This window comes from Canis lupus, chromosome 7, assembly GCF_003254725.2.
Source record: "Canis lupus dingo isolate Sandy chromosome 7, ASM325472v2, whole genome shotgun sequence".
In the NCBI taxonomy this organism is placed as follows: Eukaryota; Metazoa; Chordata; class Mammalia; order Carnivora; family Canidae; genus Canis; species Canis lupus.
Window position 1 is genome coordinate 10,657,367 of NC_064249.1, and position 58,730 is coordinate 10,716,096.

Here is a 58,730-nt window from a genome sequence, read left to right on the forward strand (position 1 = left end):
CAAAGTGCTCCACTGCTTCTATAAGATTACTTGTCAAGGACAAATATAAATCATGTGCCTTCTCCACAAGTATTACTAGTAAAAAAGCTTTAGCTATGCAAGCAGATAAACTTAACTTACACACTAGTGAGTTTTATATTGTTATACCTGATTCATAGTTATAATTTTTAAATGGAAAGCTATAAAAATTCTGTTTTATACATTATACATATGGTATTTGCCTACCCACAGATAGTATTCCCAAAATTAATTTGTAAGAGAGCTCTATTTAATTGGCCTAGAATTAAGCACTTATAAATTAAGCATTTTTTATTTTTTATTTTATTTTCTTTTTTAAAGATTTTATTTATTTATTCATGAGAGACACAGAGAGAGACACAGAGGCAGAGACACAGGCAGAGGGAGAAGCAGGCTCCATGCAGGAAAGCCCGATGTGGGACTCGATCCCGGGTCTCCTGGATTAAGCCCTGGGCTGAAGGCAGCGCTAAACTCCTGAGCCAGCCCGGCTGCCCCCAAATTAAGCATTTTTAATCTCAAAGATATAATAGAAACTAACCTGTTTTTCAAGTTCATGTGATCCAGGAAAATTTTCAGTAAATAAAAGCTAAGTTTAAATTTGTTGGTTTAATTAATATAAGAAATGCAGGGATCCCTGGGTGGCGCAGCGGTTTGGCGCCTGCCTTTGGCCCAGGGCGCGATCCTGGAGACCCAGGATCGAATCCCACATCGGGCTCCCGGTGCATGGAGCCTGCTTCTCCCTCTGCCTGTGTCTCTGCCTCTCTCTCTCTCTCTGTGTGACTATCATAAATAAATAAAAATGTAAAAAAAAAAAAATGGTTTCCTAAAGCAGCCCAGAAAATAATTTAAAAAAGAAATACAGATGGCCAACAGACACAGGAAAAGATGTTCAACATCACTCATCATCAGGGAAATGCAAATCAAAACTACAATGAGGTATCACCTCCCAACTGTCACAATGACTAAAGTCAAAAACACAAGAAACAATAAGTGTTGGTGAGATGTAGAGAAAAGGGCCCTTCATGCACTGTTGGTGGGAACGCAAACTGATGCAGCTACTGTGGAAAACAATTTGGAAGTTTGTAAAAAAAGAAATTAAAAAAAGAAATACCATATGACCCAGGAATCACACTACTGGGTATTTACTCAAAGAAAATGAAAACACTAATTCAAAAAGATATATGCACCCTTATATTTATTGCAATATTATTTACAATAGCTGAGATATGGAAGCAACCCAAGTGTCCATCCACAGATGAATGGATAAAGAAGATGTGGTACTATATTCTTTATAAGAAGATATTATAAAGAATATAATAAATATTATATAACATATAATATATGCAATGGAATATTACTCAGCCATAAAAAGAATGAAATCTTGCCAATTGCAATGACATGGATGGGCCTAGAGGATAATACACTAAATGAAATAAGTCAGTCAGACAAAGACAAATATCATGATTTCACTCATATGTGGAATTTAAGAAACAAACCAAATGAACAAACAGAAAAAAAGACAAACAAAGCCACAGACTCTTAAATGCAGAGAAAGGTTGGTACCAGAGGGGAGGTGGATGGGGGGATGGGTGAAATAGGTGAAGAGGATTAAGAGGATACTTACCATGGTGAGCACTGAGTGGTGTACGGAACTGTTGATTCTCTCACTATATTGTATACCGAAACTAATGTAATACTGGTGTTAACTACACAGGATCCTCTTGTGATGAGTCCCATAACCATCTCCTTACTCAATGGGGAGCCTACTTTTCCCTCTCCCTCTGCTTGCTGCTCCCCCTGCTTGTGTGCTCTCTCTCTGACAAATTAATTTAATCTAATTTTTAAATAAATAAACGAACAAGCAAACAAACTTCAGGGGAATCACCACAGCAGCTCATGTATGGACAATCCTTGTTGCCTGTTGCTGCGGGGGCAACTCAGAAAAATCACCAGAGACGTTATAAATTGCAAACTATCAGACTACCACTGTTGGATCTCACCCCATCTAGAAATGCTTCAAGCTTGACATCTAGAAATCTTCTCAACTGGCGACCCTCAGAACTCAGAAACTGGTTCACAACTTACTCCAATCATTAACCACTGTTTTTCTTTTGTTCTCACGGAAAGCCTCTTACTGGGCAGCCTGGGTAGCTCAGCGATTTAGCGCTGCCTTTGGCACGGGCGTGATCCTGGAGACCCAGGATCGAGTCCCACATAGGGCTCCCTGCATGGAGCCTGCTTCTCCCTCTCCCTGTGTCTCTGCCTCTCTCTCTCTCTCTCTCTCTGTGTGTTTGTCATGAATGAATGAATAAACAAAATTTTTGAATTAAAAAAAAAAGAAAAGAATTTAGATGCAATCACCGTAGACAACCACACTGTAACATGGACTAGGTGCGGTAGACAGGGAGGAACCTAGCCAAGTTGGTTTGTTAAAATTCCTATATCCCGTTGTTTCTGTATGGCCCAGAAAACATCTGTTCACCAGACATTTGCTGTGTTTCATCTTCCTATGAATCACTTCCTTTCTTTTTAATTACTAGACACCTACACCCTTTTCCTTAGTTCAGGATGACATACAGGCCTCATTTCGGCTGCCTTTGGAATCTCTGATGTTTATGTGGATTCCCCATGTGTCCGTTAGTTAATTTGTTTTCTCCTGTTAATCTATCTTATGTTGTTTTAATATTTTATTTTTTTTTAATTTTTTTAAAATTTATTTATGATAGTCACACACAGAGAGAGAGAGAGAGAGGCGGAGACATAGGCAGAGGGAGAAGCAGGCTCCATGCACCAGGAGCCCGATGTGGGATTCGATCCCGGGTGTCCAGGATCGCGCCCTGGGCCAAAGGCAGGCGCCAAACCGCTGCGCCACCCAGGGATCCCTGTTTTAATATTTTAATATTTTGACTAAGAGGCTAACAGGGAAATTTCCCCTCCCTGATAGCTACTCACTTCAAGCCTTTTTTTTTTTTTTTTTTAAGATTTTATGTATTTATTCATGAGAGACACAGAGAGGCAGAGACATGGGCAGAGGGAGAGGCAGGCTCCATACAGGGAGCCACATTGTGGGACTCAATCCTAAAACCCCAGGATTATACCCTGATCCAAAGGCAGATGCTCAACTGCTGAGCCACCGAGGTGTCCCTACTCACTTCAAACCTTCATGAAGTTCTTACTTCATTTCTACTCTAAGATACAACACCAGGCCTGCACAATCATGACCAAATATGTAAAATTGAATTCAAAGTGTGTTTAGTTACATTTCAGAGGGAGAAATGGACTGATTTAACTTCCGACATGAATTCAATCATACAATTTTGCAATAATAGAGCTGGCCGTTTTCCTATTAGTCACTGCTACCTAAAAACATTAGTTGAGTTAGATGCCAGTGACTCTGTCTTAAATGCACTGTTGTCTGGGAGTAGAAATTTTCCTGTACCCTTCAAGTTTCTTTTATCTGATCTAAAAATTAAATGGAAAAAAATTAAAAAATAGAAAAAATAATTAAATGGACATGAAGCAGATTAACAGGAGAAGAAGAAGAAAAAAAAAACCCCAAAGTTTAATTATGTGTACACAGAGGGTAATGAAATTGATACCTAAGGAAATTGAGACCTAAGGAAATGACCACAGCAAGCAGTCTTTATACTTTTCAGTCAAAGAGACAATAAATTTGTGAGGAGTAGACAGGTTAAAGAAAACTTATGTTCAAGAGCTTCAATTAATAAGAAATTCTAAACAGAATGTGGGCTGAGGTAATAAATTAGTAAAAAGTAATAGGGTTTGTTTATATGGCCTTCTTGGCTCTAAGTTCCCTTTTTTTTTTTTTTTTAAGATTTTTATTTATTTCATGAGAGAGAGAGAGAGAGAGAGAGAGAGGCAGAGACACAGGCAGAGGGAGAAGCAGGCTCCATGCAGGGAGCCCGACATGGGACTCGATCCCGGGACTACAGGATCACACCCCGGGCTGAAGGCAGCGCCAAACCACAGGGGTTGCCCTAAGTTCCCTATTTGTGATGATAAAGATTCCCTATCTCTCCAGCTCCTGGTACAGGGAGGGTACCTTCCACATGGGAGATTTATTTCCCATTTTCAGCAGGACAGAGGAAGGTCAGAAGGTCTCTTACTGGCTCTTCCTTCAGTAGCTTTAATTCAAAGTAATCAACATGCCGTTGTGGCACATTTGGGGGCAACCTGCCCTTGGCCCTTACAATGCCAAGTGAAAAGCTTTCTCTAGGTATCAAGGGTGTTATAAAGTAAGATATAGGGGCAGCCTGGGTGGCTTAGTGGTTTAGCGCCGCCTGCAGCCCAGGCTGTGAGCCTAGAGACCCGAGATCGAGTCCCACCAGGCTCCCTGCATGGAGCCTGCTTCTCCCTCTGCCTGTGTCTCTGCCTCTCTCTTTCTCTGTCTTTCATGAATAAATAAATAAAATCTTAAAAAAAAAATAAAGTAAGACATAAAATCCAGTCTCTGGCTTCAAGATGCTCAAATGTAGTATATGTGCTGCCAAGTGAGCACACAAGATGCTCAAATCTAGATAAGAGATAAACTGTGCAAAGAAAAGCTAGGTAAAAAAAAATAAAAAGAAAAGCTAGGTAAATACCAGGAAGTGCTTAGCTACTTCAGTGAGTAGCTCCAAGGGTGTTAACAGTCAGAAAAGGATGGTATCTCTAGGGGCTCTAATTATGGAGATAGACTAAGGAAGGGAGTGGGAACTGAGGTGACCTGGACCATAAAGGATGGGTGGGATTTGGCCAAATGAAGGGAAGATGGAGAGCATTTCTTAGCAGATCATGAATCAGATTGCATGGCAGACATGAATGTGGCACACTAGAGGCACTGGGTGGACTGATGTGGTGTGATTTCTTCTCTGCTCTTCTATGCTGTTGGTAGGGCTTCAATCTGCATACTCAGCCACACCCAGTTTCTTCAGCAATCTTCACCAAAGGTGTGGTATTTTAGCAACCTCCCAGTCCCGATCCTGGGGATCAGGAATTAGTCTTGCTGGGACACATGGGTAGCTGAGCGGTTGAGCATCTGCCTTTGGCTCAGGTTGTGATCCTGGAGTCCCAGGATCAAGTCCCACATCAGGCTTCCTGCATGAAGGCTGCTTCTCCCTCTGCCTGTGTCTCTTCCTCTCTCTCCCTCTCTCTGTGTCTTTCATGAATAAATAAATAAAATCTTAAAAAAAAGGAGGGGGGCAGCCTGGGTGGCTCAGCGGTTTAGTGCCACCTTCAGTCCAGGGCGTGATCCTGGAGACCCCGGATCGAGTCCCACGTCGGGCTCCCTGCATGGAGCCTGCTTCTCCCTCTGCCTGTGTCTCTGCCTCTCTGTCTCTCAAGAGTAAATAAATAAATAAATACATAAATAAATAAAGGAATTAGACTTGCTAATACATACCAACTACCGTGCTAGTGTGTTTTGTAATTTATAGTAAGAACAATAGTTTTGGTCTTCAAAACAAAGTTTCTGGCACAGACCTTCTCAAACCTTGGGACTTTCCTGTGATGATTTCCTTGTAATATTAATACAATGACTTTTGGAAAGTACTTAGGGATGAGGGCTGGTTGCCAGGGAAATGAATCAATTGAGTGAAGTTTTGGAAATTTCAGTGCCCCACTCCTCCCCTTCCATTCGGTCTCTTTTTAAATTTGTTTTAATATTTTATTTATTTATTTATTTATTTATTTATTTATTTATTTATTTATATTTAAGATTTTATTTATTGATTCATGAGACACACACACACACACACAGAGGCAGAGACACAGGCAGAGGGAGAAGCAGGCTCCATGCTGGGAGCCCAATGTGGGACTCAATCCCAGGACTCGAGGATCATGCCCTGAATTGAATGAAGGCAGATGCTCAACCGCTGAGTAGCGTCCCTGGTTTCTTTTAGGAAATCAACTGGCATGATGGACCAAAAGGAAGCAAGACGAAAATACACAGAAGGGAAAACCTTGAGATTCTTTTCTACAAATGTTACAGACACACACACACACACACACACACACACACAAACACAATGTCTTGAGGAAAATAAAGTACATATGAGAGGATTCTGATTTCCAGCCTCCTCTATTCCTCCATTCCCAACTTAATCTTTCCACAGAGCACAACAATAGAGATTTGACCACGCTGGTGGACAGAGCATGGTAATAGTGGTGTAAGCTGAAGTCAAGCCTGCTAAAATATACCCCCCTTCCCCAAGAAGGGGAAAATGGTGGATTTTTACATCTAGTATCATTTATATCTAGTAGCATGGTTTGCATCATATCCACTTAGACAGCAGGAAACTTTATGCTCAGGAGAAGCCACATCAGTCTTGATAGCATCCTGGACCTTGGTTCCTGGATGCCATTCAGATCTCATATTGCTGAACTGTTACTTATTCAAATTTCTCTCAGATTTGGCATTCCACACCCATAATGTAGCTCAATCTCCTCTTGACTCCCAGCCAAGTGATGTTCCCAGAGCTATCCTCTCTGGAAGAGAATAAGGTTTATGTTTTATACATCCAAACATATGATATAAAGTATGATTTATACCTAAACTGGTTAATAAGTATCTATTATTGGAGCTTCAAGACAGAGGAGGCAAGGTTAAGAGACTAGAATGATACTACAAGGTGATACTGCTGAGTTTTCCTCTTTCTGTCCTCCGTTTTTTACTTATGGAAGTTTTTCAAACAAAGCATATGAATTTTGTCTAATCTTTTCTTTGGAAATATTATATTTTACTTTTCATAAATCATAGAAAGTTAGAGTCAAAAGAAATCTTTAAAAAATTGTTTTATTTAAATTCGATTTGCCAACATGTAGTATAATACCCAGTGCTCATCCCATCAAGTGCCCTCAAGTCAAAAGAAATCTTGAATCTCACATAGTTCAACTTTCTTTCTTTTTTTCTTTTTTAAGATTTATTCATTTGAGGGGGGAGGGGCATAGGAAGTGGGAGAGAGAATCCTTAAGCAGAACCCCCCCACACCCCCTGCACTGAGTTTGGAGCCCAAAGCAGGTCTCCATCCCATGACCCCAAGATCATGACCTGAGCCAAAATCAAGAGTCAGATGCTCAAACAAATGCACCATGCCAGGAGGCCCATATAGTTCAATTTCCTATGAAATTCTGGCATCCTGTCCTCAACACACCTGATCCAATATAGATAGCATCAGTTGTCTGGATATTGTGGTCTACTCAACTGTTGAACACCTCTGATAAGAAATTTACCTTTTGGAAAAAAAAAAAAAGAAATTTACCTTTTGGGATGCTTGGGTGGCTCAGCGGTTGACCCTTTGGCTCAGGGCATGATCCTGGGGTCCTGGGAATGAGTCCCACATCAAGAAGCCTGCCCTCTGCCTATGTCTCTGCCTCTCTGTGTGTCTCTCATGAATAAATAAATAAAATCTTAAAAAATAAAGAAAGAAATTTACCTCTTGTTAGGCCAGCGGTAGTTAATATACACCACCATGTGCTGTCCTTTCAGGACATTCTCAAAGCACCCTCTGGAGAAGGGCTCTACAATCATAAATTCAGTCTGAGAGAGCTTGGAGTAACCCCAGGACAATGCAAGCAAGCTTCAATAGGCAAAATGGGGTCAAATCTAAGACAACATAAGAATAAGATAACATTGAGGGCAGACTTGTGTTGATAACAATGGCTTTGGGTAACATTTATTGAGTATATTACTGATTACTATAGATCAGAGATTAGGTACTATTTAAGCACTTTGTACTTATTAGCTATTTATTTCTCACAATTTCATGAAGAAGACTGTCTTCATTTTCTAGTTGGAGAAACTGAGGCACAGAGTAATTGGTCCAAAGTCATGCAGCTGGTAAGTAAAAGAGCTAGGATTTGAATCCAGGCCAATTGGATCTGGAGCCTGGCCTCTAACCACTATATAAATTACCTAATAACTATAACTAAGAATGTCATGTGCCAGGCATCATTCACTCATTTATTCCTCATAATAGCAATCACATGAAGCATGTACTATTATAAAACACCTAAGTAACTTGCCCAACTTGGGCAGCTAGTGAGTACTAAAGTTGGGATTCAAATCCAGGTAGCCTGCCTCTAGATATGCTTTGCTCCAGTACTCTAAACTCCCTTGACGCTCTGCTCCACACAGATGGTGATAGTATCAGATACAGAGTTTTGCCATGGGCATGGAAGGCAAATAACAAAGTGGGTGAGAGTAGTATAGGTGCCAGCTGGCAAAAATGTGGAGGGAAATTAGATGCTTAGATCCAGGATACCCAGAGGACTCTTAACCTAATCCTTCTTGCTAAGGACATAGAGAAGGCAAATTATTTCTAAACTGAAGCCTACACAATTGGTAAGAATGGCCTCCTTGCAGAAATACATTCAGGAAGCTGCCTTTGTGCAAAGAGGGAAATTATCCTTCAGATTTGGCAGAAGACAATCTCTAATGGGGAAGTGAGGCCTAATATAATCTGCCAGTTTCTGGTTTCAGAAAAGGGGGTGGGAAGTTTGCAGATATCTAAATGCTTACTATAAATACCTGGATCTGGAATGGAGGTATGACAGGGGCAAGCAGAATCCATTTAAAATTGTACCCATTGGATGCTCTTTCTAGACGGTTTTCTGTGAGTTATGTAGAAAGTTTCACAGGGGGATCCCTGGGTGGCTCAGCGGTTTAGCGCCTGCCTTTGGCCCAGGGCGTGATCCTGGAGTCCTGGGATTGAGTCCCACATCAGGCTCCTTGCATGGCGCCTGCTTCTCCCTCTGCCTGTGTCTCTGCCTCTCTGGCTCTTTGTGTCTCTCATGAATAAATAAATAAAATCTTAAAAAAAAAAAAAAAAGAGAAAGTTTCACGGTACATAAAGGTATTTAAAAAATGCCTCTGAATATTGAATAATAAGTTGTGCTGAATAATAAGCAATGTGATTAGTATCTTTTTCAGAAACTCATGCGATAAACTTTTTTTTTTTTAAAGATTTTATTTATTTATTCATGAGAGACACAGAGAGAGAGAGGCAGAGACATAGGTAGAGGGAGAATCAGGCTCCCTATGGGGAGCCTGATGCAGGACTCATCCCAGGACCCTGGGAACATGACCTGAGCCAAAGGCAGATGCTCAACCACTGAACCACCCAGGTGCCCAATGATAAACTTCCTTAACTGAGACTGAAGTCCTTTGGATTCCACATTTGGTTATGTGTTCATTCAGAGAACACAGCTTAATAATCCGAAATATTATCTAAATAAATGTTTAGAAAATCATAGTTGCAGAGGAAACTTGCATGTTTTTTAAAAAGAAATGGATTCATTTACGTAGCAAGTAATTATTTAAAATATTATGGTAATTCAATGCTTGTTAGCTGCAGTCATTCAAGAAATAGCAATAAATTTTCAGACTAACTCTCATGGAGCTTACCTTCCAGTGGGGAGGGAAGGGAGAAAATAACCAGAAAAAAAATAAGTAAAATATAGGATAATTTAGATAGTGGTAAGCACTAAGAAGAAAAATTAAGCAGGGGAGGGGACTGGGTGGTGGTGGTTGGTGGTGGCATGTGACAGTTTATATAGGGTGGCCAAGGAAGACATTGAAATGTACATATTCCTTAAAGTTTAGGATTTTGTAATATTTCACCTGTATGAGAGATGTCTGATATATATGATCCATATCTATATCTATATCTGAGGCAAACATCAGATATATATCACCAAAATAATAGTATTAAGAGTCATTAAAAATAAGATATACAGGGTTTTAAGGCTTCTAGATTGCATCACTTTTTTAGATTAAACCCCTAGTTAGGGGCGTCTGGGTGGCTCAGCGGTTTAGCGCCTGCCTTTGGCCCAGGGTGTGATCCTGGAGTCCTGGGATCGAGTCCCACATCAGGCTCCCTGCATGGAGCCTGCTTCTCCCTCTGCCTGTGTCTCTGCCTCTCTCTCCTCTCTCTCTTTCTCTCATGAATAAGTAAATAAAATCTTAAAAAAAAAAAAAAACACCCATAGTTAGACATCTTGGGTTTCGATTTAACTATTTGGAGTCTCATCGGGTTTGCCTTGTTTCAAAATTCGTTGCCTAAGCAGTAGCAAGAGCAGGGGCAACATTTCTCTAGAAGATTCTCAAGGCTACGTGTACGTGCCCTTGAGAGCAGGTTTCATTTTTTAATGCCGGAGGGCACGACAGTGTCTGGACACAGCAAACAAGACTGGGACCCGGAACCCACCGAAGCCACCGGCTGCGCACGTCCAGCGAGGCTGACTGCAGGGGCTGGTCCGAGGGAGAGCGGGGAGCCTCGGGTCCGCTCAGGGTTGCAGGATTCCAACTTCACAAGGGAAGAAAGAGGTCTTTTCTTTTTTTTCCTAAAGATTTTATTCATTTATTCATGAGACACACACACAGGGAGAGAGAGAGAGAGAGAGAGAGAGAGAGAGAGGCAGAGACACAGGCAGAGGGAGAAGCAGGCTCCCTGCGGGGGCGGGGGAGGGGGGCGATGCGGGGCTCTATCCCGGGACCGGGGATCAGGACCTGAGCCGAAGGGGGATGCTCCGCCGCTGAGCCCCCCAGGAGTCCCACAAGGAGAGGTTTCTGATGAAACCTCTGTATCCAAAAAATTAAAATAAAATAAAATAAAATAAAATAAAATAAAATAAATAAAATAAATAAAAATAAAATAAAATAAAATATAAAATAATAATAAAATAAATAAAATAAAATAATAAAATAAAATAAAATAAAATAATAAAATAAAATAAAATAAAATAAAATAAAATAAAATAAAATAAAATAGAAACCTCTGTATCCGGGCTGAAACGCCTCCTGGTGTTTTTTCCTCTGCGGAGGGGGCACGAGCTTCGGGAAGGCGGTCCGGTCCGCTCCCTCCGGCCGGGCAGCCGAGTCGGGGCGAGGCCAGGTGTGCCCCCCGCCGGAGCGCCCACCGGGCCCCAGGGGAGCCCCTCTGCGGGGAGAGGGCGATGGCTCCCAGCCCCGAGCGGCCCCCGCCCGCCTGCTCGCTCGCTCACGGCGCCCACCCTCTGCGCACCCCACCCGCCCTCCCCCCGGGCCGGTTGCTCGCGACCGCAGCCCGCAGCCCGCAGCCCCGCCGCCCCGCAGCCTCCGGGGGTGGGGGGAGGACCGTCCGCCCCGACCTGCAGGCCCGCCGTCCTCCCTTCTCTCCGAAAACATTGCTCCCGCCTCCACCCTGAGAGGAGCTCCCCGATTGGCCCGCGCGCCGGGCGAGGACGCCCGCTGATTGGCCGCCGGGCCGTCACCCGCGGTGACACGCTCTCGGGGCGGGGCCCGGCGCGGGGTGACCGCCCGGAGGTAGGCTCGGAGCGGGAGAGCCTCCTTCGCCCGCGGGCTCCCTGCAGCGCGGGCTGGCTTCCGCGGCTCGCACCCGCGCTCCCTCGGCCAGGGAGAGGGTTGCATGAGCGGTGGGCCGAGCGGTTGGGGTCGGGGGTGCAGGGAGGGCCTCGGGGCCGGGGCCGGGGGTGCAGGGAGGGGGAGGAGGGGGGGCCGGGGAGCGGGGAGGCGCGGGGGCGCGCGGGGACATGGCGAAGCTGGACGTTGAGGAGGGGGCAGCGGGGGCACCCGGGCACCCGCCCGCCAATGGGTACCTGTTGGTCCCGGGGGGCGAGCCCCCCGGAAAGCTGAGCGCCGAGCCGCAGAACGGGCCCAAGGCCGGCTGCCTGACCCTGAATGGAGTGTCTCGGGACAGCCTCGCGGCCGCCGTGCAAGCCCTGGACAGGCCTCGGACCCCGCTGGCCCCGGAGGAGGAGACCCAGACCCGGCTGCTGCCGGGGGGCCCCGGGGAGGAGACCCCCGGGGCCGAGGGCGCCCGAGTGCCGCAGACGGCGCTCTCCGCGCGGCGCTTTGTGGTGCTCCTCATCTTCAGCCTGTACTCGCTGGTGAATGCCTTCCAGTGGATCCAGTACAGCATCATCAGCAATGTCTTCAGGGACTTCTACCGCGTCTCCTTCCTGCACATCGACTGGCTGTCCATGGTGTACATGCTGGCCTACGTGCCCCTCATCTTCCCGGCCACGTGGCTGCTGGACACCAGAGGCCTGAGGCTCACGGCCCTGCTGGGCTCCGGCCTCAACTGCCTGGGCGCCTGGGTCAAGTGCGGCAGTGTCCAGCAGCATCTCTTCTGGGTCACCATGCTGGGCCAGTGCCTGTGCTCCGTGGCCCAGGTGTTCATCCTCGGCTTGCCCTCCCGCATCGCCTCGGTGTGGTTTGGGCCCAAGGAGGTGTCCACAGCTTGTGCCACTGCCGTGCTAGGCAATCAGGTAAGAACTAGAGTGATAGATGAAAATCGGCTCCTTAAAGGACCAGGTAAAGGACCTCTGCCTCCTGAGGGAAGAGGAAGGAGGCAGTTGTGTATAAGTGAAGGAAGGGAGATGTGTAGTCAAGATAGGAAACAGTTTTGGGTTAAAGATGGTATTTGATTTATTTGTAAGCACAGAACTTCCAAACCAGTTTGAAATGACCAACTTATCATCTTGCTTTGAGAATTACCTATAAAATATTAATCGAGCTGGCCCCTATATCCCTAACATGATAGAAAACTTATTAGTGTAATAACCAATGAGACTCGGGTAGGTGTTTTTGTTGCCCCCAGAGTATTCATTGTAAAAGGAAGGTTGTTGGATTCTGGGAAGTGCTCGTTTTGAGCGATCCGTGTGAACTGCGCCTGTTTTATTTTGTTTTTGTTTATTTATTTTTCTAAAGTTTATTTTTTGTAGTAATCTCTACACCCAAGGTGGGGCTAGATAGAACTCAGGACCCTGAGATCAAGAGTTGTACACTCTTCCAACTGAGCCAGTCAGGCCCCTCTCCTGTTTAATTTTACATATTAGCAGTTAGCAGAGGGCCTAGCACATGACACTTATAAATGACAGCTAAATAAATGTTCTGGTGGTAGAGGCTTCACAACATTATATATTCACTTACCAATTTTTAACAGTAAGAAAGTGCAAGACAGATCACAGATCATGGAACCCATGGTAAAAGGGTGGCTTATTTTGCCATTTCTCCCATAAAGTGCTTCCTCATCCTTCTAACACCATAGGTTCAAATTCCAGTAGCATTCAGTAACATTACTAAGTAGAATATTGTGTGTGTGTGTATTGTAATTGCAGATTGATCCTTTTTTTAAAAAAAGATTTTATTTATTTATTCATGAGAGACACAGAGAGAGAGAGAGAGAGGCAGAGACAGAGACATAGGCAGAGGGAGGAGGAGCAGGCTCCACGCAGGGAGCCCAATGCAGGACTCCATCCTGGGACCCCAGGATCATGCCCTGGGCCAAAGGCAGGCACTAAACCACTGAGCCACCCAGGCGTCCCCAGATTGATCCTTTTTTTGTCATTTAAAATTTGCTTCTGGAGTTCTGTGATGCTTCATGTATATTGTATTGAGTGTTCATTCAACTTGAGGAGAATGTAGTTAAAAATCTATATACCAAGAACTTCACTTCTCTCTATACCTATATTCCTACATGCTATGTAACAAAAGAATGTTACTCTCTTACTTCCAATCTAATACTTGTTTCAAGATCACAATAAGATTTAGCTAAGATCCATAAAAAGACTAGCTCTACGTGTTTATTACTTTACATTTATCTTTCTCTAAAAGTACAGAAGAGAGGGTAGCTTGAATCTAATTGTTATGTATTCAAAATAATTTATGATATTTTTGTTGGTTGCTTCCATATGTTTAGATAGGAACTGTTTTCTTAAAGTGTTTTTCATTTATAAAATGATATTCCCTTTCATACTTCATTGAGCATGACTGAAATATTATTAACTCCGTATCTATGGATTATCTATTTGTGGATAATAAATGGAGATGCTTTCTCATAGGCGGATCCCTCTGATGTTCAGCACACCTCTGCCTTCTTCCTACATTCTCCCTTGGTGTTCTCATCCTTCCTTGGCTGCAGTAGCTGTGCACTTGTTCATGGCCTCCATTTTCAGCCTAGATTATGGAGTGATCATTTATAGTAATAGTCAACGTTATTAAGTGCTCACTAAGAACCTGGCACCATGCCAAGTATTTTGCATGCATTGTGCCCTTGAATTTAACAATATAAGGTAAGAACCATTAGTCTCTCCATTTTACAGACACTGAAACTGAGATTTGAAGAGATTAAATTATTTTTCAGAAATCACTCAGCTAAATGGTGGCAACATTCATACCCAAGTCTGTCTAATTCCTGCTTTTCACCATCCACCTCTACTGCCCGGTCTCTAACCTGGGAAACCCTTTTAAAACATGGATCAGATCCTGTCATTGCTCTGCTTTGGACTTGCCAATGATTTCCCATAGTGCTAAAATAAAATCTAAACTCTTCCCTTGGGATGCCTGAGTGGTGCAGTGTTTGGGCGGCTGCCTTCCACCCAGGGCGTGATTCTGGAGTCCTGGGATCGAGTCCTGCATCAGGCTCCCTGCATGGAGCCTGCTTCTCTCTCTGCCTGTGTCTCTGCCTCTCTCTGTGTGTCTCTCATGAATAAATAAATAAATATATATATATATATATAGAGAGAGAGAGAGAGAGAGAGAGTTGTGAGAGTTCTTTATATATTCTCTGATATATTTATCTTTATATATTGTTATACTCCTTTCCTATCCACACCCCTCATTCCTCACATCTGCATTCTTCCTCTGCTCTGAGGGGAATTGTCCACTACTTACAGCTTCTCACAAGGTCATGGTCTCTTCTTCCTTTGTACATGATGTCCCCTTAGCTGAGAACACCCTGATTTCACTTGGCTAACTCCGATCTCTTCAGATCTTTCCTCCTCCAGAAACTTCTTGAACCCCACGTCTATGCAAGGTGCTCCTTCAAAGCAGTTTCTTAGCTAAGGTGACTGTATGTTCCAGTTTGCCTGGGATAATCCAGGTGTAAAGCTGTTCATTAGGATAATTACTCATTATCCCGATCCCCGGTCTGGGGATGAGTTCCACATTGGGCTCCCTAGGGGAGCCTGCTTCTCCCTCTGCCTGTGTCTCTGCCTCTCTCTGTGTGTCTCCCATGAATAAATAAATAAAATCTAAAAAAAAAAAAAAGGTTAATTACTCATTTAGTCCCTTTCACTCTGAATAGTGTTCTTATTTGGATGATAGATCACATGATCATCCGGATCTTAAGCACCCTCTACCTCTTCATCACTGTACTTACCACACTCTCATTATTACCTGTTTAATGTTCTCTATCTTTAGTTTTATTTCTTTCATTGTGATTATCATATTCAACCTTATGTTTTTTCTTACTGAGGTGAAATTCACATAAAATTAACCATTTTAAACTATAGCTCAGTGGCATTTAGTATATTCACAACGTACAACCATCACCTCTATCTAGATCCAAAACATTTTCATCTACCCTCAAAGAAGACCCAATACCCACTAAGCAGTCACTCCTTATTCAACCCTTCTTTCGTCCCCAGACAACCACTAATTTGCTTTTTCTCTCTATGGATTTACCTGTTCTAGATATATCATGTAAATGGGATCATATGGGGACGCCTGGATTGCTCAGTGGTTGGGCGGCGTCTGCCTTTGGCTCAGGGCGTGATCCTGGAGTACCAGGATCGAGTCCCACATCGGACTTCCTGCATGGAGTCTCCCTCTCCCTGTGTGTCTTCTCTTTCTGTGTCTCTCATGAATAAATAAATTAAATATTTCTTTAAAAAATGGGATCATACAATATGACCTTTTATGTCTGATGTCTTTCACTTCACGTGTTTTCAAAGTTCACCCATATATGTATTTCATTCTTTTTAGGGCTGAATAATATTTCATTGTATAGATATACCACATTTTGTTTATCCATTCATCCACTAATGGACATTTGGGTTTGTTTCTACCTTTTGGCTATTGCAGATAGGGCTGTTATGAATATTCATGTATAATATTTGATATTTGTACTTATTTTTAGTTTTTTGAGTATTTATCATTTATTTTTTAAAAGATTTAATTTTATTATTTATTCATGAGAGACACAGAGAGAGAGGCAGAGACATAGGCAGAGGGAGAAGCAGGCTCCATGCAGGGACTCGATCCTGGGTCTCCAGGAATCAGGCCCTTGGCTGAAGGCGGCGCTAAACCGCTGAGCCACCCAGGCTGTCACTTGAATATTTATTTAAGAGTGGAATTGCTAGGTCATATGGAAATTCTGTGTTTAATATTTTAAGGAACTACCAAATTGTTTTCCACAGGGGCCACACTATTTTATAATCCTACTAACAGTGTACAAAGGTTGCAGTGTTTTCACACCTTGCCAGTGTTTGTTATTTTCCAATTGTTTGTTTTGTAATTACAGCCATCCTTGTGGGTATGAAGTGGTATCTCATTATGGTTTTGATTTGCATTTTCCTACTGATTAATGATGTTGAGTATTTTTTTTCACATGCTTATTGGGCATCTTTTTTGGAAAAATGTGTATTCAAGTCCTTTGCCCATTCTTGAATTGGATATTTGCCTTTTTGCTGTTGAGTTGTGAGAGTTCTCTATATATTCTAGATAGTAGACCCTTCTTAGATATATAATTTGCAAATATTTTCTCCCATTCTATATGTCCTCTTTTCTCAGCCTTCATCTGCATATTCTTATTCCTGTTTTTGATTGTAAGCATCTGAAGGGTAAGGATTGTATCTTACACATCCTTAATCCTTACAGCAGAATTATTCAGCTACAAGGAATTAGTAGAACAGGAAAGGTGGTTGTCAGCAACTACCCTTTAATGGTACAGTAAAAAAAAAAATTAGAACCTAGTGGATTTTTTTTAATATTCATTTATTTGAGTAATTTCTACATGCAGTGTGGGGCTCAAACTCAAAACTCCTAGATCAAGAGTTGCATGCTCATCCAGCTGAGCCAGCGAGGTACCCCAGAACATGGAGCTTTAGGTTGTACACCTTACACCTTTTTTTTTTTTTTTTAAGATTTTATTTATTTATTCATGAGAGACAGAGAGAGAGAGGCATAGAGATAGGCAGAGGGAGTAGCAGGCTCCATGCAGGGAGCCCGATGTGGGCCTCAGTCCTGGCACTCCAGGATCATGCCCTGGGCCGAAGGCAGACACTCAACTGCTGAGCCACCCAGGCACCCCGGAACATGGAGCTTTAGGATGTACACCTTACACCTTTTTTTTGTTTTTTTAAGATTTTACACCTTATACCTTAATAAAGAAACTGTTTTCTCCATGTCGTATTAATTGCCAGTATGTGCTTTTTTTCTCTTATTAATAATAGCTATGAACAGGATCATTTGTTTTACAGCTTGGAACTGCAGTTGGCTTTTTGCTACCACCAGTTTTAGTGCCCAACACACAGAATAACACGGATCTTCTGGAGTGTAATATCAGTACTATGTTTTATGGAACATCATCCATCGCCACATTTTTATGTCTTTTAACAGTCATTGGTAAGCAAATTATTTTCCCTATTGCTTAAATAGATAAATGCATGGCAAACATATGCAAATAAAAATAACTAATCCTGAACATTTTTATGATAATATCTCCAGTACCATTTGCTTGTTTCATTCTTGCTATTGCACTTTTGTTCAGATAACAAATGCTATGCCCCTAGAGGTATGTTTTGGTCTGCTACTATTTTAATATCATAAAGGGTCTGAAGACTAATTCATCTAATTTATATCACTACTAACTTTTCTTCCCTGATAACTGTTCTTTCAAACTTATAACCTGTCTCCTGTTTGCATATTCCACTACATGTTCTGCATCTTATGCTCCTATAGCCAGGAACAGATTATCATGCTTTTGAAATGATGCAAAGAGGCTACAACCTTTTTTTTTTTTTTTTTTTTAAATGGTAAATCCTTCCAAGGATGCCCATTTTAACAATTAACTGGATCTGAAAATGTTGACCAGTGAATGATTCAGGGCAGTGGCAAGCTGTTCAGCAGAATTTCAGACTGGCAACTGTCTGCTTGTTAGGCCACTCCAGCAAAGCACTGCTGTCACCACCCGTCACTGAGTTCTCTCGCCTGGGCCTGTGTCTTGAAGCAGTCAGTCAAAATCCACTGCAAGCAGCCATCATCAGTTTGGAAGAAGGTTTGGGAAGGTCTGCTTTTTCAAGTTTATTCTTAATGGGAAACAATTTTGATTTCAGGGAGAAGGATATAGGGCTTTTTTTAAGTAATATGGTTGCTGACATAACTGTAATATTGCTCTTTAGGCACTCTTAAATTGATTCGTGGAAGAAAGCAACTTTAAAGTTGAAAGGCCGTCTCTTAATCCTTGATATTTACATTACATTGCATTATAGCTGGAGTTTTGTTTTTTTATAGCTGGAGTTTTAAAATTTATAGATTGATTTTTACCATGGCTATAATAGTAATAAAAAATTCAAATTTTGTGATCTCCAGATATGAAATCCTTAGTTTTCAAAGACATATAGTTTAAAGACTATTTTGATAGAGACTGCCTTCATAGATGAACTGCCCATACGTTTAATTTCCTTTCAGATAATGAAAAAATATTCTTTTGGTAGCATACAAAATATTCTTACATGCCAAATCCACTCTTGGCTATTTTTTTTGTTCCAGTTAGGGAGTGACATTTTTGCTGTGTACAGACTACGGAAAAAGGACAAATTATTCCTGTACTATTTCAGCAGCTTAACAAAGTTTTAAAAGAAATCTACAGTTGGCCCTTGAATAACATGGGTTTGAACTGCATGTGTCCAATTCTACATGGATTTTTTTACAGTACTATAAATGTATTTTCTCTTCCTTATGATTTCATTTTCTTTCGTCTAGCTTACTTTGTTTTAAGAATATGGTGTGTAACACAGATAACATACAAAGTAGGCGTCAGTTGACTATGTTGTTAGTAAGGCTTCTGGTCAACAGTAGTTGTTAAGTTTTGGGGGAGTCAAAAGTATACATGAATTTTCTGCTGTGTGTGGGATTGATGTCCCTAACCCCCATGTTGTTCAAGGGTCAACTGTATATTTTTTAAAAATAAACTTAAGACTACTTCCCTGGTAGCCATATTTGATTTGCTAAGTGAAATATAGTTCATATATATTTTGCAAAAATTGATCCTCTAGTAGTAATAGGGATTATTAAAATGTAAAATCCTCTTTCCTAGGATTGCTTATTTATCTTCACATCAATTCCTTTGGTTTTTTTTTTTTTTTTAATTGTCTTTCATTACTTGTCTCTTTGGAAGAAATGAAAGAACAGGTTCTATGTAAGATACCTATATATGTGAAATTATATATATGACACATATGAGGTTAAGCAGATCTGTATGATAGCCTACAAATATAAGATTTTTATTTTTTAAAGGAAGGGGACAAAAAGGCAGTAATAATAGATTTGACTGTTGACCTAGCACCCTGTGTTATTTGAGAAATTAAAAGAAACCTATTTATGTCCATTATTACTTACTTATGTACTCATTAGCTTCTGATTAGACTGTGGAGATGGAGCAGGGAAGAAAGGTCTCACTATTAAGTTTTGTTTGGTGGCCTCTAATCTTAACCTTATGATAACAAACATATAAGCATGGTAATATTCATTTGTGACATGAATGTCTTAGGTTGAAAATTGTGACATTTAAACAAAAGTTATCTATTTTCCTTATACACAAATATTTGCTATTGAGGAAGATATGGATTATTTTAAAAATTCCTACTTTTTAAATGTCCTTAATTACTAAGAGATAATCCTACTTCCCTCTAAATTCTACCCACAAATAATTTGGAAGCCCAACCAAATTTTATAAAGTAAATTGGTTCTGCTGTTGTTTTTCAGCAACGTGATACATACTAAATTGGTATTCAGCAGTCTTTCCAAAATACTGTTTTGAAACTTCATGCCATGTAACCCTCTTACCCGATCTCATGGAGCTTACTGATGAATGTAATCCATCTAGCACTTACAGGAATTAACCCAAGCCTTCCACTGAATTTTACACTAATCCCTCATTCTTCATACCCCACACAATTATGGCCTCTACCATTTGGTTGTTTGGTAAGTACCAAACATGTTTAAAGGCACAATATATGCTATATCATCTAATCCTCATAGCCATGTGAAGGCAGTACTATTAGTATTCCCATTTGATAGATGACAAAAGAAGGACACAGAATTGAAGTGTTTTAATCTAGCCATGGTCACAGTAAATAACTGAAGATGAAATTTGAGCCTAGGTACCCCAACTCTATATTTAAAATGTTACGTATAAAAATATGCCATTTTATTTTTTAATTAGTCTTGTTTTTGTTCCAGTTCAAATTTCTTTGGTATAAGTGGTAATGCTGTTGTATTTGAAAGCTCTTCTTGTGCAGGATGGCAGCAAACTCTATCACTTAACTCAAGTGTGCAAATTAAAATCTTTACCTTCCTGATTCACTAACATGGGTACATAAGAGAAACCAGAAGCAATGGCAATCAAAATATTTAATGTTAAAATACTTAAACACATGAGTGTATAACATGTATGTATAATTCTACTTTTGATTCTTATATTCAGGATATTTATATATTGGCTACTATTGTAAACTTTTAATAGAAGTATGTTTTACTTAGTCTATAAGAATTTCAAGCCCCTGAGATAAAGTCTCTGACTTTTAAAAGTAGGTATTCCTGAGGGCACTTGGGTGGCTCAATCCATTAAGTGTCTGACTTGAGCTCAGGTCATGATCTCGAGCCTCGTATCAGGCTCTATGCTCAGTGGGGAGTCTGAGTCTCTCCTCTGCTTGTGCTTTCTTTCTCTCAAAATAAATGAGTAAGATCTTTTAAAAAAAAATCAGTATTCCTGGGACGCCTGGGTGGCTCAGTGATTGAGCGCCTGCCTTCAGCCCAGGGTGTGATACTGGAGTCCTGAGATTGAGTACCACATTGGGCTCCCTGCGAGGAGCCTGCTTCTCTCTCTGCCTATGTCTCTGCCTCTCTCTCTGTGTTTCTCATGAATAAATAAATTAAATCTTTAAAAAAAAAAGTATTCCAGAAAATGACGCTGAATTCTGTAGTATTCAATAATTACAAAATTATTTTGCATATATTATATCATATAATCCTCATAACAACTTGTTTTTCCATTTTATGTATGAGAAAGCTACAGTTGAGAGATGGAAATTGACTTCTTCAGAGTTATACAAAGATATGAGGCAGAGCCAGTATTCAAACTTATACATGTCTTGTAATAAGTTAATATGTGGAATATCTGCTTGAATCATACAGGGACAAATAATGAAATCAAAAGATAATGTTATTTATTTATTTATTTATTTATTTTTAAAAGATTATACTTATTTATTCATGAGAGACACAGAGAGAGAGAGGCAGAGACACAGGCAGAGGGAGAAGCAGGCTCCATGTGGGAGCCTGATGTGGGACTCAATCCTGGAACCCCAGGATCACACCCTGGGCGGAAGGGAGGCGCTTAACCACTGAGCCACCCAGGCAACTCTATTGTTGTTTTGTTTTGTTTTTTAAAGATTTTATTTATTTATTCATGAGAGACAGAGAGAGAGAGAGAGGGAGAGAAAGAAGCAGAGACACAGGCAGAGGGAGAAGCAGGCTCCATGCAGGGAGCCTGACGTGGGACTCGATCTCAGGACTCCAGGATTACGCCCTGGGCGGAAGGCAGGCACTAAACCGCTGAGCCACCCGGGGATCCCCTCTATTGTTATCTAATTTCAAAAAGTAGAAATAGTCCTAAACACAATAAATTTCCTTCTTATTTATCGTGGAAGATAAAGTTTGAATGTGGCTACTTTGGAGAATAACTGCTTTGATAGTTATTTATTATTATTATTATTACTACTACTAACATGTGCTTTCATACATTTCATACATTATTATTATTATTAATGTATGCACTCATGTGTTTAAGTACCCTAGTATGGAGGCGGGGCAAGATGGCGGAAGAGTAGGATCCCCAAGTCACCTGTCCCCACCAAATTACCTAGATAACCTTCAAATCATCCTGAAAACCTACAAATTCGGCTTGAGATATAAAGAGAGAACAGCTGGAATGCTACAGTGAGAAGAGTTCACACTTCTATCAAGGTGTTGTTCTGATGCTCTTGCAAAAATATGGTCCAGCTTCAAGAAGATTCACAAAAAGGGCTTTTGACAAATACCAGTCTCTGGTCACCCTGAGATCATAAAACTAAAGTATGAATTGTCAGAACTAAAAGCTGCATTTAAACAGAACAAAAAGAAACAACATGGAACTGAATGAGTTAAGGACAATGATGACTGTTTTTAATGACTCTTGTTCAAAACATTGTTGATCCCCTCATGTTTGCTCCTCCAGATTGAAGGAAACTGGTCTCTAGATATATCTATAACTTACAGAAATTTTATGAAAATGCTGTTTTGTAAACAAATTAAAATATTTATCTTTCTCCCTACCTGTAAGAAAAAAAAAAAAAAAAAGTACCCTAGTATGGAGCTTGAACTCATGACTCCAAATCAAGAGACACATAGTCTACCAACTTAGCCAGCCAGGGCCCCAAGAGTTAATTATTTTATCAACACACATTTTTTGTGGGGAGAAGAAAGAAGGCTGTTGCTTCTCAATTTCAGAGGAGAAAGAAGAAGCCGTATTTCATACTTTGAAGGAAGTAATGCAGAATAAACAGGGTCAGAGACCAGTGGTTTTCTGTTCCTGTTTCCTTTTCTTTGTACAGACTGAAACCAGGTTTAGTGTGTTGTATAGCTGACAGATACGGGCCTGATTTTGTCCGATAGGGCAGATGACTACCTGAAACTAAAAGATAATCAGAAAATAGGTTTTCTTCAGAAAATAGGTTTAGGGACACCTGGATGGCTCAGTGGTTTAACGTCTGCCTTCGGCTCAGGTCATGATCCTGGGGTCCTGGGATGGAGTCCTGCATCGGGCTCCCTGCAGAGCCTGCTTCTCCCTCTGCCTGTGTCTCTGCTTCTCTCCGTGTGTCTCTCATGCATAAATACACAAAATCTTAAAAAAAAATAGGTTTAGTGGAGTTGAAGATTAGTAAGAATTGTTTTCATTTTGCATTTGAGTTCAACTCTGTGCCATTTATACTTACTTTACCAGAGGAAATAAAAACCTAAATAAGAGACGTAAGACTCCTTCTCAATCCCCATGACTACCTTGTAAGCATGGTTTTTACATTCTGAAACTTTGTTTTACAATTGCGTGAGTTGTACCTTACCAATATTAACAAAAGAGATATCTCCTATCTCAACTAGGACACAAAGAGACTTTCAGGAAAGGACAACAGACATCCTCAACAGTGCAAGGAGCAGATAGGGTGAACTGAAGAGGAGGAGTTGCAACAACTTAAACATTTTATGTCTACCAGTCCTCCGCTATAAGGATATTAAAAAGTAAATATTCATGAGTTTGTCTCCTCTTGAATTAGTTGTGACACCTGTAAAAATAGAAGTCTGTTTTAGTTTGCTAAGTTTTCAGTATATCATAATTAACCAGTGTTTTTGGTGAGCTCTGCTCCCGTGAATCCTCCTGGACCTTTTCCATTCTAGAGGTGTAGATAGATCAGATGATAAAATTTTTTATCAGATCTTCGAAGAAAATAGTTGCCAACTCAGGACAATCCTCTAAAAGTTCAGTAACATATTGGTTTGCTTATAGCTGATGTTAACTGTAATTATAAATGGAACTAAGTTTAGAAATGAATTTGCTGAATACTTACTAGAACAAAAATTCATCTTGCTTAACTAAAAAGGGAATAATCAGTGGGCAAGGGTGTGATATATTGATGGTTTTGCAGTTAAGTTATGTGAATTGGCCTCTGAGTTATAGTCAGTTTCAGAGAACTGAGAGGAGATTCTCCAGAAATTAATGAACAGCCTCCCTATAAGACTTTCACTACATCTTTAAGCTTAAACTGATTTAGTCTGCTCACTAAGCAAGATACATGTATTTAATTACCTTTCCATGTGTATTTTCAGCATTCAAAGAAAAACCTCCATATCCACCAAGTCAGGCTCAAGCAGTTCTTCAAAACAGCCCTCCTGCTGAGTACTCCTATAAGAAATCAATAAGGAACTTATTTAAAAACATTCCTTTTGTCCTTCTGTTGATCACATATGGTAAGTGGTTTTCTTTTACTTTCTTTGATTTCTGTATAAAACTTTGAGCATTGTAGATTCTTTTCATTTAGTCTAGTGGTTTGAACTTTATCTTTTATTTTATTTTATTTTTTTTTTGGTTTGAGCTTTAATGAGATAGGTTTGTTAACTATAAAAATAATGATGACATAGTCATAAACTTAAATTTTGAACTAAAAGCAAAACTTAAAGATGAATTTTTTACCTATCTGTAAAATATAATATAATAGATCTCAAATGGACAAGCACTTTCTTTTTTGAGTTTTCACAGTGTTTTCAGTCCTTTATTAGCGGCCATAAGCATATGGGGAATGTTATCTACAATTCCTTTCTCTGACCCTGTGCAAACTGGCATCTATTTTTGACTACTCAGTCAAAACTAGACATTAATGGATGACTTTCACTAGTTTTTTTTTTTTTTTTTTAAGATTTTATTTACTTATTCATGAGAGACACACATACAGAGGCTCTCCAATGGGGAGCCTGATGCGGGACTCAATCCCAGGACTCTGGGATCAAGATCTGACCCGAAGTCAGATGCTTAACCACTGAGCCACCCAGGTGCTCCCCATAGTTCCTTTTCTTAATTTTGCAGGTTACCTCCATTGGTTAGCTTAAACCTAAAATACATAACTAGGAAGTAGAGAAAATATAGTGAGTGATTATTATCTATAAGAGCAAATTCATTTCTGTAACCTGTCATTTAAGGAAGAAAGATTCCTACCTTCTTTATCTCTGTCTCCCAAAATAAAAATTTCTTTGAGCCAACTTATAACCAACCCCTTATCACACTCACAAACATGCCTGCACATGCATTTACACTGTGAATTTTAGTCTCTGTAGTTTTGTGGGGTTTTTTTTTTAAGATTTTTAAAACTTATTCATGAGAGACACACACACACAGAGACAGAGACACAGGCAGAGGGAGAAGCAGGCTCCATGTAGGGACCCCGATGTGGGACTTGATCCCAGGTCTCCAGGATCAGGCCCTGGACTGAAGGTGGCGCTAAACCACTGAGCCACTGGGGCTGCCCCTAGTTTTGTGCTGTTACCCTTTTACCTGAAACGTGTTCCTTTTTTTCCCCTTAAGCAATCCTACGAGAGCTGGCTTAATGTTTTCCTAACTTACTGTTCATTTTGTTATTTGTTTCTTCATTTATTCCATCAATAATTATTAAAATCAATTAAATATACAGTAGTGCCATATATACCATGTGGGCTAAAAATAAGCATGATAGGTGATTTTCTCCATGAAGTAATTAGAATCCAACTGGGGACATAATATAAACACCAAAAAAGTGAATGACAGCTTAGGAGTTATCAAAAAGGTAACAACACCTTGTTGTTGAGTTGTATGGCAAGTGTGTGCTGAAGGCTTCAGAATAAATAACTGGCACAGGATAAATGAAGGGAAGGGCTGGCAAGGGAGATCATCATGGCAAAGATGTGGTTAAGCCTGGCCTTGAAAGTTGGGTTAGATTTGGATAGAGAATAGCATGAGAAAGGTGTGTAGATGGTGCTCTCTCTGATACTCCCCTCTCTGTGGAATGTTTACTTCTTTTATATCACATCATATACTACTTCCTTGATTATATTTAAATAAGGTGAAAGTGTTTGAGTTTTTTTAAATTATAAAGAACTTCCATATGTATTATTCATATAAATTTTTTTTCATATAAATTTTTGAGATAGAGATATTAGTAGTAGTATTTTTTAAAGATTTTACTTATTTATTCATGAGAGACACAGAGAGAGAGAGGCAGAGACACAGGCAGAGGGAGAGCAGGCTCCATGGAAGGAGCCCGAATTGGGACTCGATCCCAGGATTCCAGGATCACGCCCTGAGCCAAAGGCAGACGCTTAACCGCTGAGCCACCCAGGCATCCTGGGATAGAAATATTATTATACCTATTTTATAAATGAAGAATTAGAGTTCTCTTTTCTGAATTCTAAATTTTATTTATTTATTTTTTTAATTTCAAAGGTACAGGGACGCCTCGGTGGCTCAGTGGTTGAGCATCTGCTTTTGTCTCAGGTCATGATCCTTGGGATTGAGTCCCGCATCAGGCTACCTGTGAGGAGCCTGCTTCTCCCTCTGCCTGTGTCTCTGCCTCTCTCTCTGTGTCTCTCATGAATAAATAGATAAAATCTTAAAAAAACATTCAGAAGGTACAAAGGATGCAGAGTGCATATAGTATAAAATTCAGAAGGTACAAAGGATATATGATGTAAAACCAGTCTTCCTCTATCTCTGTCCCCAGGTCACCCAGTTCCCCAACATGGAGGTAATCACTGGTATCACCTGCTTACTTGTGAGGCTGATATAGCCTTGATGTCAAAATCAGACAAGAACAGTGCAAGAGAAAAATTTCAGGTCAATTTTACTTATGAACTAGATGTAAAATGCAAGAGAAATTATTAGTAAACCTAATACAGCAAATTAGAAAACTGATAATACATCCTGGCCAAGATTAGTTTAAGGAATGATTTTTGTGCTAACCTGAGCACTAAAAATTTATGATTATAACTTATCACAATAATAGATCAAAGAGGAAATTTTACCCAATCAATATCTGAGGGAAATGTATTTGGTAGAATTCAATACCCATTGATTAAAGACTTTGCACACTGTGAAGTAAAATGAACTTTATGAACCTGATAAAGTTTATCTCTGAAAACTCTGTAGCAAACATCATTCTAAAGTCAGAATCTTAGAAATGTTTTTCTAAAGAAATGGTAAGAAGTATCCTTTACAATAGGATGTCTGTCGTTATCACTTCTATTTAGTACACAACTGGAAGTCCTGGCTGGCTCAGTAACAAGGAAAATTAAAAGTCTATAAGTTGGGGGCGCCTGAGTGGCCCAGTTGGTTAGGCCTCTGACTCTTTGATCTCCACTCAGGTCTTGATCTCAAGGTTGTGAGTTCAAGCCCCACATTCAGCTCCACGCTGGATGTGGAATCTACTTTAAAAAGTATGTGAGTTGGAAAGGTAAAAGATGCTATTATTCACAGGTAATATGGTTACGTGCACCAAAGGTGGTCAAACTGTGGCCTATGAGTCAACTCTGTGTGTTGCCTGTTGTTAGAAGTAAAGTTTTGTTTGCTTACGTATTGTCTATGGCTGTTTTTGAGCTGCAAGGGCAGCACTGAGTAGTTGCATCAGAGACCACATGGCCTGCAAAGCTAAAAACATATACTCTTTGGCCCTTACAGGAAATTTTTCTGACCCCTGATCTGCAAAAATAATGCAGAAGAACCTACAGATAACTATTAAAACTAATGAGTTCAGCAAGATTACTAATCTGACAATGTGAAAATACCAACTACATTCCTGTGTATTTATAGGAATTGTATGCCTATAAAAGATTTTTTAATACCAATCAATACTGTAAGATATGTATAAATACCTTAGTATGTGTATAAAATAGGTATAAATAGGTATAAATCTAAAAGAAAATAACTTTATAAATTATAAAATTATAAAACATTGAAAGGCAAGAGAAGACCTAAATTAAGTGGAGAGCTATACCACACTTCTGCAAGGTTTGAGATTATAGTGATAAACCAGTTAACGTTACAGAACATTGCATTAATAAGTGACAGTTGCAGATTTGGATTGACAGAAGAGCCGGATATAGGCAGTAATTAGGAAATTAAAAAGAGTTTACTTGTTGAAGGAGTTAAAAAGGAATTTCTGTGTACCTGGGTGGCTTAGTGGGTTAAATGCCCAATTCTTGATTTTGGCTCAGGTCATGATCTCAGGGTGTTGGGCTTGAGCTCTGCAATCAGGCTCTGTGCTCAGCAGGAGGTCTACTTAAGATTCTCTCTCTCCCTTCCCCCTCCACCAACACTCTCTCTCTCTTTCTAAAATAAATAAATAAATCTTAAAAAAAAATCAGAAAGAAGGCATTGGGAAACACTGTGGACAGTTTGATAATATTCCTCGGAACAGTTGGAAAACTTTCTTGACCTCATATTCTTCACCAAAGGGGTGCCTACTTAGGGATCATGATTTGAATGAGTGAGCCACATCACACCTTTTGACCATGCACCTGTCTCCCTCTATGACTAGTATTATATATAAAGATGGAGCAGTTGCACATGGGATAGTCTAGATAGGGACTGTACTCCTAGTATGGGTTTTCAGGATCATATACAGTGTCCAAAGCTAAGTTAACATTTTTTGGAGGTAGAGCTATTTAGAGAAAATGAGATCCTTCCCTATGCCATTATTACTATCAGAAACTAAAGGCCAGTTACTCATGATTTTCTGATATGATCTTTAGATAGCCATAGGTCTCATCCTGCAATCTTCCCTTTAAACGTTTTTTTTTTTTTTTTTAAGATTTTATTTATTTATTCATGAGAGACACAGAGAGAGAGAGAGCAGAGACATAGCAGAGGGAGAAGCAAAACTCCCTGCAGGGAGTTTGATGTGGGACTCCATCCCCAGACCAGGATCACGCCATGAGCTGAAGACAGACACCCAACCGCCAAGCCACCCAGGTGTCCCTAAACCGGGTTTGTAATGGAACTTGACTAATTCTTAAATTCCTGTGAAAGAAGTAAGGGCCAAGGACAAAGATAGCATCGCTGAAGAACAAGGTGAGGCACACATTCGCAGATATCAGAATTTATAAAACAATAATCATTAAGATGCCGTGTATTATCAAGGGGTAGACTATTAGATTACTGAACAGTAGAGATCCTAGTGACCTCCTTCTCCGTATCCGTTTGCAAGCTAGGTTGTATTATAGCAATGAAATTCTGCTTTAAAAAATTCTCAGTGGCCTAACATGTCACAAACTCATTTATTACCAGTGCTACATGTTCAGTGTGAACTGCCAGCAAGGTTCTGTTCATCAGAGTTAGCTCAGGATCCAGAATGAGGTCTTGGCACATGCTATGATGATTACCAGGGCAGCAAATGGGAAGTGTCACTTTTATTTACATTTAAAGTCATATGTCCGTGCCGTTAAGTGTCTGGAAAGAGAAGTACTAGAATACAGTGATCTTCTCTTATTTCTAGTTTCACTTTCTCTGGTTTCAGTTACCCATAGTCAACCACACTTAGGAAGCAGATGCTCCTCCTTCTGACCTATCACAGATGGTCAGCAGTAGCCTCACACTATGTCACACGGTTTATGTCATTCACCTCACTTCATCCTGTGGGCACTTCATCTCACATCATCACAATAATAATAAGAAAAAATACAGTACAATAAGATCTTGAGGAAGACTACATTTACGTAACCTTTATTACTGTAGTTTTGTATTCTATTATTATAATTATTCTATTATTAGTTATTTTTGTTAATATCTTACTGTGCCTAATTTATAAACTAAAATTTACGATAGGTACGTATGTATGTACAGGAAAAAAAAAACCCATAGTATATGTAGGGTTTGGTACTATCTGCAGTTTCAGGCATCCCCTGGGGGACTTATAACATACCCCGTGCAGATGAGAGGGGACTACTGTGTTTGCAAATAGCTCTAATGATTAGAACGTGTGTATATAAAAACTAGATGTCTTATAAGAGAAACTGTATAGTAAATTGTCCTGGGATAATCGATTATCCTTATGGGAAGAATAAAGTAAAATTAGCTCTCTATATCATACCGTGAAAAAAATGAATTACAGTAGATTAAAGACTGAAGGGTGAAAATGAGAACTTTAAAGTTTTAGAAGTATATGTAGGAGACTGGCTTTAGTATTCTCTTTTTTTTTTTTAATTACTTTTTGGCTTTAGTTTTCTTAAAATAATTTCTTGGGGCACCTAGGTGGCTCAGTCAGTTATGCATCTGCCTTAAGCTTAGGTCATGATTCTCCAGTCCTGGGATAGAACCTCAAGTTGGACTCCCTGCTCAGCAGGAGAATCACTTCTCCCTCTCCCTCTGCCCCTCTGGTTGTGCTGTCTCTATCACTCTCTGTCTCAAATAAATAAATAAAATCTAAAAAAAAAAAGAAAAGAATTTCTTAGTGTAAAGAACAGAAGGGATGCCTGACAGGCTCAGTCAGTAGAGCCTGTGACTTAATCTCGGGCTTGTGAATTCGAGTCCCAAGTTAGATGTAGAGATTACTTAAAAATAAAATCTTTTTTTTTTTTTAAGATTTTATTTATTTATTCATGAGAGACACACACACACACAGAGGCAGAGACACAGGCAGAGGAAAAAGCAGATTCCATGCAGGGAGCCCAATATGGGACTCGACCCCGGGACCACGGGATCATGTCCTGAGCCAAAGACAGATGCTCAGCCGCTGAGCCATCCAGGTGTCTCCCAAAATACAATTTTTAAAAAAGATTCTATATGTTTATTCATGAGAGACACAGAGAGAGAGAGGCAGAGACACAGGCAGAGGGAGAAGCAGGCTCCATGCAGGGAGCCCGATGTGGGACTCAATCCCGGGACTCCAGCATCACGCCCTGGGCCAAAGCCAGGTGCTAAACCACTGAGCCACCCAGGTGTCCCCAAAATAAAATATTAATAAATAAATAAGCAAATAAACACAATCCTTGAAGAAAAAGATTGATAAACATGATTACATTAAGACAATGTAGGGGTGCCTGGGTGGCTTAGCCATGTAAGCGTCTGATTCTTGATTTTGACTCAGGTCATGATCTTAAGGTCATGAGATTGAGCCCTGTGTGGGGCTCACACTGGCCATAGAGCCCACTTAAAATTCTCTGTCTTGGGACACCTGGGTGGCTCAGCGGTTGAGCATCTTCCTTCAGCTCAGCGTCTGGATCTGGGATTGAGTCCCGCATTGAGCTTCCTTCAAGGAGCCTGCTTCTCCCTTTGCCTGTGTCTCTGCCTCTCTCTCTGGGTTTCTCATGAATAAATAAATAAAATAAATCTTAAAAAAAAAAAAGATTCTCTGTCTCCCTCTCTCTCCCCACCCTGCTTGCTCGTGCTCTGCTCTCTCTCTCTCTCTCAAAAAAAAAAGACCCAAAAAACAAAAAAAAACCCGATAATGTTCTTTTCTAAAACAACATTATAAACAGAGAAAGCAAGACATAGACTATGAGAAAATGTCTGCGATGCATATAACCAACAAAGGCTTAGTACCTACAATGTAAAAATAACTCCTACCACATACTAAGAAAATAGCAAAGAAATTAAGGAAACCAAAGCATTTTTGTGTTTGTGTATTGCTCATTTTTGATGCTGAACCTTACTCAAGATTCCTAAATGAAAGAAATGCAAATGAAAACCAGAGTAAGATACAATATCACATGCATTCAAATTGGCAAATTTTTTTTTTATAAGATTTTCTGTATTCACGAGAGACAGAGAGAGAGAGGCAGAGACATAGGCAGAGGGAGAAGCAGGCTCCTCGCAGGGAGTCCAATGCGGAACTCGATCCCAGATCCCAGGATTATGCCCTGAGCCAAAGGCAGATGCTCAACCACTGAGCCACTCAGGCATTCCCCGCCCCCCAATTTTTTTTTTTGAATTTAAAAAATTTTAATACAGTTCAAATCAGTGGGTCAGGTTCATTTTAGCTCCTTCACTGCCAAACCTGGGGGCAGAGACTGCTTGAGTTTCTCTGCCTTCTCTTTCTTTGTCTGTGATGATCAAAGTATAAAGATACCGGCTGCATCGAACTTTAAACTTCACATTATCCTTATTCTTCTTGATCTTGACGGATTTGGCGTCCTTTCGCCTAGCCGTCAGCAAGAAGTCCTTGATTTCCTTGATTTTGTGAGGCATGCCTACATGGGCGTGGGGGGCAGCACACAGCTGGCACTGGCAGAGACACTCACAGCAGGCGGCCCCCCACCAAAATTTTTTTAACTAGTGAAAACATACATGGCAAGAATGTGAAGTAAAGGAACTCTGCTGGTACTATAAACCAATATAACTATTTTGAAGAGCAGTTTGACTATATCCAGAAAATAGACATTCTCCTTCTAGATATATATTTAGAGAAATCCTTATATGTGATAACGAAAACATAATATTCATTGCAGTATTGTTTTAAAGAGTACAAAACTGGAAAAAGACAAGTGTCTACTGACTGGGCAAGAGGTAATTAAACTGAAGTATATTCACATAATGAGCTATCCTATAGTAGAGAAAATTAAACTAGAATTTAAAGTACTGACTCACATAAATCTCAAAATTGTATTATTGAGTGATAAGAGCAAGCTACAGATAGATACAAAAATACATTATTTATATAAAGTTCAATTACATGCAGAATAATTCTAATTGTTATTTATGGATACACATATTGTAATATCTAAAATGATAAGCACTGGGGCACCTGGCTGGTTCAGTTGGGCGTCTTACTCTTGGTTTTGGCTCAGGTCATGCATGATCTCAGGGTCTTAAGATCAGGCCCAGTTTCAGGCTCCCAGCTCAGTGGGGAGTCTGCTTTCCCTCTCTCTCCCTCTGACCCTCCTTCCACTCATGCACGCTCTGTCTCTAAGATAAATAAACCTTAAAATAAAATAAATAAAAGAAAATGATAAGCACTAACAGGATAAGAGGCTATCTCTGAGGGACGCCTGAGTGGCTCAGCAGTTGAGTGTCTGCCTTTGGCTCAGGGTGTGATCCTGGAATCCAGATCGAGTCCCACATCTGGCTCCCTGCAAGGAGCCTGCTTCTCCCTCTGCTTATGTCTCTGCCTCTCTCTCTGTGTGTCTCTCATGAATAAATAAATAAGTCTTTAAAAAACCAAACTAGTAAATGGTACTTTTATAATTTTCTGTTTATTATTATAGGTATCATGACTGGAGCATTTTATTCAGTCTCAACATTATTAAATCAAATGATACTGATACATTATGAGGTAAGTTTCTGTTTATACAGAATGGTTAAGAATGTTTCTTAAGCAGTGTACTTCCTGTTAGCATGTTCATACAATTAAAGATTTATTGGGCACCTGGCTTGCTCAGTTGGTGGAGCATAAGGACTCTTGATCTCAGGGTTGGTTCAAGCCCCCCACATCAGTTGTGAGATTACTTAAAATCTTTTTTAAAAAGGTTAATGACTTTGTTGCTTTAAAATATTTGTATTTGTTTTAACTGAATACATTTTTTAAAAGATTTTATTTATTTATTTGACAGAGAGAGAGCATGAGCAAGGGGGAGTGGCAGGCAGACGGAGAGGGAAAAGTAGGCAAAGGGAGATGGAGAGGCAGGCTCCTCACTGAGCAGGGAGCCTGACAATGAGACTCAAGACTCATCCTAGGACCCCTGGTATCATGAGATCATGACCTGAGCCAAAGGCAGATGCCTAACTGGCTAAGCCATCCAGGCGCCCCTAATTGAGAATACATTTCATCCAATTTATAAAACACACAGAATGGAGAGAAGTTATTATTGCTGTGACAATACCTAAGTCTTTTTTGTTGTTGTTGTTGTTGAAGATTTTATTTATTTATTCTTGAGAGACAGAGAGAGCGAGAGAGAGGCAGAGACACAGGCAGAGGGAGAAGCAGGCTCCATGCTGGGAGCCTGACGTGGGACTCCAGTATCAGGCCCTGGGCTGAAGGTGGCGCTAAACCACTGAGCCACCAGGGCTGCCCCAATACCTAAGTCTTTTAAAAATACTTTTTAAAAGAAATATGTCTGGTTATATGGGAAAAGCTAAAGAAACAATTTTAAAAGAAACCAACCCAAATATAAGAGGTAAATATCAAGCTGTGACATCTCTTCGCTTTTGAAAGGAGAGAGCAATTGTAATATATAAAGACTATCAGATTAATCTCCTTAGACTTCTGTGAATTACAGGAGAATTCTAACAAAAATCATTGTACTTTCTAACAGCCATGGAGGATCAAGAAAAATTTCTTTTATTTCTCCTATATTTTAGGTTTTCTTTTTTTTCTGGTTTGAAAATAGAATGTCCTTTATATGTGCTTTACTTGCCCTCCACCCCCTTACCCTAACAAATGTTCTAAATTTTCTATTATATCGTATGCTTAATTTTATCTGATTATTTCTTTTGACTATGAAATGTATGGGACTGTGAAAGATCTATTTGAAAGAAGTATCTGACTAACTTCTTATGAAAAAAATTTTTAAGGGAGAAGAAGTCAATGCTGGAAGGATTGGGCTAACACTGGTAGTAGCTGGAATGGTGGGTTCTATTCTTTGTGGCTTATGGCTAGATCATACCAAAACATACAAGTAAGTGATAGTAGGTAAATGTATGATGTACAACCTAGGGTATTTTGGGTTTAACGGAAACTTTGCTTTTTATTTTCACACATTTAAATAGTGTTATTACTATAAGACCTGGATCCTAGACATTCTTAGATTCTCTTCACTTCTGAATAAAGTCTATATATTTTATCAGTCATACTTCGATTTTGAGAATTTAGATACCTTATGAAGATTCTTCCCCTCTAATAATAACACATATGTCTTCAGAAGGGATCATTGCTGTTCTACAGAAGCCCTTTCTAAGAAACATTTGACTTCTGATAGAGACTTTATCTTGTTCTTTTCTCATGTTATAAGCTTAAAAGCAAACAGAAAGTTGTGTTTCCTACCAAAAAATTGTTATTGAGCATAAGACATTTTTGGTAAGAAGTTTTTGCCTAGGAGTGCCTGGCTGGCTCCGTGTGGAGCATGTGACTTTTGATCTCAGAGTTATGAGTTCGAGCCCCATGTCGGGTGTAGAGTTTACATACATACATACATACACGTATACATACATAAAGTCAATCTGAGGAAAAAAAAGTCTTTAAATGTCTTTGCCTCAAGGCACCTGGGTGGCTCAGTTGGTTACGCATCTGCCTTGGGCTCAGATCATGATCGCAGAGTCCTGGGATCGAGCCCCACATCTGGCTCTCTGCTGGGGTTGGAGGTCTGCTTCTCTGTCTCCCTCTGCTGTTCCCCCTGCTTGTGTGCTGTCTCTCTCTCTCTCTCTCTTTCTCTCTCAAATAAATAAAATCTTTATTTTATTTTTTTTAAATAAAATCTTTAAAAAAAAGTATTCACCTAAAGTGCCCCACACTATAGTACCACTTAACTATAATATAATACATAATATGAAAATGCTGTATTAATTATACATTTATATGATCAAAATGCTAATACAAAAGAAGAACTTAGTAATACAAATGAGGAGACTGAGAAAGGGGCTTCAGGGGCAGCATGTTTTGCATTGGCCTTAAAAGAATAGCCATATATGTTTATTTATGATGTATTATTCCATTTATATAAAGCATATTTATATTGTTAGAAGTCAAGAGAGTGACTACTCTTGGAGGCAGGGAAGCTGTAAGACTGGAGGGATCTTCTGAGTGTTGGTAATGGTTTTTTCTTTGGTTTTGTTTTTTGTTTTTTTAAATTTTATTTATTTATTTTAAAGATTTTGTTTATTTATTCATGAGAGACATAGAGAGAGAGAGAAGCAGAGACACAGGCAGAGGGAGAAGCAGGCTCCATGCAGGGAGCCCAATGTGGGACTCGATCCTGGGACTCCAGGATCACGCCCTGGGCCAAAGGCAGGCGCCAAATCGCTGAGCCACCCAGAGATCCCCTATCCATTCATCTATTGATGGACACTTGGCCTGCTTCCATAATTTGCCTATTGTAAATAATGCTACAGTAAACATAGGAGAATAATTATTTTCTTTACTAAATGCTCCCCATGATAAATGTAGCTACCATCGGTCACCATACAAATGATTATAATATTATTGACTATATTTCCTATGCTATAGTTCATTCCCATGAATTATTTATTTTATAACTGAAGGTTTGTATTTCTTAATTCCTTCACCTGTTTTGCCTATAGCCCCTGACTCCCACAACCAACCACTAGTTTGTTCTCTGTATTTATGAGTCTGTTTCTGTTTGTTCAATTGTTTTGCTTTTTAGATGCCACATAGAAGTTAAATCATATGTTATTTCTATATTTCTGTCTGTCTCATTTCACTTAGCATAATGCTTTCAAGGCCTATTGATGTTATTTTAAGTGACAAGATTTCATTCTTTTTTTACAGCTAATGTTCTATCATGTGTGTGTATTCTTTATTCATTTATATACATAAAATGTATATATATTCTTTATTCATTCATCTATCAATGGACAATTAGGTTGCTACCATGTCTTGGCTGTTGTAAATAATGCTACAGTAAACAGGAGTATTTTTCTTTTCTGTGGGTAAAACCCAGAAGTGGAATTACTGGATCATTAGTAATTCTATTTTTAATTTTTTTCTATTTTTAATTTTTTTAGGGACCTCCACAGTGTTTTCTATAGTGGCTGCACCAAGTTACATTTAACAGCAGTGTATGAGGGTTCCCTTTTCTCCATATTCTTACCAACACTTGATATTTCTTGCATTTTTTTACAACATTTTTTTTTTAAAGATTTTATTTATTTATTCATAGAGACACAGAGGCAGAGACGCAGGCAGAGGGAGAAGCAGGCTCCAAGCAGAGAGCCTGACGTGGGACTCAATTCAGGGTCTCAGGATCACGCCCTGGGCTGCAGGTGGCCCCAAACCGCTGCACCACCGAGGCTGCCCTCTTGCATTTTTTTAAAGATTTTATTTTTTATTAAATAAGCTTATGCTTTTTTCTTTTTAAGATAGATTTATTTATTTATTTATTTATTTATTTATTTATTTATTTATTTATTTATTTTAGACACACAGAGAGAGAGAGATGCAGAGACACAGGCAAAGGGAAAAGCAGGCTCCATGCCGGGAGCCTGACCCGGGACTCAATCTTGGACTCCAGGATTGCGCCCTGGGCTAAAGACAGGCGCCAAACCGCTGAGCCACCCAGGGATCCCCTTTAAGATTTTATTTATTTATTTATGAGAGACACACAGAGAGAGGCAGAGACCTAGGCAAAAGGAGAAGCAGACTCCCTGCAAGGAGCCTGATGCAGGACTTGATTCTGGATGCCAGGATCAGGACCTGAGCCGAAGGCAGATGCTCAACCGCTGAGCCATCCAGCCATCTCTTTCTTGCATTTTTGATACTAGTCATTCTGACTGGTGTGAGGTGATTTCTCATTATGGTTTTGATTTGCATTTCCCTGATGGTGAGTGATGTTGAGTATCTTTTCATGTGTCTGTTGGCCATCTGTATGTCTGCTTTGGAAAAATGTCTATTCAGGTACTCTGCCCATTTTTAATAGAATTATTTGGGTTTTTTTGATGTTGAGTTGTATTAGTTCTTTTTTTTTTAAGATTTTATTTATTTATTCATGAGAGACACAGAGAGAGAGAGAGGCAGAGACATAGGTAGAGGGAGAATCAGGCTCCCTTGCAAGGAGCCTGATGAGGAACTTGATCTCGGACTCCAGGATCACGCCCTGAGCCAAAGGCAGACGCTCGACCACCTCATGAGCCATCCAGGCCTCCTGGATTCCTTTTATTTCTTTTTCTCGTCTGTTGTGGCTAAGACTTCCAATACTGTGTTGAATGAAAGTGGTGAGAATGGATATTTTTCTCTTGTTTCTCATCTTAGAAAAACTTTTTAGCTTTTTATCACCGCGTATGATGTTAGCTGTGTTTTGGTCATATTTGGCCTTTATTATGTTGAAGTATATTCCCTTTAAACCCACTTTATTGAGAGTTTTTATCATGAACGAATGTTGAATTTCATCAAATGCTTTTACTGCAACTATGATCATACATTTTTATTGTTCATTTTGTTAATGTGGTACCTCACATTGATTTGAAGATACTGAATCATACTTGCATCGATGGAGTAAATCCTACTTGATCACATATTGACCACATACTGTTGAATTCCATTTGCTAATATTTTGGTTGAAGATTTGCAACTATGTTCATCAGGGATCTTAGCCTGTAAATTTCTTTTTTGGAAAGCCTTTGTCTGGTTTTGGTAGCATTGTAGTGCTGGCCTTAAAAGATGAATTTGGAAACCATTCCTTCCTCTTATATTTTTTGGAATAGTTTGAGGAGTATAGATATTAACTCTTCTTTAAATGTTTGGTAGAATTCACCTGTGAAGCCCTCTGGTTCTAGTCCATTGCCTGCTGGGAGTTTTTTTATTACTGTTTCAATTTTGTCACTAGTAGTTAGTCTTTAGATTTTTCTATTTCCTCCTGATTCTATCTTGGAAGATTCTGTGTTTCTAGGAATTTCTCCATTTTTCTAGGTTTTCCAGTTTGTTGGCATATAATTTTTCACTTATTCATAGTATTCTCAAAATCCTTCATATTCCTCTGGGGTCAGTTGTAACTTCTTTCATTTCTGACTTTATTTACTGGAGTGTTCTCTTTTCTTGATGAGTATGGCTAAAGGTATGTCAATTTTGTATATCTTTTCAAAGAACCAGCTCTTAGTTTCATTGATCTTTTCATAGTCTTTATGTCTTTTATTTATGTTCTGTTCTTTATTATTATTATTTTTTTCTGTTCTTTATTATTCTTTACCTTCTACTCACTGTGGATTTCTTTCTTTTTCTAGTTCCTTTAGGTGTAAGGTTAGATTGTTTGGAATTTTTCTTGCTTCTTGAGGTAGGCCTTTATCACTATAAGCTTCCCTTTTAGAACTGCTTTTTCTATGTCCCCAAAATTTTGAACCATTGTGTTTCATTTGTTCTAGATATTTAAAAAATTTATTTTTGGTTTCCTCATTGTCCTATTTGTTGTTTAGTAGCATATTGCCTTGCTTCCACGTCTTTGTGTTTTTTCCAGTTTTTTCTTGTAACTGATTTCTAGTTTCATACCATGGCAGTTAGAAGAGATATGCTTGCTATGATTTCAGTCTTCCTGAGTTTTTTGAGACTTGTTTTGTGGCCTAACATGTGATACATCTTGAGGTTTTTCCATGTATACTTGAAAATAATGTCTATTTTTCTGGTTTTGAATGTCATGTTCTCTCTATATATGAAGTTCATCTGGTTTAAATATGTTGCTCAAAGCCACTGTTTCTTTCTTTTTTTTTTTTTTAATTTTTTTTATTTATTTATGATAGAGAGAGAGAGAGAGAGGCAGAGACACAGGCAGAGGGAGAAGCAGGCTCCATGCACCGGGAGCCCGACGTGGGATTTGATCCTGGGTCTCCAGGATCGCGCCCTGGGCCAAAGGCAGGCGCTAAACCACTGCGCCACCCAGGGATCCCAAAGCCACTGTTTCCTTGTTAAGTTTCTGTTTAATGTTTAATGTTAGAAGGAGCATTAAAAAGTGCCCTACTATTAGTGTATTACTGTCAATTTCTCCCTTTTTTCTGTTAATATTTGCTTTATATAATTAGGTGCTCCTATCTTGGGTGCATAGTTACTTGCAATTATTATATCCTTTTGTTGGATTGATCCCTCTATCATTATGTAGTACCCTTGTTTGTCTCCTGTTATCACATTTGCTTTAAAGTATTTTTTCTGACCTAAGTATTGCTATTCCAACATTTTATTTTGCTTCCATTTGCTTGGAATATCTTTTTCCATACCTTCACCCTCAATCTGTATGTTTCATAGGTCTGGAATGAATCTCTTGGTCACAGCAGATAAGTAGGTCTTGTTTTTTTATCCATTCAACTTTTGTCTTTTGGTTGGAGCAGTTAGTCCATTTACATTTATTTTTTTTTTAAGATTTTTAATTTATTTGTTCATGAGAGACACAGAGAGAGAGAGGCAGAGACACAGGCAGAGGGAGAAGCAGGCCCCCTGCAGGGAGTCCCGATGTGGGACTTGATCCTGGGTCTCCAAGATCATGACCCGAGCCAAAGGTAGACGCTCAACCACTGAGCCACCTAGGTGTCCCCTGCCCAGTCCGTTTACATTTAAAGTGATTGTACTTTATGTACTTACTTCCATTTTGTTAATTGTTTTATGATTATTTTTGTAGTTCTCTGTTCCTTTCTTCTTTTGCTCTCTTCCCTTGTAATTTGATGACTTTCTTTTAGTGTTATGCTTGGATTTCTTTCCTTTAATTTTTTGTGTATCTACTATAGGTTTTGGGTTTGTGGTTACCATGAGATTTGTGTATAACGTCATATATACACACACACATATATATATATGTACATATATGTGTGTGTGTGTGTGTGTATATATATATATATATATATATCCAGTTGGTGGTTGCTATTTTAAGTTGGTGGTAGCTTAGTTGAAATACATTTTAAAAGCACTACATTTTTACTCTACCCTCCATGTTTTGTTTATATGAAGTCATGTTTTATATCTTTTTATTCTTGTATCCCTTAACTAATTTTTGTAGATATAATTGATTTTGCTACTTTTGTCTTTTAGCCTTTATAGTAGCTTTATAAGTGATTGATCTACTACCTTTACTATATGTTTGCTTTTACTAATGAAATTTTTTCCTTTCATAGTTTTCTTCTAGTTATGGCGTTTTCTATTCTGTTTAGAGAAACTTCTTGTTAGGCTCATTTAGTGGTGATGAACCCCTTTAACTTGTGTTTGTCTTGGAAACTCTTTATCTCTCCTTTATTTCTGAATGACAGCCTCGCCAGCTAGAATATTCTTCATTGTGGGTGTTTTCCTTTCAGCACTTTGAATATATCAGGCTACTTCCTTCCGCCCTGCAAAATGTTTGCTGAAAAATCAGCTGATAGCTTTATGGAGTTCCCCATGTACCTCAGTATATACTTTTCTGTTGCTACTTTTAAGATTCTTTATCTTTTAGTTTTCACATTTGACATGAATTATTTGACATTAATTATTATGTGTCTTGGTGTTGTCCTCCTTGGGTTCATATTCTTTGGGGTTCTCTTTGCTTCCTGGAAGTGGATGTCTGTTTTTTTTTTTTTCTCCAGGTTGGGGAAGTTTTCAGCGCTTATTTCTTCAAGTACGTTTTTGTCTCCTTTCTCTCTTCTCCTTCTCAACCCTTATAGTGCAAACGTTAGTATGCTTGATGTTGTCCCAAAGGTCCCTTAACCTCCTTATTTTTAAAAATTGTTTTTTGTCTTTCAGCTTGGGTGCTTCCCACTACCCTGTCTTCCAGATTGCTGATTCATTCTTCTGCATCCTCTAATCTGCTGTTGATTTCGTCTGGTTTGTTTTTCATTTCAGTTATACATTCTTCACCTCTGATTTTTTATATATATATTTTTTCTATCTCTGTTGAAGTTCTTAGTGAGTTCGTCCACTTTTTCTCTCAAGTCTAATGAGTAACTTTATGAGCATTACTTTGAACTTTTTATCAGGTAGATTACTTGGTTTATTTAGCTCTTTTTCTGAGATTTTTGTCTTGTTCTTTTTTTTGGAATATATTCTTCTCTCCCATCTGTCCTCCTGTGTTTGTTTCTCTGTATGAGGTGGAACAGCTATCTCTTCCGGCCTTGAAGGAGTGGCCTCACGTAGGAACGTCCCCTGTGCAGACTGTGTGTGCTGGCTGCTTTGGATGGTCAGCAGGAGCTGGATTTGGTCTAGGCCAGAGGTCCTGGGGTACTCCATGCTGGAGGCCATCCTGGTGAGATGGCTGGAGCTGAAGCACATTTTGGCTGGGTGGTGCCAGGGCCTTCATGCCAAGTCCATGTCGGCAGGATAGCTGGACCTGGAGTAGGCATGAGCCAGGGGTCCTGGGGCATTTGTAGGGTACTCTGTGTCCTAGCTGCCCTGGCAGGGTGGCTGGAGCTAGAGTGAGTGCTGGCTGGGGTTCTCTGTACTGGGGCTGCCCAGGTGTGACAATTAGACCTGGAAAAGATGCAGTCTGGGAAGTCTCCCCTTGTAGGACAGATGGCTAGGTGCCTCTACTCTGTTCCCTTCTATGCTCTCAAGGGGGAGGAGAAATGTAAACAGTGGCTGTCACCAGCATCTCCAACCCCAGAGTGAATTCTACAAGTTCTCCTACTGTTTGGTGGATACTCTAGGATTACTAAATGGATTTCCTTCACTCATAGTCTTGTTGCCCTCTAAACTGCTGTTTTGGTTTTGGTTTTTGCTGTGCACCAGGGCAGGTGAATCTGCAAGGACAGCTCAGTGATATCTCTCCCTCCTGTAGGTCATAGGGTCTGCAGTGGGGTTGCCATTGTCACCCGGCTCTATCTTTCCTGGTGTTCTGTATGTGGTCCCTCTACCCTTTATTCTGCAGAAGCTGTTCAATCAGTCCTCAGTTCTTCTTCAGGAGGAATTGCTTTCTCTGCAGTCTGTGTGTCTGTGGGAGGACATGAATTCAGGGTCTTCCTAGGCTGCCATCTTGGGCTTTTTAGCCAAGAATAGCTACATTTTTTTAGCAGGCAGAATGTTCTCATCTGCTTGAGCAAAATGAATCAATGGAACTGTGAATAAATGAATGGAATGAAATAAAATGAATGAACGAATGAAATAAGGAGCTGTCACCTATGTATCCTATATGCTTTCAAGGCCCAAGATATAGTTGATATCATCATGGAAGCTCTTCCAAAGCCCTCTCATGTTGGAATTCTCCAAGATAGCTCTCCCATAATTTAAGACAGCACTTGCTGTGGCTTTATTATTATGAAATGGTAGCCTAAACCCATTCAATCTGTAGATGAAGGGAACATATATAAAGGTTTAAAGTTATTACTAGTCTTTGGTCCACTTTACAATTAGAAAATTTGATAGGCATAGCAATGTGTTTTCTCTTGCCCAGATTTTGTTCTCAGAGTAACTGCCATTCATTCACCAAACTTATTTTGTGGGCATAGTTCAGCTAGGGATTGTGACAAACAGTATAGGGTCTCTGTCCTTGAGACATTTGTGGTGTAAATGGGGAAAATAAAGCATTCATATATGAAAAATAATAACATAACAGCCTAAAATAGATGTCATATGCCCAATAGATGTCTGTCATTGGACAATTATGTAGATACTAAGATGGCAAGGGAGTTTAGAAGAAGAGACAATTTTCTAAGTTGCAGTGATTAGGAAAGGCATCTTGGAAGAGATGGAATTTGACCGTGATGGTGAGATATAGATAGGGAACTATCCCACTCAGTGACACAAAAATGATTTTATCCATATGAATATTCCTTCCTATCTGAACATTGGATATGTTTTGTTGGTTGCTGCTGTTGAATCTTAAATGTAAGCTTTAAAGTCCATGCTTTGGTGGAAACATTTTCCATACAAAGGAAACCCAATTTTTTTTTGTAAGATTTTATTTATTTATTCATGAGAAACACACATAGAGAGAGGCAGAGACACAGGCAGAGGGAGAAACAGGCTCCATGCAGGAAGCCTGATATGGGACTCGATCCCAGAACTCCGGGATCATGCCCTGAGTCAAGGCAGACACTCAACCGCTGAGCCACCCAGGCATCCCTAGGGAAACCCAATCTTGAAAACAAAGGAATTTGTTACTGTATGAACAGAGCAATGGTTAGCGACATGATTTTTATATATCTAGGAAAATCGGACAAAATACTAACAATTTTGTTTTTGTTTTAGACAGACTACTCTGGTAGTTTACATTTTGTCTTTTCTGGGAATGGTTGTATTTACTTTCACGTTGGACCTTGGATACATTATCATTGTGTTTATTACTGGAGGGGTACTCGGGTAAGCATCATATGTGTTTAGGAGGGTGATAGCATGCTGTTACAATTCTGAAGTATTACTACTGTGGTTTTAAATTTTTAGTTCATTCAAATGCCCTTTAATATTTTAAACTTTAAAGAATCTATCCTGTGCGTATAAATCTATCCATGCATATAAATATTTTAAGTTTTAAGAATCTATCCTATGCATATATATGAGTAATTTTTAGGAGTAAAAAAAGTTGTTTATGTTTTTTTCGTATATATGATAAGTGAAAAATGGATTAGCCTTACTTAGTCTGGGTAACTCTATTTAGTTAGAAAAACAATTGACTTAGCAAATCAGAGGTATATTTTTCTTAAAAAAAGAAAAATTCAGGAACTGCTTTATTTCTCAGTTCTTTTGTCTTTGGGCTGATTGGCGAATAATAATAGGGCTTTACTTAGACACATTAAGTTCAAAATATTCCGTTATTTGATCACTAGAATAGGCCTGAGAAGGAGAATGATTGCCTCAACATGTGATACTGTCCCTCAGTGAATTTTCTCTATAATTTTGGATTTATTTTCCCAGTTTCTTCATGACTGGTTACCTCCCATTGGGTTTTGAGTTTGCTGTTGAAATCACTTACCCTGAATCTGAAGGTACCTCATCTGGTCTTCTTAATGCTTCTGCACAGGTAAATCTCTGAGTTCTCTTAAATCTGAGGTGATTTATTTGCTAAGTAATATAGTGGATGAAAAATTTCACCTTTCGATGAATGCTTCTAGAAGCTAGATCATATGAATAAAATAGGAAAAGTTCTGGGGAAAACATTTGCACTTATTTCAAAGAAGCAAATTTAACAATAATTTCTCCTACTTTATTTTAGATATTTGGAATTTTGTTCACATTGGCTCAAGGGAAGCTCACGTCAGACTATGGTCCTAGGGCAGGGAACATTTTCCTCTGTATTTGGATGTTTCTAGGCATCATTTTAACAGGTAAATTAGGGCATTTTCCTGGCAAAAGTACTTATGTCATATTGTCTTTATATTTAATTTTCATGTATATTGATTCTCAGTGGCTTAGCAGAACTCAAGGGGGAAAAAAGATTAAAAAATAGGATATTACTTGTTTTTTTCCAAGGATATGAATCTATTAATTCATTTTTCATATTTTAACTTTAGTACTGTCACCATGCATAAAAAACAAAACCATTGTATCAAGAGTCAATAAAGATCTGGAGTGGGCAGACTTGCTTCGCACTAGCTGTGTGACTTTACACAAGTTACTTAACCTCTCAGATCCTCCTTTTCTCATTCATATAATAGGGTATTAAAAAGGTGGTTCATGAAACTCCTAGCATAGTGTCTGGCACCTAGAATGTGCCTAATCATGTTAGCAATTATTATAATGTGTGGTGGTGGAAATGGCACGGGGAATGTTCAGCCAATTCTTATTTCTTAGGTATTATCAGAATAGACATGGGCAGGAACAAGATACTGCCCAACTGCTGGAGGAAGAGCACATAAAAGGACTTTTATCCGTGGTTTGTCCAGGCACATTAGCGTAAAAATGGATTTAGACACTCACGTAGGCTTCTCCTGTCATCTCACTTTGCTAATTTCTTTCTGGATTCCTCTTCCCTATTCAGACGGCAGTGTAAACTCTCTTGTGCAGGCTACACGGTACTTACCAGCCAAGCCACATATCCTGCCTCCCCTTTGTACTTGCTGCTCCAGTGATTCCAAACTACCTCTGGGTCCAGCTTCCTGGCTATTCTATTCCTGTCTTGCATTCTTTGCATATACTGTTTCCTGCCGGCCTAGAATGCCTTCCTCTCTCTTATCTGCTTGACAAGTTCCTTCTCATCTTTCAAGTTTCTTTCTTTCTTTTCTTTCTTTTTTTTTTTAAGATTTTGTTTATTTATTCATGAGAAAAAGAAAGAGGCAGAGACGGAGGCAGAGGGAGAAGCAGGCTCCCTGCGGGGAACCCCATGCGGGACTTGATCCTGGGACTGCAGGATCATGCCCTACGCCAAAGGCAGATGTTCAACCACTGAGCTACTCAGGCGTCCCTCATTTTTCAAGTGTCAATTTGCATGTGTCTCCCTCCTCTGGCAAGCCCTCCTGGATTTTCTCTGGACTGACATAGGCATTTTTTTTTTTCTCGCATGCTCCCACTATACCTTCTACATACCTGTGTTGTTGCATTTTATCCTCCAGTGTATAATTGTTTGCATGTCAATATTCCCTTAGATTGGAGGGTGCTCTAGGGAAAGAATTGTGTTTTTCATCTTTGTATCTTTGGTTCCTAGCATCGTGTATTTGTTCACTAATGAATGACTTGCTAATTCAGTTAGTGGCTTAGAGAAGCACTGGCATTTTTTCATGCTACAAGGATGCTATTGAATATTATGGTACTACAGTGTGCTAAATGTGACAGTATCAAAAAAGACTTTGTTCTGTTTACAGTACAAAGACTCTTCCAAAGACTCTTTGGTAACTCCATTGATGTTTCTCTGTTTCAGCATTAATCAAGTCTGATCTCAAAAGACACAATATAAATATAGGAATTGCAAACGGTGATATTAAAGCTGTAAGTAATAATTTTTTATGATTATGCTATTGAGAAATGTGTGAAATCAATCTGTCTAGACAGCTATTTTGGGTTTCCGAGCCAACTGTTGATCTGTCATAATGGCATATACCAGATGCTGTAAGTTTCTTTTATCTCCTGATTCTTTCTAGGTACCAGTTGAAGATAGTCCCACAGACCAAGAATCAAAAACCATGATGATGTCCAAGCAGTCAGAATCGGCAATTTGAAGTGAAAAAAGAAGTTAACCTCATGTGGTAGATGAGTAGTAAGGCTTGGTTTATATGTACGAGAGATAGATACTTAACTTGAAAATTATTATGTGACCTCTGAATACAGTTACTGTTTTCACCTTCATATTAACGTGAGCAAGATTTTGCTTAAAATATTTTAAGCTTAAAATATTTTGGCTCACATCGTAATAACACTACCATTTATCTACCAAGCATCCCATTGTTAATCTATTGTCGATCAGAATGTAAGCTTCTTAATGTGTACTTTCCAAAAATTTTTTCTTTTTTATAGAAAGTGGAAGGTCAAAAGGCTTTCTAAAATGATAATGTGGAGGTCTAATCCCTTTAAGTCACATAGGAGTACATAGAATTTAGAACCAAATGTGCATTATATTCCTAATTAGCTCCCTTTCCATTATTCTGACCAACTGTCCAATCTGCCTCAGTGGGAGATACCAACACGGCACTTCTGACCCCCTAAAGGATAGCACTGGGATGAGACTTCCACGGAACCTCTAAGATTTTTCCATTTTCTTATATTCTTGTTAAACAAGGCTTTGTTACATGTACTGTTAGTGGCTGTCAAAACTGTTCTGTGTACACATTGAACCCATGACTTTGGTCTTAGACTTGTGTTCTAATTAAGCTAAGGAGTACAGACATAGGCTCATTGTCTTGAGCTCTCTGCACTACCTTCCTATCACGGTAGGATATGCTAATACTATTTTTTCACTCCAACTTGAAATAGAGGGATTTTGTACCCACTGCCTTGTCCACTATCTTTTTTTCAGTGCAGGCATACCTTGGGGATATCGCAGGGTCAGCTCCAGACCATTCAGAATAAAGCAAATATCACAATAAAGTGATTCAAATGAGTTCCTTGGTTTCCCAGTACATATAAAAGTCAGATTTACACTCTTCTGTAGTCGATTAAGTGTGCGGTAGCCTGGAAGAACAATGTACATACCTTATATGAAAAAAGACTTATTGCTAAAAAATGCTAACCATCACCTGAGCTTTTAGCAAGTCATAACCGCTGATTACAGATCACTATAATCAATATAATAATAATGAAAAAGTTTGGAAAATTGCAAGAATTACCAAAATGTGACACAGACACAAGCGAGCAAGAGCTTTTGGAAAAATGGCACCAAAAACTTTCTTGATACAGGGTTGCCACAAATCTCCAACTTGTTTAAAAAAACAAAAAACAAAAAATGCAGCATCTGTGAAGGGCAATACATCAAAGCATAATAAAATGAGGTATGCCTGTGTATGACTTTCAAGCAAGAAAATTCCATCCTCTGTGTTGTTGGCTTTCTCGTGATTTCTTGTATCGCACCTCATAGCGTAATACTTTGGCTTGAAGGTTGTGAAGATAAAGAAATTGATGGTAACATAGCCCTCGTGTTTTCATTTGGTGGAGACCTCTTGAAAGGGTGTCTTTGTTCTGCACTATCGTTTGTATGACCGTTCTCCTTCGAGGAATACACTGTGTCCAGGTGCATGCTCCCTCAGTGTGTTGGGGGAATGTATTCTTTTCTTCACCAGAGTGTACCCGGTCTCCATACTGTTGGGAAAAAAGTCTGCTGTTTTACATGCTCAGGGTAAGGAACAGAGGACCAAATGTCTTTCTACAGTGCCTACCACTGCGTTTTGTTTACAATAAGAATTTAAATGTTGTTCCTGTCCTGACTTTCTAAGCTGCTAGGGAATATCTTTACAATAATGACATATACACAACCATAATATGTACATTATGTCCACATCAACCCTAAAAAAAGCTGGTCAGGGGATACCCTTGAATATTCTTGGAAGCAAATTAGCAATTCCGATTTGGGCATTTTATATGCATCACCTTACATTAAAATTATAATGTTCTTTTTAATCAAGCGACAGCAAATTATGTAGAATTTTACCCTGGAGAATCGTCACTGGGAGAACCCAGCTGGGAATCAGGAGCTCTGGGTCTGTGACCTGGATCTGTTTCTAGGTGTCCCTGTCACTCTCCGGCCAGCATTTTTCTCATCCATAAAATGAATGTATTCACTTTGATCTCAAAGATCTTTTTTGAAAAAAAAAAAAAGATCTTTTTTGAGTCTTAAATACCGTTCACCATGCGGTAGACCAAATCACTGAGCCACAGGAACTTAAATCTAGCTAGAGAAGTATCCCCTGGAGAATTGAATGAACAGCTGTGATTGATACTTTGTGGGTATGGGGAATTTACAATTGTTTTTTTTGCTTTTTTATTCAGTTGATGATAGCTCAAGCATAATATGCTGAATCATTAACTTCCTTAGACAATTACATCGCAGGTTTTATGGCCAAAAATATATTCTAAGATCCCTCTTAAATAATTATTTTTATTTTTAAACCATCAATTGTTTAAAATAATCATGTACTTTTTGAGTTTCTGAGCTTTTGACAAAAATTACAAATAAAAGTTAGGAGACATTGTTTCTGAAAAGCATACATATCTGTCATGTGTATCTCTGTTGATTAGAAAAAGGATGAAATATGATATCATAAAACACAAAATAGATTAATAATTTTTTCTATATTTTGAGTTAAAGTTGTCTATAACATGTCAGACAAGAATGTCATAATTCTGTCTTGGAAAATGGAGTTGGGTAACCAGCACTTGAGTGAATTTTAATGAAATGATTTTAGAAAGAAATTGGATGCTTTCAAAAGCAGTTTCATTTATAAATATTGCAAAAACAAAAACACTAGCTTTTGCCTTTTGTGAAGGTTGGGAGAAAATTTAAAAATATGTTTATGTGTAAACTCAAGAGAATTGCCAGAAGAATGTATGTCTGTATTAAGTCATCTTTCATGTTCTAAGTTTTGCTTTTTGTACTATTTGTCTGTATGCTCATTCTTCAGTGTTTCAGACCTGAAATAAACTTATTTTTTTAATGTTAATTTTGTATGGCTTTTTTTTTTTTTTTTTAAGGTCTGATGCTTAGGTACATAGGTACATATGGGGACTAGAAGATTTCAAAATGAGCCAAGGAGAGAGTGAGGTGTTTTGTGGAGCACAAGGAGACAAAGACCACCCGGGTCAGGGCCAACACAGCAACATAATAAAGGCTTTTTTTTTTTTTAGGATTTTATTTATTTATTCATGAAAGACACAGAGAGATTCGCAGAGACATAGGCAGAGGGAGAAGCAGGCTCCCTGCAGGAGCCTGATGTGGGACTCAATCCCAGGACCCCGGGATCACACCCTGAGCCAAAGGCAGATGCTCAACTGCTGAGCCATCCAGGCGTCCCAATATATAAAAAATGTTTAGCAGAAAGCTTGATGTAGCCAACACTCAAAAGTTCTGGCTACTATTTTTATGCATTGATGATTGGAAACTAGCAACGTATTACCACTTAAAAGTATTTGGATTTGAAGAGAAGTTCCAAGTGACTTACATCAAAAGAATACCAATGAGGAAAATTTGAGGTCCTGGAGAAGGAGCAATAGAGAAGATATTTAGGGAGGAAGAGAGTGGTAGCCACATTGTTCACATGGGGCCAGGCAGGGGGTTGCCCACTGGACCTCCCCCTGAAGCTAGTCCTGCATGCAAATAAACTGGTTGGCAACTTTAAGGAAATTGTCATTGAGACTGGAGCCTGGAGGAGAGATTAGTCTAGGACAGTGACTCCCAAAGGTTCTGGTCTCAGGATTCTTTTAGCTTAAGAATCAAAGAATTTGGGCAGCCCAGGTGGTTCAGCGGTTTAGCGCTGCCTTCGGCCCGGGGTGATCCTGGAGACCCGGGATTGAGTCCCACGTCAGGCTCCCTGCATGGAGCCTGCTTCTCCCTCTGCCTGTGTCTGTGCCTCTCTCTCTCTCTGTGTCTGTCATGAATAAATAAATAAAATCTTTAAAAAGAAAAAGATACTGAATATTTTTTTTAAAAAAGAATCAACTTGCTTTTCTGAGTTACAGCTGTCAATATCATACTAGAAACTAAAACAGAACTATTTCATTTTTTAAAAGATTTTATATATTTATTCATGAGAGACACCAAGAGCCACCCAGGCATCCCCAGAACTATTTCATTCATTTAAAAATAACTTCATTACATTAAAAAATATATATATTTTACTTACCTATTTGACAGAGAGCACACAAGCAAGGGGAATGGCAGGCAGAGAGAAGTGGGCTCCCCCACAGAGCAGAGAGCCTGACATGGAGCTCCATCCCAGGACCCCGGGATTAGGACCAGAGCTGAAGGCAGACACTTAACGGACAGATCCACCCAGGCACTCACTTCATTACATCCTAATAAATTACATATTTATGAAAAATAACTTTTCCAAAAAAAAAAACAGTGAGAAGAGTAACACTTTTCAATGTTTGAAGAGTGCAAAAATAGGGATGCCTGGGTGGCTCAGTGTTTGTGAGTGTCTGCCTTTGGCTCAGGTCATGATCCTTGAGTCCTAGGATCAAGTCTCGCATCTGGGTCCCTGCAGGGACCCTGCTTCTCCCTCTGCCTGTGTCTGTGCCTCTCTGTTTCTCTCCTGAATAAATAAATAACACCTTAAAAAAAAAAAAAGTGCAGGGACACTTGGGTAGCTCAGAGGTTTAGTGCCTGCCTCCGGGCCAGGGTGTGTTCCTGGAGTCCTGGGATTGGATACTACATCGAGCTCCCTGCATGGAGCCTGTTTCTCCTTCTGCCTGTGTCTCTGCTTCTTTCTTTGGGTCTCTCATGAATAAATAAATAAAATCTTTAAAAAAATAAAGATTTTTTAAAAATGTGCAAAAAAATGTGCAAAAACTTCATGTCTGGCTTCATAGAAGACCACTGGATTCTCATACCAGATCCTACATTCAATCTGTAGGGATAGGTTATTTTTTTTTAAGATTTTATTTATTCATTTGAAAGAGCAAGATGAGACAGAGAGAGCACAAGAGCAGGGGTGAGGAGCAGAGGGAGAAGCAGACTCCTTGCTGAACAAAAAGCTCGATGTGAGTCTCCATACCAGGACCCCAGGATCATTGCTGAAGGCAGATGCTCAACTGACTGAGCCACCCAGGCAGCCCAGAGATAGGCTATTTTGACATGTTTGAAGAAAAGCCTTGCACACATGTGCAATTGGAAAAGGAGAAGTATTTTAATAGCCTTTTCAGATGATTGTGGATATTCTTTAATACTATAGCAAGTTGGAACTGATAGTATCTTAAAGATTAGTTGCTATGTGACTCTGGAGCCATATCAATAAACTCTTACTACTTTGTTAACATTAAATCTAATGGTCTGTCTTATACTTTCAATAGATCTTTAACTGTGTGTGATTTTGTAACATGCATTGGCATTTGGAACGTATTTCACTTGAGTTATGCAGCTCTTCCAAATATTGGTATATATCATTATATGTCAGATAAATCACATTCGTTTATACATCTGGTCTCATCAGACAGTCTTTTAAGTATTGGGAAGCAGTCAAGCTCATACAAGTCTCCTAAAACTTGTTTTGGCAGATGCAGGTTTTCCAGAATACTAATTTTAATTTGAAAACTTGATTCCTACCATCGGAGGAAAAGAAAAACAACCTGTCAGTTGTTTCTCAAAGTGATGGACTCGCTCCATTGCTTTTTGAAAAAAATACCTGCCAAACACCCATCTGAATAACCATAATTTTTCTGTCAACCATCCTTTTGAGTAAAAATCATGTTCTGTGAAAATAAACCTCTGCTTCAGCTTGCATCTCAAATAAATGTACAGGTAAGTGCTTCTCCTTGAAACACCCCTCATATTTGGGTGTGTGCAGGAGTGTGTCAGGTGTGCTTTCCATTTCGTCACACAATATTAAAAGCCATGTGCTCAAGGATCCGAATTCAATAGCTTTCACTTTTTTCAGCAAGGGTATTCTTTGGTGGAGCTGACTCTCTTTTTTTTAACTGTCAATGCATTATGGTGAAGAATCCCATGGGCACCAGTGCAGGTTCATGCCTCGACCTTGCCTGAGTGCGAAGGTATCGGCAGTTGCATCCAGCCCTGCTTTTGCACCATCAGAGCAAATGTCAATGCTAGGAAAAAGGCAAATCACTTTTTAAAAAAAAGGTATTTATTTATTTATTTATTTTTTTATTTTTTTATTTATGAGAGAGAGAGAGAGAACACGAGCAGGGGGAGGGGCAGATGGAGAAACAGGATCCCCACTGAGCAGGCCCCAAGAGCATGACCTGGGCGGAAGGCACATGCTTCACTGACAGCCACCCAAATGCCCCGGGAAATCCCTTCTTTATATTACTTTTAAAGAATTTGACATGAATTCCCCCCAAAAGGTCTTGAGGACTCTCAATGTTCTGCTGACCACACTTTGAGAACCACTCTTCTTTTTTTTTTTTTTATTATGGTGAGAAAATTTATATTTAGATTTATAGCCGACTGGACTCAGTTTAGATGATCCCAATTTTGTTGGCAACGTCCAAAGCATCATAGTCAGGAGCCAGTCGAACATATGCTTTCTTCTCTCCTTCAGGCCTGATCAAGTTGTTGACCTTGGCCACATCAATGTTATTAGAGCTTCTTCACAGCCTGTTTGATCTGGTGCTTATTGGTCTTGACATCCACAATGAACACAAGTGTGTTGTTGTCTATTTTCTTCATGGCTGACTCAGTCAGGGGGAACTTGATGATGGCATAGTGATCAAGCTTGTTTCTCCTGAGGCGCTCTTTCAAGGATATTTGGGCTGCCTTCGGAGACACAGGGTCTTGGGTCGTCGAAATGTAGGTGATGTACGGATCTTCTTTTTTTGTGACTGTGCATGCCTTTCAGCACCGCTTTCTTAGCTTTCAAAGCCTTTGCTTTGGCTTCGGCTTTGGGAGGGGCAGGGGCTTCCTTCTTTGCCTTCGGGGCCATCTTCATGAAAGGGGAGAACCACTCTTCTAGAAAAGAGATTGGCTGTCATCAACACAGATCAGTGACTGGCAGCATGAGAAACTAGGGAGAGTAGACAGTTGAATAGGATCAAAGTTCAAAGGCCTCTCAAGAGGAGCCTGAATGGAATGGAAGAAGAGTCATTGGAGACAGAAAGAGCCTGTGGGAAAGAAAGGCAAAAACTGGGTAGTTGTGTGAATGAAGCCTGAGAGAAGAGAATTGGCAGCTGCAAAGACTCTACCCCATATACAAACTGGAAGCCATAAAAATGTTACCAGTACCTCTTTTCATACAATTTTAATTATAATTAGTGTCCTATTTCAAGATGAACTTTCCAGTTTATTTAAAGTAGCTAAATGAGAGGACAAAGTCATGAAACTGAAAGATAAATAAGTCCATAGCATTGTATCTGTTACCATCACCCTATAATAAACAGGGGCTTTAAAATCTAAGACCTTTCACTAGAATGACATTTAGATTTTCCATGGAAAAAAATGATTTCCATACAGGGGGGAAAAAAAAAACAACTCTTATTTTCCAAAGCAGGCAAAGCTATTGAGGTTAGTGACACATTTCCGAAGTCTGTTGATCTTTCCTGTAACCCATCTGTCGGGTCTCAGTCTTCGGACCGAGGAGCCCAGACAAACTGCCTATGGCACACTGTCCCTCCCTCTCTGTCATCTGTGCAGGTGACAACCTGCCCTGAAGTGACTTCAGGGTTCTTGATGGGATCCTGTGCCTGGAAAATGCTTTTATGACCCCTCACAGGAGATAATATATCTTTGGGTCTTTGAGTCCCTACAGAGAGGTAGGGTTTCAAAGCACACTGACCACCTAGAGGGAACACCTTATCTTCGATCTCTACTAGGGTCTAGAGATGTCCCTGAGCAGGTCTGAATGGAAGGGAGGAGGAGATGTGGTCCGGAGGCCCTAAAACCTTGACAAAGGAGGAGAATCATATGGAGGGAGGGGGAGATTCATTAAGACAAGGTATGTGAGCTTCATTTTCCACTTAGAGAAACAATGTATTAGGCCCCTGCCTAACCTTGTTTTATGTATTCATTTCCTCTTCCCCTTTCATGTGTTACATGGTGAAATGGTCATTGTCATGAGAGCGAACTGTTAGAAGCCAGTAGAAAGTTGATTTCAGGTCTGAGCCCCCAGGTCTTGATTAATAAAGGCTGCCTGAACGACACTTAGAGAAATATCTGATTCCTCCAAGGACTGAAGTGACCCTCTAAGCCCCGAGATTAACTGATAAGATTAATTTTCATAAAGCCTCATCATGCATAGAAGTGAAGCGAAATGACAGTGGCAGTGATTTCTTTTTCAGTGAAAAGCCTGAATCCTGCAAAGCATATCCTGACCCAAAACGAAGATAGATAAGCTCTGGATCATTGTGGCTCCAGCGGGATTTATGCCTGGACAGAGGTGCCCAACGCACAATCAGGAGATTAGTATTAGAAAAGATGTCCCTAGAAGGGTGACACGGGGGCATAGCTTCATCACCTGCAAACCTATGCAGGCGCTGGTACTATTATTCACAGGACAGTTGAGTTTCCTTGTACGGATAGATTCTGTTATTTATGTGCCTTATCTTATTGCATCGTAGGCCCTCAGGAAGCATCCGCCACTGTGTGTAGCGTAAAAAACGTGTCTTTTGGGAACCTAAAGTCTTAGGTGTGAACCAGGACTATGATCTTGGGAGAGTAATTTAAACTCTGAGTTTCTGTTTCTTCTCTTACTAACTAGAATAATATTCTCCTACCTTGCAGGTTTGTGGTGAGGAGGAAATTGAAGCAGAAGGCACACAGTAGACCCCTAACAAAACAGATCCATTGTTGTTCCCACTTTGAGAAACAGTAAAGATAGGAACTGATGGCTGATAACTTGCTGATAACTTGAGAGGCAGACTGATTTGGGAGAACAGGTGTTTAAGGGTTTGAACTTAACATTATTTACAGCAGCTGTCTTTGAAATCACTGATATCCAAGGTATTCAGCCGCTTGTGCGTGCATGTGGGTGCAGCCCTGGGCAGGGTGCAAAGGAAATGAAACAACATTGAATTCTAAAGAGAGGGTGAGATCTAGACAGACGGGGGTGAGAGTCGAGGTACTTGGGCACCAAAGAACAAAACTGAGATGCTCTTGTGGGCAGGAAACGGTGGTTCCTGTGTTTATTGCACAATCCACAGCAAAGGAGGCTAAACAACAAGCCAAGGAGGAAGCTACCCGTGAGTCCACAACTATTTCTCCTTGTTCCTTTTTCGTGCACACCTATGCATAATCTTTCACAGGTATAAAGCAACTTGCATATTTAACATAATTTCCCAGGCATTTTCCACGTTGCTACATGGACTTCCTAACCAGTATTTTATTTCTAACTTTTCTTTTTTCCACTTTTACTGAAATGTAACTGACATAGAACATTGTAGTAGTTTGAGGCGTACAGCAACAACGCTTTGACACATGTGTATATTGCAAAATGATTGCCACAATAAGGTTAGTTAACTTCCAACACCTCATACAGTTACACATTTTTTTTTCTTGTGATGAAAACTTCTAAGATCCACTCTCTTAGGTACCTTTCAAATAATCATCATTTAAAAGAACAGCATAATATCCCCGTCAGGCCAATAGACCGTTATTTACTTCATGGTTTTCTACTCGTGGACATTCATTCACTTACCTATTTGACATGTATCAAGCACTTAAACGCTTGGGTCGGGGTTTGTAGTAGGAGCTGCAAATACAAAACAGTGTCCCTCTCAAAATGCTCTAAGACAAGAAAACAAACCATCTGAGTCCATAGCACTTGCTCACAGACTAAACAGGAGCCCATGAAATGGGAGCTTGGGAGAAGCAGCACCCCCTCTTGGGAGCATCAACAAGTGGGCTCTCACCCCATGGAATCAGGCGAGGCTTCTCTCCTGTTTTGAGCAGAGGAGGACGGTGATACTTGGGAAGCCCCAATTTCATTGTTTTATGCCCCTTAAGCCCTCTCTGCCCACCTTCCCCTTTTGGTTTGTCAAAACCTTCTCTCAGGGGCAGCCCGGGTGGCTCAGCAGTTTAGCGCTGCCTTCAGTCCAGGGCATGATCCTGGAGACCAGGGATCGAGTCCCACATCAGGCTCCCTGCACGGAGCCTGCTTCTCCCTCTGCCTCTGTCTCTGCCTCTCTCTCTCATGAATAAATAAATAAAATCTTTAAAAAGATTAAAAAAAATTAAAAAACCTTCTCTCAGCTCCCTTCATCTCACTGAGATACAAAGGCCTGAGGTGTACTCCTGGAATGTATTTGTATTTTATTTTTAAAAGATGTTACTTATTATTTGAGAGAGAGAGCACAAGCAGGCAGAGGGGCTGAGGGAGAGACAGAAAGAATCCTCAGGCAGCAGGGAGCCCGATCCCAGGGGGGGGGGCTCGATCCCAGGACCCTGAGATCATGACCTGAGCCAAAGGCAGATGCTTGAACCACCCAGACACCCTATATTTGTATTTTATTTATTTTTTAAAAAATATATATATTTTAAAGATTTTAGGGATCCCTGGGTGGCGCAGCGGTTTGGCGCCTGCCTTTGGCCCAGGGCGCGATCCTGGAGACCCGGGATCGAATCCCACGTCGGGCTCCCGGTGCATGGAGCCTGCTTCTCCTTCTGCCTATGTCTCTGCCTCTCTCTCTCTCTCTCTGTGTGACTATCATAAATAAATAAAAAAAAAAAAAGATTTTATTTACTTATTCATGAGAGACACAGAGACAGAGAGAGAGAGAGAGAGAGAGAAAGAGAGAAAGAGAGAGAGGCAGAGACACAGGCAGAGGGAGAAGCAGGCTCCATGCAGGGAGCCCGACGTGGGACTCAATCCCCGGTCTCCAGGATCGTGCCCTGGGCCAAAGGGAGGTGCTCAACTACTGAGCCACCCAGGTGCCCCATATTTTTTTTTTTTTTAGCTTTAAGATTTCTGTGACTTTTTTGTATATTTTTCATTGAGGTGCCCTGTATTTGTATTTTAAATCAGTCTAGGCTAAATGGATACCGTTCAGACAGCTTCAATCGTCCAGTAGGATCATGTAAGCTTTGCACTTTCTTGTGTGCCTGAAATCAGGCTGCTTTAGGCTTGTGCCTCTGTAACCTACCAGTAAATCTGGCTTTTCCTGATTAGCCCTGAACACCTAGCTGCTGGACCTTTGGCTGGCCCTGGGCAGGGAGACCCATTTCCACTCCCAAAATGGGAAGAGCACCCCCTCTGATGGTCATTTCATGAACTGCTCTGGAGACTCATGGCTGAAATTTCCTAGCTTGGGATGAGGGGACGGGATGTGTGCATGTTTGGAGGAGGGGGAGCGCCAGTTCCTTTTAGCCATATCTCCAAACCAGGACGAGTCACTGGCCCCCAACACACACAACACACACCCCACATGTTAAACAAGTGAGCGTCCTGACACCAGGCAGTGGTGAACACTAGCCATTGACAACTTCTCACATGTTTGTGATGCTGTCCAGGTAAATGCAGGCATATTGTATTTCATTGCACCTCACAGGTGTTGCAGTTTTTACAGATTGAAGGCATCAAACAGGTCTATTGGTAGCATTTTCCCAATAGCATTTGCTCACTTCATGTCATGTGTCTGTGTCCTCACAACATTTTGGTTATCCTCACAACATTTCAAACGTTCTCATTAGTATTACATGGGACTTGCTGCAATCTCATGATCAGACTTGAGGGGATGAGGAGTTGCTTCTTAAGGATGAAGACACAGGGATCTCTGGGTGGCGCAGCGGTTTGGCGCCTGCCTTTGGCCCAGGGCGTGATCCTGGAGACCCGGGATCGAATCCCACGTCGGGCTCCCGGTGCATGGAGCCTGCTTCTCCCTCTGCCTGTGTCTCTGCCTCTCTCTCTCACTGTGTGCCTATCATAAATAAATTTAAAAAAAATTATTTAAAAAAAAGGATGAAGACACAGTGGTGTCTCGAGATGGAATCCACGGATGAAGGTGCTGCGAAGATTGCTGAAGTGACCGCAAAGCGTTTAGAGCATTACATGAGCATTGATAAATCAGTGGAAAGGTTTGAGAGGATTGACTCCAATTTTGAAAGAAGTTCGACTGTTGGTAAAATGTTCTCAATGCTAACAGAGAAATCGTTCACAAAAGGAAGAGTCAACCAATGTGGCAAACTTTGCTGGTGTCTTATTTTAAGAAATTGCCACAGACACCCCAGCCTTCACCCCAACCTCCATCACCCTGCTCTGTCAGCAGCTATCAACATCAAGGCCAGACCCTCCCTCAGCAAAAAGATTAGGACACCTGAAAGCTCAAATCATGGCTAGCATTTTTTGGCTAATGCTAATAAAAAATACTAAAAAGTATTTTTTTAAGATTTTTTTTTTAAAGATTTTTTATTTATTTATTCATGATAGTCACAGAGAGAGAGAGAGAGGCAGAGACACAGGCAGAGGGAGAAGCAGGCTCCATGTACCGGGAGCCCGATGTGGGATTCGATCCCGGGTCTCCAGGATCGC

General features: G+C 39.9%; 1 protein-coding gene, 1 long non-coding RNA gene and 1 pseudogene across 2 annotated transcripts; 1 reads left to right on the forward strand and 2 right to left on the reverse strand.

Moving 5' to 3' along the window:
• Positions 1-6,078: 6,078 nt before the first annotated feature.
• Positions 6,079-11,009, reverse strand: LOC112648402 (uncharacterized). The gene is made up of 3 exons (XR_007411830.1): positions 10,792-11,009; positions 7,452-7,621; positions 6,079-6,504 (listed from the first exon to the last, which is right to left on the reverse strand). It is a non-coding gene; the product is annotated as an uncharacterized LOC112648402 (long non-coding RNA).
• Positions 11,010-11,519: 510 nt separating this feature from the next.
• Positions 11,520-49,259, forward strand: FLVCR1 (FLVCR heme transporter 1). The gene is made up of 10 exons (XM_025429888.3): positions 11,520-12,285; positions 17,281-17,425; positions 23,942-24,082; positions 32,837-32,904; positions 34,143-34,246; positions 43,429-43,539; positions 44,092-44,197; positions 44,390-44,501; positions 46,031-46,098; positions 46,251-49,259. Exons 1-10 carry the CDS (start codon positions 11,548-11,550, stop codon positions 46,326-46,328), a joined length of 1,671 nt encoding a protein of 556 aa, XP_025285673.1. The 5' UTR covers positions 11,520-11,547; the 3' UTR covers positions 46,329-49,259.
• LOC112648404 (60S ribosomal protein L38-like) lies at positions 31,548-31,820 on the reverse strand (annotated as a pseudogene).
• Positions 49,260-58,730: the final 9,471 nt, after the last annotated feature.

Bases quoted from the DNA above. Each gene is read 5' to 3' on its own strand.
- FLVCR1 (XM_025429888.3), top strand. From the start codon at position 11,548: ATGGCGAAGCTGGACGTTGAGGAGGGGGCAGCGGGGGCACCCGGGCAC. The intron at 12,286-17,280 runs GTAAGAACTAGA...TTTGTTTTACAG, and splicing joins CTGCCGTGCTAGGCAATCAG to CTTGGAACTGCAGTTGGCTT. The intron at 32,905-34,142 runs GTAAGTTTCTGT...AAAATTTTTAAG, and splicing joins TGATACTGATACATTATGAG to GGAGAAGAAGTCAATGCTGG.